Source organism: Accipiter gentilis, chromosome 6, assembly GCF_929443795.1.
Source record: "Accipiter gentilis chromosome 6, bAccGen1.1, whole genome shotgun sequence".
Taxonomy (NCBI): domain Eukaryota; kingdom Metazoa; phylum Chordata; class Aves; order Accipitriformes; family Accipitridae; genus Astur; species Astur gentilis.
The window spans coordinates 25,686,288-25,751,193 of record NC_064885.1 but is presented as its reverse complement, the minus strand read 5'-3'; the positions used below and the strand labels follow the sequence as shown (position 1 = coordinate 25,751,193).

The window sequence follows — 64,906 nt, the reverse complement described above, 5'->3', positions numbered from 1 at the left end:
TTCTCAGATGCAGAACTGCATACATATATACCTAGTTTAAAACATATTGTTTTAAAATCAGTCAGCAAACAGATCATTCCATACTCATTAATGTTGTACAGATTTAGAAGCCGTTCCTTAACTTGTTACATGGGTAAGGAAAACATGGATTCACAGAAGTGGCCCAACCACCAATAGCTCTTCCCTATCAGGAATAATGTGGTGAAGGACCTAACCTAATCCAATGTTCTCTACTAAGGCAAGAACATTTACTGTGTACCTGCTTAACAGCCCTTTGAAGACATTTGTTTAACCTGCTCCAAAAAGACTATAGAAGGAAATTCTGGAATATCGCTAGCCTGTTAGAAAAGTTCACTATCTACATGTTTAGAAATCCTTTGCTTACATTCATTTTGCTGCAAATTAGGCCATTTTCTTCTTGTCAATGGACAAAAGAGATGAACTTCACACTGTTCTCATGCAGAAGACTGCTATCATATGTATACTCCATCTTCTCTTTTACTAACCCAATTGCTTTACCATTCTGAGCATGTCATATAAACAAAAATACCCAAACCATATTAAATTTCTATGGCAAACTGTCTTTCTCCAGTTTTCACAGATCCTGAAAGAGTAAATGGATATCAGTATTTATGACAAGACTTAGACCCTTTAGAAAACATGATATTCCTTTAGAAACAGTTCTACAACTGAAAGCTGAGAACTGTTAATACTTCCTTGCCCTCTGAAATCTGGTAACAAATCAGAAATTACCAATTCTATTATTTTTTTTGTACATAGGAAACAATTAGTAGCTTATAATAAAACCATAAAATGATTCTGTCCTTCATGCCTGTGCACTCTCTCAAGAAGCCACAGTACATAAACATGAGTATCTGTTAGCCAGCTGTTTTGTTGAAGTGTGATTCACACTTATGCCATTCAGTGCTAAACAAAAATTGTTACAATTCACCAGTCACAGAATCAGAAGTGAAAATGAACTGCAGCAGCCATTCACATCACATCAACAGAAAAGGCAGCTGTACCTAAACTATTTTTCAAGCCGTTCATTGAAGTTTCCCTCTGACTTGCTGTGCAGTCCTCAGACGTTGTACACCTGTGAAATTCCATGGTCTACATACAAGCAGGAGGTTTAACAGTTCAAGTGTTCTTTATTCTTATATTTAGCAGTACATACACTTTGCATATATGGGTATCATAATTAAGGAGAGCAATGGGTAACAAAAGAAAGTTACCTTTGTCCTGCAGGCATTTCCAGTCATGTAATTATTACGTAGGAGAAGCAAGTCATTTTGCCTTCATTTGTTCAGAATAACTATCTTGGACTAGCAATGCTCACAGCTGCTTTGCTCTATCATTGGCAATTAAGCTCCTTAAATATATAAATAAAAACTAAGATGTCTGTCATAAAGACTGCTGATACAAGACTTTACCTCTATTGGGTATGCTCTCTTTCCTCTTTTTTAGCATAAGAGCTATCAAAACTGGGACCTTCTTCAGCTTGATCAAAATTGTCTCCTAGCAAGGTCCATTTTAGTGAAGAATTTCCTTCTCTCCCCAGACGCATCATCATTCCATGGACTTTTATATATATCACTAATTTAATGGACCGGTATTTAGGCTCTTTTCTCCTCATCTGCGTGTATGTGATATGACCAAACTGTATCTAACGGTACGAGTTAAACTCTTCCTTTCAAATAAAACCAAACCAAAAACCCAAAGGCAAAACTTGTTCTCAAGTGGCCGGTCCCTTCACTGTCATCTACTACACCCTTTATACCAATGAGTTCTCAGAGTGATGCTTAAGGGATATGCGAAAATAAACAAGGTGGCATTAGTCAAACTTTTTTAAAAAGTGGACCATGAAAATTCCGATTTTGATTTTCACCAAACAAACAAGCAAACCTTGTTTGAAAGGTAGCCATGGAAAACAAAGCTTCAGGCAGAATGACTTCTCTGAGAAGAGGCTGGTACAGCAGAAGTGAGATGCTCTCCCCAAAATGGTTCCCCTGGCACCAAAATGTCAGTTTAAAGGGGGCAGGACATGGTTTGATCTCACTTACAGCCTGTATTGAGAACAGTATTTCCCCCTACACTCACCTAGCACAATCTGTCCTGCTGTGGTGTGGAACACATATAAATAGTTTTCTCAGTATTTTAAAGGGCATTTTTCCCCCCTTAGGACAAATGGTACTGCCAGGAAAGAAGCAAACATACACAAGATGTATTTTGCCCGTGCTTAAAGACAAGACAGAAAAGGGAAAAGAATTTTAATAGTTAAACACACTGTTCTTTCACCACATCTTACTTCTGGACTGCAAGAAACCCCTATTAGCAGTAATGTTAGGTCATTCAACCATTAAATTTCAAGAATGTGCCTATTAACAAGTCTGCTGATTAGGATTAATTAAGAGGGTGGAATTTCTTACATGGTACCTGATCACACAGTTTAGAGGAAGTATGAAAAATTCACAAGAAATCGCAGCTCCTGCAACAAAGGAATCAAACTTCAGATACTAAAATATTTTATATAAAACTGCTTTTTCTTAAAGAGTCCTTACCTTATGTAGAGTTAGGCAGGCACTAAACAGTGTCAGAAAATACGCAACGTGGAATACTCATCTATATAGCTTGCCCTTAATTTTTGTCCCTGAAGAGACAAAGTGCAACAGAGCATATGTTAGGAATTCATCTGCCACTTACATCTACCATCATCAGCGCTCTGAAACCTAAACTGATGGGGTTTTTTTAATGGTAAAAATCCTACTAAGGAATCGTTCTGTTAATGAACTTTCCAAAATACTTTAAGTACCAGAACTTTCCAGTAATCCGATCCCCAAACTTCCTCTAAATTAAAAAGAAACAAAATTAGTCCAACATAATCAATCTGCCCTCTCAGTATCACAACTCTTTGTTTCTAGTAATATGGTGGCAGCTCTGTAATTTAAAATATACAGCTTATTAATTACTATAATAAAAAAGACAGTTTTAAATGTAAAAAAATATTTATTTCAATTTTATATACAAAAAAGTCACAGCTGAACAATTATTTGTACTGACAGTTTTTGTGAATATTTAATGGCAAGTATTTCTAACCTCGCTTTACAAAAACAAGTGCTTTTAAAACGGTAATCATGTTTTTGATTTTACTTATTCTTTTCAACTGACTAGTGGCTAATCCCATGGTTTTAAATAATTAAAATAACAGAGCTTAACAGCCACAGTAAATTACAATGAAACTTTTGACCAGAGCTTTAAAAGATTAGTCTGAGAAACCAATGCTACTTCCTCCTCATTTACATCTAATTATTACCCACTGAGAACAATATGCAAACTGTATGCAGTTTTTTGATAGCTATTTTTAGTGAGCATAGAAAAATCAGCTAAGAGTGTCTGCTATTTTATTCTATGGCTACTGAATATATAGAGAACCAAGACGAAGAACACAACAAAAATTAGCATTCCTTATGTACTAAGTGTCTTACAATCTGCCAGAACACTTTGCATAATATTAACAGTGTTCTTGGACTACCTGAATGAGTCTATCCACATTGCAGTTGTCTTTCGGCTCTCAGAACCTTGAGTCATGTATCTGGCGTAACAATATTGTGCTGCTTCTTGGCATAAAAATCAATAGTATAAGAAGGATGGTGAAAGTGAGAATGGCACAGGAGAGAAAGACAGCTTGTGCATTTTTCATCAAACAAAAGCTTAGTTACAACCAGAAGGTGTACTCTTTATTTAAAGAACATAGTAAAAAAAAATTCGCTTCAGGATTTTTTTCTGTATGGAAAATAAAGGACTATGTTTTTACATTCAAACTATAACTCCATAGGCAAGTAGACTTCATAAAGCACAGACTGGTGATCACATGTACCTCAAAAGAAACCAGTGAATTGCTCATCCTAATGCTCTACTAAATTAGCGCTGAAGCGATTCCAACATGTCCTGGTTTCAGTTGGAATAAAGTTAATTTTCTTCTTAGTAGCTGGTACAGTGCTTTGTTTTGGATTTAGGATGAGAAGAACGTTGATAACACACTGATGTTTTCAGCTGTTGCTAAGCAGTGTTTATACTACGTCAAGGACTTTTCAGCTTCTCATACTGCCCTGCCAGCGGAGGCTGGAGGGGCACAAAGGACAGCTGACCCAAACCAGCCAAAGGGGTATTCCATACCATATTACGACACGCCCAGTATATAAACTGGGAGGAGTTGGCCAGGGGGCACCGTGGCTCTGGGATTGGCTGGGCATTGGTCAGCAGATGGTGAGCAATTGTTTTGTGGATCACTTGTTATGGATATTCTATTATTTTCCCTTCATTTTCTGTCCTATTAAACTGTCTTTATATCAACCCACAAGTTTTACAACCTACCCCCCCCCGCCACGATTCTCTCCCCCATCCCACTGGGGGGCGAGGGGGGAGTGAGCAAGCAGCTGCATGGTACTTAGTTGCTGGCTGGGGTTAAACCACAGCACAACAGTTCTGTGCCAAAGGCCAATCATCAAATTATTATTGTGCAATCACACCTCTTCAGGACTGAAAACAGTTACAGATGAGCGTCCCCAATTTCAGAAGAATTTCTGCTATTATGAGGAAAAAAAGCCTGTGCAATGAGTAATTTTGGAGTGATACTAGAACAAAAAACCTTCAGGTTCGTTAGTTAACATTACTGAATAGGCAGATATGCCAGAAGCCAGACAGGCACTGTATGACAAGCAGTGAGTGTAGCATCTGTCCTAAGTGACAACTGAGCTCACTGGTCTCTTTCTGGAAAACAAAGATTCAAGGTAGCCTATATTTAGGCAAGATCTCCACAAGTCTGTGTGGTGGGTTGACCCTGGCTGGAGGCCAGTGCCCACCAAAGCTGCTCTATCACTCCCCCTCCTCAGCTGGACAGGGGAGAGAAAATATAACAAAGGGCTTGTGGGTCAAGATAAGGACAGGAGAGATCACTCACCAATTACTGTCACGGTCAAGACAGACTCAGTTTGGGGGAAAATTAATTTAATTTATTACCAATCAAACCACAGTAGGATAAGAATGAGAAATAAAACCGAATCTCAGGACACCTTTCCCTCACCCCTCCCTTCTTCCTGGCACAGCTTCGCTGCCAGATTCTCTACCTACCCCCACCAAGGCAGCGCAGGGGGATGGGGAATAGGGGTTACGGTCAGTTCATCACACATTGTCTCTGCCGCTCCTTCCTCCTCAGGGGCAGGACTCCTCACACTCTTCCCCTGCTCCAGCGTGGGGTCCCTCCCATGGGAGACAGTCCTCCACGAACTTCTCCAACATGGGTCCTTCCCACGGGCTGCAGTTCTTCACGAACTGCTCCAGCATGGGTCCCTTCCACAGGCTGTAGTCCTTCATGAGTACACTGCTCCAGCATGGGTCCCTTCCACGGCGTTCATTGCTTCAGGAGCACACTGGTCCGGCGTGGGTCCCCCATAGGGTCACAAGTCCTGCCAGAAAACCTGCTCCGTGGGCTCCTCTCTCCACAGATCCACAGGTCCTGCCAGGAGCCTGCTCCAGTGCGGGCTTCCCACGGGGTCAGCACCTCCTTCGGGAACCCACCTGCTCCGGCGTGGGGTCCTCTCCGGGCTGCAGGTGGAGATCTGCTCCACCGTGGACCTCCCTGGGCTGCAGGGGGACAGCCTGCCTCACCAGGGTCTTCACCACGGGCTGCAGGGGAATCTCTGCTCCGGTGCCTGGAACACCTCCTGCCCCTCCTCCTTCACTGACCTGGGGATCTGCAGGGCTGTTTCTCTCACATGTTCTCACTCCTCTCTCCAGCTGCCATTTCTGTCTGTCCCAGCAACTATTTTTTCCTTCTTCAATCTTTTATCACAGAGGCGTTACTACTATCACTGATTGGCTCGGCCTTGGCCGGCAGCAGGTCTTAGAGCCAGCTGGTGTTGGCTCTGTCAGATACAGGGGAAGCTTCCAGCAGCTTCTTACAGAAGCCACCCCGCAACCCCCTGCCCCACTACCAAAACCTTGACACACAAACCCAGTACAGTCTGCAAACTCTTACTGCTGCTACTGGATATCAAATGAGATACATATAGAGAAATAGTAGAATCTCTAAAGCTGCATGAACAGCATATAGAATCATAGAATCTTTTAAGTTGGAAAAGACCTTTAAGATCGAGTCCAACTGTCAACCATGCCCAATAAACCACATCCTGAACTGCCTTGTCTATGCACTTTTTGAATTCCTCCAGGGATGGTGACTCAACCACTTCCTTGGGCAGCCTGTTCCAATGCCTGACAACCCTTTCAGTAAAGAAGTTTTTCCTAATAGCCAATCTAAACCTCCCCTGGTGCAACTTGAGGCCATTTCCTCTTGTCCTATCACTAGTTTCTTGGTAGAAGAGACCAGCATCCACCTCACTACAACCTCCTTTCAGGTAGCTGTAGAGAGCGATAAGATCTCCCCTCAGCCTCCTCTTCTCCAGACTAAACCACCCTGCTTCCCTCAGCCGCTCCTCATAAGACTTGTGCTCCAGGCCCCTCACCAGCTGCGTTGCCCTTCTCTGGACACACTCCAGCACCTCCATGTCTTTCCTGTAGTGAGGGGCCCAAAACTGAACACAGGACTCGAGGTGAGGCCTCACCAGTGCCGAGTACAGGGGAACAACCACTTCCCTGCTCCTGCTGGCCACACTATTTCTGATACAGGCCAGGATGCCGTTGGCCACCTTGGCCACCTGGGCACACTGCTGGCTCATATTCAGCTGGCTGTCAACCAGCACCCCCAGGTCTTTTTCTGCTGGGCAGCTTTCCAGCCACTCTTCCCCAAGCCTGTAGCAGTGCATTGGGCGGTTGTGACCCAAGTGCAGGACCCAGCACTTGGCCTTGTTGAACCTCATACAATTGGCCTTGGCCCATCTATCCAGACTGTCCAGATCCCTCTGTAGAGCCTTCCTACCCTCGAGCAGATCTACACTCCCACCCAACTTGGTGTTGTCTGCAAACTTGCTGAGGGTGCACTCGATCCCCTCATCCAGATCGTTAATAAAGATATTAAACAGAACTGTCTCCAGTACTGAGCCCTGGGTAACACCACCTGTGACCACCCACCAACTGGATTTAAGTCCGTTTACCACAACTCTTCAGGCTTGGCCATCCAGCCAGTTTTTTACCCAGTGAAGAGTACACTTGTCTAAGTCACAAGCTGTCAACTTCTCAAGAAGTATGCCATGAGAGACAGTGTCAAAGGCCTTGCTGAAGTCCAGGTAGACAACATCCACAGCCTTTCCCTCATCCACTAGGCAGGTCACCTGGTGACAGAAGGAGATCAGGTTGGTCAAGCAGGATCTGCCTTCATGAACCCATGCTGGCTGCGCCTGATCGCCTGGTTGTCCTGCACATGCCATGTGAGCGCACTCAAGATGAACCGTTCCATAATCTTCCCCGGTACCAAGGTCAAGCCGACAGGCCTGTATGGTTCCCTGGATCCTTCCTCCAACTCTTCTTGTAAATGGGCGTCACACTGGCAAGCCTCCAGTCACCTGGGACCTCTCCTGTTGACCAGGATTGCTGATAAACAATGGAGAGTGGCTTGGCAAAGACCTCTGCCAGTTCCCTCAGTACTCTTGGATGGATCCCATCTGGTCCCATAGATTTGTGAGTGTCCAGACAGCATAGTAAGTCATTAACTATTTCCTCCTGGATTACAGGGGGTATATTCTGGTCTCCATCCCTGTCTTCCAGCTCGGGATGCAGAGTACCCTGAGGATAACTGGTCTCACTATTAAAGACTGAGGCAAAGGTGGCATTAAGTACCTCAGCCTTTTTGTCATCTCTGGTGGCAATGTTCCCCTCTGTATCTAATAAAGGATAGATATTCTCCTTGGCTCTCTTTTTATTGTTAACATATTTGTAAAAACATATTCTGTTGTCTCTTACAATAGTGGCCAGATTGAGATCTAGCTGAGCTTTTGCCTTTCTAATTTCCTCTCTACATGACCTAACAAGATCCCTGTACTCTTCCTGAGTTGCCTGACCTTTCTTCCAGAGATGATAAACTCCCCTTCCCCCCCCTCCCCCCCCCCCCCGAGTCCCAGCAAAAGCTCCCTGTTCAGCCAGGCCAGTCATCTTCCTCAACAGTTCGTCTTGTGGTACATGGGAACAGCCTGGTCCTGAGCCTTTAAGATTTCCTTCTTGAAGAATGTCCAGCCTTCCTGGACCCCTTTGCCCTTCAGAACTGTCTCCCAGAGGACTCTGTCAACCAGTGTCCTGAACAGGCCAAAGTTTGCCCTCCAAAAGTCCATAGCAGTGGTTTTGCTGACCCCTTTCCTTACCTCAACAAAAATTGAGAATTCTATCATTTCATGGTCGCTAAACCCAAGACGGCCTCCAACCACCACATCTCCCACCAGTCCTTCTCTGTTTGTAAACAGTAAGTCTAGCGAGGCTCCTCCCCTGGTTGGCTCACCTACCAGCTGTGTTGGGAAGTTATCTTCCACACACTCCAGGAACCTCCTAGACTGCTTGCTCTCTGCCACGTTATACTTCCAGCAGACGTCCAGAAAGTTGAAGTCCCCCACGAGAACAAGGGCACTTGATTCTGAGACTACTGCCAGCCACTTGTAGAACGTTTCCTCTGTCTCTTCAACCTGATTGGGTGGTCTATAACAGACTCCCAGCATGATATCTGCCTTGTTAGCCTTCCCTCTCATCCTTATCCATAAACACTCAACTTTATCATCACAATCGTGAAGCTCTGTACAATCAAAACACTCCCTAACATAGAGAGCCACCCCACCACCTCTCCTTCCTTGCCTATCCCTTCTGAAGAGCTTATAGCCATCCACTGCAGCACTCCAGTCATGGAAGTCATCCCACCATGTTTCTGTGATGGCAACTAAGTCATAGCTATATATATATAACATATACATGATACAATTTCCAAGCCTTCTTTAAAGGGGAAATAGATGCTTTGAAAAAGTGTAAGCTACTAAATAAATATATTCTTTGTATGGCATATCCACCTCCCTCTTCATAAAACTCCTAACATGTTATTTCAACTCTAAAAGGAAGCTTTTTATTTCAAACATAAATATTAAGAAAGGCTTTAGGAAATAGTAAGTAGTTACAACTAATTTTTATCACATACAAGCTCTAGATAAAATAGCATGTTTTAAGGAAGACTGCAACACTAAGGTGTATTAAGTAACTCCTTAGGGTAAGAATAGCTGCAACTATTTTTTCACACAGTTTGCAAGACTGCTGAAAAGCTTAAGCCTGGTCTCATGTGATATAGCTGTTGTCATCAAAGCAGTCTTTTCAAGTGACATTTCACATACCAATCCCCATCATGAACATCATGAACAGAGACAAGTTTGTAAGGAAAAATTGCATAGTTTTACAACTGTATAAAAAAAGTAATGTTTTTTTTCATCTGTAATGGATGAAGAAAACCTGTTGTCTAGGAATACCAGCAGTCAAAAAGCCAAAGAATTCTTTTGTTTAGCTTCAAGAACTTAAGAAAAAAGACAGTTTGGTAAAAACATCAGTCCTCTTCCATATTTAAGGTGCATTAGGATGGAGACTGCCAAAGATCACATTTTGATTCCTGTCTCACACTTTTTATGCATGTTCCAATTTTGAGCCAGAACTCACAGAAATCCTCTGTAGTTTTGCAACTAGTACTAAAAAACTGGAAAAATATAACAGCGAATCTGCATATTACAAATCTGCAAATATTTTCATAACTCAGAATAACACTTTACAATTTACATCAACACCTGCCAATTTCATTGTCTCTCAAACCTACGAAGTCTTTGCCTTCTTATTTCCTCTTCTGAATGCTGCTCAGGTGGAAACCAAAAACCATAAGGTCACTGCTCATTATTATACACTGCTCCACCAAAATCTGCAAGATACAATGAAAAACAACTGTTATTTTGTTCTGTAATACAAGAAAAATGCACATATATCCTGTAATCCAAAGCATCACAACACAAAGGAAACAGGGACCCGAATGTTTCCAATTCCGATGGTTTCAGGGCAACCACAACTTCCAGCAACTGCTCTTAAAGACACTGAAATAAATAAGAGAAAAAACCAAAACCAACCCCCCAAAAAACAACCCAAAAAACAAACCGCCACCCACTACCGAAAGAACACCCAAACTTCTAACAAGTATTAACCTGGGAGTTCACATTTTTCACAATCTCTACTTTACACAGTAAACTCCAGATTGTTAAACTACTTAAACATCCTCAGTAGTTACTTCTGGCAAAATAAGCTTTTGTTTTTGCTTTTAGTATTGCAGTCCAACATGTGCTAACCCATACCAGATGCACATACAACTCCCACCCTTAGTTGGCACCAAGCAATTTCAGAAATAAACTACATATGGCAGCTCCACTACAGAGAACTGTAAGCAAATTAATCTGAGCAGAAATAGTACACCAAGACTGAGGATTGTCTTCCCTGGCACCCCAAGAGAAGACAAGAACAGGCTATTCCAGCAGCTCTTCAAAATTCACATTAAGTCACCTAGCAAAGAAACAATTAAGAGATTGTGGTTACACACCACCTCAACTGAAGGTCTCTGGGAAACAAAAATGAGAGACTGCCTTCTAAGCATAGGTACAGTGTTAAGGATAAGCAAATTAGCTTTAAAGATAACACAACAGTCTCTGTAACATTCAGTATTTTTTTAAGCTTTCACCTCAGGATCTCATTTAAATTAGCAAAAGTGAATACAGAAAACCAAAAGTAAGTATTGTACTATCATGGTCATTTTCAAGAGGAATTTCAAGTACAGCTGTATCCTGTATCAGAAATTGTTTATAACAAACACATTACACCTGTTTACATGACATGAAGTCAGGCAGTCCAGCTTACAAAGACCCTCTGTTAGTTTCTTATCCAATTACAATTTCAGTTTGTAGAGTACTCACCAATAAATGCACAGTTTTGTGAAAGCATTAGAATGTGTTCATAATTTTCCATTTTTACTTGCCAAAAAGTCAAACTCTTTGAAAATACTTCCAGAGATAAGTATAGCCGCTCAAACTCTGATAGGCAGCAATGTTAACATATATGTTTATAAAATTAGATGGACTATTTAAAAGGATTTTTCAAATTCGTATTAACATGCAGGAAATTAATTTAATGTATATTTTAGTATTTTATCTTCAGCTTGTCCCTGTGTCTCAACTTGCTAGAGACATATTTAACAAATATTTCATCTGTTACTCTGCCTCTGAAAACGCTACGTCATTATTTGACAAATATTGTTCAAAATATTATAGAAAGCTAACGTATTGGAAGTCAAAGAGCTTGGCACAGGTAACATTAACTGCAAGGCTTCTCAATTTTATTCTTAAATCCAAGAGCAATCTCCTTGTCTAAAAAACCCTAGTTAATATAATCTGCAGCATGGGCAGAACAGTTTTCATTAACAAAAAAAATATGAAGCTGAACTAAATGTTCATTTACTACATTTATTTTCCCTCATTTTACTTTGTTTCTAACACAAGAAGGTTTGTTTGAAAAGAAAAGACACATAGTTGTTTGACTGTGTCCTATTGACCACAAGCTGAGAAAAAGCACCGCCTTACAGTATTTTGTAATCCAATGAATATTCATTTAGAAATTAAAAACCCCAATAGCTTCAAATTGGAAGGCATAAATCAAGGTGGTCAGTAGACATCAGATCCTTTCATGATAGTGCAGAAATATGTCTAGACAAAAAATTTAAAAGGCCTCAGAAAGCTGAATAAATCTTTTAAAGTCAGTATTTATGAATTGGAGACACATACTGGAATACAAATGAATATATCAATATATTTATCTTATTCATCATCTGTAAGTAAAGAAATTGTTAAATAACACTGAATTCATTATAACATTGTCAACAATGTTTATGTTGTCATGGCAAGAAAATTCATGAGAAAAATCACTGTGATTTTTAATTTTTTTTTAATGGTATGTAATATCTGGGGTGAATAAATGGAAAAGAAAATCAGCAAATAAAGGGCTTTTCATGTGTTGTTTATATAATATAACACCAATTAAAATGCCTAGTATTTTCCTTATATTTTGACTTTTAATGGGTATACTTTAAATATAATTATTAAAAACAGCTGAAAGATATAAATTTTGATATATGAAGAATAATATAGTCAAGACCCTGATTGTACAAATGGCTGCACCATACATGGTCAAAACTGCATTGTAATGCTTAAGTTTAATTTTTATTTTTTTTTTAATAATCATAATTGAGAAAATATTTGCATTTTTAATTTTTTTTTTTCCTGTAGTGATATTGTCAAATATCAAGGTTTCTCATTGAAACATTTATTTTTCTATATAGCATTCTTGGTTAGTTTTCATCTAAGAAATCAGACACCACTTATACAGTTGAGTACTGCCAGAGTCCCCATAAAATATGCTCAACACAAATATAAATGTGCTTTAATAATCACTAGAAATCAAAAGAGATGTTTAAAAAAAATATGCAAAATGCTCCTTTATATGTTGACCCAAAAATAAAAGACTGACAATCCATTTTGAAAAGCTTTATGTTCAAGAAAATATATTATTTTATGTCAAACAATATGGTGAGAAGTGAAGTTGTCTGGACGTGAAGGTTTAAATACAAGTATTTATGTATGTATGTGTATTTTTAAATTATCCTTTTACTCTCCAACACATTTATTTTTAATTACAATAGAAATATTAATGACATAAAACCTTTATCTAACCAAAATATTTATAAGCCACAGTGTTCAGAAAAAGCAATTAGGCCACTGCTAGTATTGAAACAACACCTGGACTTCTATGCAAGAAATTAACACAATCTTTTCAACACATCAGCAAAAAACTTCAAGACTAATTGATTTTAAGGCTATATTTAAAGTATTTTAAAAAACCTGCAGTGTACACCAGATGATAAACAAAACCAAGGGATATAGTACAAAAAAGTTAGAATAAAATACTAACCCTTACATTGCATATTTGTAAATTAATTTTATTGTGAACTAGAACTGTGTTCTGTGAATACGGAAGACTGAGACCCTCCACACGTTTCCCATCACTCAAGGAGGTGTGAGGGGAGTGGGGGGGTGTTACTAAAGTTCACAATTATAGGACTTTGGACCAAAACAAGAAATTCAGTGGTTTAACTAAACCTGTATTAGTGTAATACAGATAAAGCTTTAATAAACTTAAACATTTTCAGCCACATGTTAAATATGCTTATCATACCTAAAATACTTACTGTAGTTAGGCATTACAGCACATCACTCTGCAACCTATAGTCCCCCATAGGCATAATGTATAAACCCAGCATGTCAAAATCAGAAATTTGATTAATCACAGACACACAGTCTGAAATGAAGGTGACAGCACTGATTTTCCTCCCTTTTTAACGTATTTTTTTCCCCACTATGAATGAGCAAGCATCTCAGCTGAGAAAAGTGAGAATGTTTTGCACGCAGCAGAGCAGAGTCGCACACAGCTCATCAACTTGGACTGCCAGTGCTGACACTGAGCGCGTTTGCCCATTCTCCCTTCCTGGTTTTCCTTCAGCACCTGATCTACGTCAAGATTTACATGAGGAAGTGCTTGTATAGTAACCATGACAACAGTTTTGGAAAGAAGGCTGTAAAACTATTTTTGCTGACACGAGACAATTCTTACTAGTTAAAAAAAAACAACACAGATTTGCAGATTGTTACTCAAATTTGCACCCTTTTCCTTGGATACAGAAAAATAATAACAATTGAGCGGAAGCCTTCAAGTCAAAAGATACAATTAACCAGGGGAATCCCTCAAGAAACGAGAGAGTTTCTTATACTCTCTTGGTTCCAGTCAAAGTTCCAAGTTTTGGAATCAAATTACAGGCATGTTCAACACAGTAATTTTAAAAATGCAGCTGCCTGATCTGATAATGCAGAAAGAAAAATGTATTTCATATGTGACTATTAGCCACACCTTACTGGCTATTGGAGACTTTGCACTGAAAGTTTTGCACCCAATATTGTTTCTTCTGATTCCTAAGAAAAACTTCTGGTTTATATCTTAACTTCTATTAACTGCTTTAATTTTTATAATTAACAAATTGCAAACAAACAGCTATCTCAATTCAGAAATTCTGACACAGCAGATACTCATTGCCTATAAAGATCTCATTGAATGATACTTCTGGTTTAGAACAAGAAAACATATTCCAAATTCTATATAAACAGAGACAGCCCATAACAAACTCAACCAACAATAAATGCAAGGAGTTAGGACTTTCTTAGTGGATATAAGTTTTTCAAATGAAAGACTTAACTCTGCAATATACATGTATTTCAGTTCTGTTCTCATGCAATTCTGGGCACTACTGAATTACAACAGCTGATAATGCCCAAAACTTCCTTAGAGACTTTATGATAGCAGAAGGAAACTTAATAAATGTTTCAGTGTGCCCTACAGATTCATATTTGAGGTGAAGTAAACTCTGAACTTCCATTTCATCACCGAACTGATGCTGAATAGTTCAAGTTACTTCTAACAGGTCATTTGCAAGTAAAAGTTTATTTCAAATTAAGTACTATCATACTGAGTACTTTTAGTGGACGATCAGGAGACCAACAGATTATTATTCTTGTTCATTCTTCAATTAAATCACATTTATTTTGTTAAAAAGAAAAATTGGTGAAAACTTGAATATTCAAAAAATTTTGGCTTCTGTTGCTATACCCATTGCACAGTATATTGGAAAAAAATAAGGCATAACCACAGAAAAAAAAGTCTTAAATTTTGTGTTTATTCTTCCATATGCTATGGATATTAAAAAAGCACAGGCAGCTATCACTACTGGACAAACAGCAGGAGTTTCTACTGTGACCATTCACAGCACGCTTTATATCAAATCACCAACACAGTCAATCTCCAGAAGTCCCCTATCCACCAGAAACTAATTCTAGTCACAAAAACAAATGTTAGAAACAGAAAAGAAGTCAGCAAAGAGGCATGAGTTCATCCAACCTAGGCTTAAGCCTTATCTTTTCCAGAGTTTCACATTTGAAGCATCATTTTGAAAGATGTAATCATCTTGTAGTAAAAAGCAAAGAAGCTGGAGAGCATTACACACCAAATTGTTTTAAGCAATGTCTTAAGAAAGATGCTTGAGGAGCAATTTAATAGTCAAATAATAGAACTTATAACCCATGCAGATCCATAGGTTTTAGTAAAGGATGCCCAAGATGACAGCTGCAACTGGGCCACCGCTTCTCTCCTCCTTTAAGAAACAAAACAGAAGGAGAGAAGGCACGTATTAGCTTGCAATATTAAATTTACGCTTTCAATCGTGCGCCTCAGACTCCACTATCAAGCAAGGTGATTGAGTAGCGCACCTTAGACCCTTGTGCTGCCCCTGGGCAGGCAGGCACCACGCGCCGGGCAGGTGCCGCAGCCGGGCCCCAGGCCACAGCTCGCGCACGCGGCAGATGGCACCGGAGCCACGCAGGCCGCCGCGGACACGAGGACAAACTCCAGCCAACAAAGTATTCCGCCTTGTAAGCGGAATTAGGGTTATTTTGAAACAGATGGGCTCTAGTGAAGCTGCTGCACTGAATATTATAGAGTTGTTTATTGTCTGGCTGGTTTGAAACCCAGGGATTATTTGCCAGCATCTAGCAGTTTCTCTGTCACATCAGGTTTCATCAAAAGGAAAGCAAAGTGAAAGCCACTAGAATACATATATACTTTTTTCTTTACTAAACCAGTCCTAAATTCAGAACTCAACTTGCTACTGTATACAGTGCTTTGCAGCAAAATGTGTCCTGACAAGACGAACTGCATAACCGACATCTCAACCCTGAAGCTGAACAGCTAGCACAGCTATCTTCTATACAAGAATCCTCTACATTTTGCCTATCTTGTTATTAAGTAAAGTTTGTCTAGTGTTTTTCTCATTTTATACATCTGCAATACAATGCTGTCACCCTTGGACATGCACAACACCTTCTTTGAGGCTTTTCACTGTAACGGTGATGAGCTCGAGCCCCCCTGCCCCAGATCTTTTTCACACATTCTCAGCACTTCAAGTACTAAAATACAATCATGAGACGCATAATCTAGAAGAGCAGACAGGAAGAGCTGAAGAAACTAACATCATTAGTGACAATAATTAATCACTTAGAATATTTTGGTGGAAATAGCAAGCCTCCAAATGTGAAGAAAAGCATCAGTTTTTCCGGTATCAGTTGATACTAGGAAAAAAAAAAATGAAAACCAACAACAGAAACCCAAACCCAAAGACAACTCCTGTTTCCCAAACAAAGCACACAGGTGAAAGGACATACCCAACATCAATGGAAATAGAAGTTACAGCTACATCAGTGTAACATAATTCAGAACTCCTCTTCTGAATATGACATGTGAACCTCCAGCCAAACTCACTGCAAATGCAAGCAGACCACTCCACAAAGCACCACACAGATTTCACAGAAACACCGGAGACTGATCTGGCTGTGGCACAGCAAGCCTTGTTCAACAGCAAAGCAAAACTTATGCAGCCAGCTGGCAGTACAAATGAGCCATCCATTTAGTCTTCACCTATACACTGCCCTCTAATCCTCAAGAACAGATGTAAGGGCAATTAGAAACATGCCATCCTCTCAGTGTAATAATAACACCTGTAGAATATGCGTGAAGTCTGCATTTTTTGCTCCTCTGCATGAAATATGGCATAAGGAAGAAAAATCAGCCGGTCATCTTACAGCTGAGCCAAACAGACAAAATCTCCACAGGGGGTTTTAGTTCTGTTTGTAGTACAAGCCACAGAAGTGTTACATCAAACATCCTCACTTTGTTTTTCCTCCTCTCTGAAGTAATGGCCTTAGTTTTAGGTTAGATAATACAATTTGCAGGAGACTTTCTGTAAGCTTCAGGAAGAATTTATCAAGTTACCAAACTGTGAAAGTCTGACTGGCAGAAATAGGCAATTAGGTCCTTGATAAATACTGATGCTGTTAGATAAAAGAAGGTGAGTGTAGCAAATAGGTAGCGATGGTATTACGAAGCAGCTCGTCTGTATTTCTTTTTCATGCGAGCTCTAGTTGTGTTAAAGAAGAATCTAGAATATTTCAACTGAATAACTTACAACTTTCAGTATCACTATCTGCCCTGGCACCAGTGAATGTGGTATCCATACAAAAAAAAAAGCACACTATACAAACACTTACATACCCATGCAAAAACCAAACACTTCTCATTTCCAAAAACCTCTTACTTTTGTAGAAGCTTTGTTGTAGAAGATAATCACAGACAAGCAATAAGCTCTTTTCAACACAGTGAGTACCATACAGCTAACCAAAATGTAGAGCGCCCTGATCTGGATGAAAAGACTGGTCTGTGCCAAGAGGAGAGCCCTTGACAGGTGCCTCAGATACTATCATTTCATGTCCAAGTGTACTCAAAGATAATCCTAGCTTTGATTTTACCATCCTTTGAAAGGTGTGAAAGACAGGAAGTCTACCTTTAGCAGAACCAAGGTTCAGGTACTGTTGTAGTTCATAGCAAAGTCATTGCAGGATTTCTCCTTTTTCTTGAAACAATGTTTTCTGCAGCCAACAAATCGCTCATTCAGACTGTTAGCTTGGGTCCTCACAGATGCAGGACTGTTAGGGTAATCTCATGTAGACATCTCCATTTTATACAGCTTAATTGCTTCATTACATCTTCTTTATTATCATGTCATTTGATTACATAACAGATTGCCAGGATCTGTACCTACTGCCATTGTCAAAAGAGTAAGAGAAATGCTGTATTCATTGGCCTAAGACCTCACAGATCTGGCAAGCTCTTCCAATCCTTTTTCTAGGAACTGTTTCGAGTCTAAAGACAGCTTACATAGTCACCAAAGCCAGGCCCCTTCAAACCTTTCTTCTAGGAAATACAGACAGTATAGAGCATCTGTCTCTCTACCCTTAGGTAACCTTCCTGTGGCTCCCCAAAATAAGGTTACTTTTCTCCTCCTGAAATGAAGAGAATATGAAAAAATGTGTGGGAAGATGCCCACATATGGAACCTCCAGTACAGACCTCCTCAATAAAAGTGCTACTGATATCCTTTGGGGGTCCTAGAATGACATCCTTCAAGAAAAAGATAAAGATTGTTAAAATAGGTGCAGAAGATTTACAGTTTATTTATCGATACTACTAAGCAATAGTGGTTTGAAAATATTTGATCAGATGTCGTATCAACTTCCAACACTTGCTTTGCTTTCATTTATACCAGTTTTATATAATGCATTTCTTCCATAAACAGTACAGCCCTGGTAACTATGTTATAATGCCAGGATGTAACTAAAGTTCACAAACTGCTCTTGGGCATGCTACGGATTACATAAAATGTACTACATTGCAGTCTCTGTGCTATAACACCTGATATACCTTGCTTTTTAATACAAAATACCAATGTTTAAGATGAGAGTTCTCTCAGTTTATAAACATCCAAACATATAATTTTTATGCATAATCAACCAGGTATTTTTGATGCATATGGAATTGGAAGAAGTCAACTGGAAGGCAGGGAGAAGCTAGAGTCAAATGCCTGGTGTTGCTATAGTTCTTGAGCCAATTAGTAGCCAAGTCTTAAAGTTAGTTTTACCAACTACCTTCTGATTGTACAAAGAATACTAAGGAAAGGCAGTGCATATGCAACAATTTTTCCTCCTCCCATACTTTAGAAGGACTAGGAGGCTTCCAGAAAGAGCTGAAGGAAACAAAACACAGCAGCCTTTTCACTGTTTTGTGTTGCACTAGATGCCAGGCAGGAACTACAATAGATTAAAAAACTACAAAATGGCAAATCTGCTTTTATTCCCTCATCTCCTTCCCTGTGGAAAATGCAGACATGCTATACAGTCTGACAGATTTGGCTTTCAGCACTTATCACTGTCCAATTTTTTCCTACTCAGCTCCAAGTAGACCACATTTAATAGTCTGTGCTATTGTTTCTAACACTGGCCTTTAAGTTTCTCTCAACGTATGAGAGAATTTTGTCATGCTCTGAAGCAAACTATTCTTCCTGGAACTGGTGCCAATATTCCTCATCTACAGACTTGAACATAACAAACTGGTGAAGAGAAGAAACGGAAGTCTAACTACTGTTGCTGTGCTTTGGAATGGCTGACAAATGAAAAATCAAATTAGCAGGAAATTAGTCGTGGCTAATTAAGTTAGAAGGAAAGTAATATACAATGAATCCAGATACAACTGGATTATTAGAAGAGCAAGTGAGATCAATCTTGAACACAGAGTCTCTTTCTCTTATTTTTAAAAGAAGATATGATAAAATTGAGAAACCATTCCCTCCAAAAGGTCTGATAATATTGTTTTGGTTAGCAGAAGAGATGGTGCCATGGTTTAGGCCAAGCCGCCAACAAAGTACCACGCGGCCACTCGCTCACTGCTCCTCCTCTGCCCCAGTGGGATGGGGAGGAGAAAATGTAACAAAAGGCTAGGGGGCTGAGACAAGGACAGGGAGGGATCACTCACCAATTATGTTTACAGGCAAAACAGACTCAACTTGGGGGAAAAAAAAAAAAAATCAATTTAGTTACCAATTAAATCAGAGTAGGATAATGAGAAATAAAAACTAAATCTTAAAACACCTTCCCCCTCACCCCTCCCTTCTTCCCAGGCTTAACTTTACTCCCTAGTTCTCTACCTCCTCCCCCACCATGGCACAGGGGGACGGGGAATGGGGGTTGCAGTCATTTCATCACACATCGTCTCTGCCACTCCTTCCTCAAGGGAGGACTCCTCACACTCTTTCCCTGTTCCAGCATGGGGTCCTGCCCACAGGAGACAGTCCTCCATGAACTTCTCCAACATAAGTCCTTCCCACGGGCTGCAGTTCTTTACAAACTGCTCCAGCGGGTCCCTTCCACAAGGTGCAGTCCTTCAGGAACAGACTGCTCCAGCGCACGCTTCCCACGGGGTCACAGCCTCCTTTGGGCATCTCCCTGCTCAGGCATGGAGTCCTCCCCAGGCTGCAGGTGGATACCTGCTCCACTGTGGACCTCCCTGGGCTGCAGGGGGACAGCCTGCCTCACCAGGGTCTTCACCACGGGCTGCAGGGGAATCTCTGCTCCGGCGCCTGGAGCATCTCCTCCCCCTCCTTCTTCACTGACCTCGGGGTCTGCAGGGTTGTTGCTCTCAAATATCCCACTCCTCTCTCCCCTGCAGGTTTTCCCTTTCCCTTCTTAAATATGTTATTGCAGAGGCACTACCACTGTCACTGATGGGGTTGGCCTTGGCCGGCACTGGGTCTGACTTGGAGCCAGGGAAGCTTCTGGCGGTTTCTTACAGGAGCCACCTCTGTAGCCCCCTACCCCACTACCAAAACCCCACCATGCAAACCCCATACAGTAGGCTAAAATTTAATATGCGTATCTTAATCCCTTCATACATGAGGATTTTAAAATTTATTTTAATCATGCCTCAGAGTCCCACCTTTGCTGTAGACATATCGCCAAAATAACAAACTCCTGTTAAAGTAACAAAAGTTCTTAAAAGCACATTGGTAACATTTTTAGAAGGCATCAGTCAGTCACTGCCTCAGCCTAAGCCAAACACTTATTGCACAGTCCGATCACGTTTGCAACAAATAACCAACACTACAATGAAGAAATAAGAGGATATAGACCAGTGCTGGACTTGATGCCCTTCAGAAAAGAATTAAGGGGGTTAGTTTTACAGCTACCTCCAGCTACCGTTTAGCTGGATACTGAAAATGCTACAGAAGAGAAAACGTAAAATAATCCCACTGCATTTTCCAACCATGTAATAATTCTCCAGATGTTAATTCTCCTAAACAAGGCTAAACTTAATATTAAACTTAAAATGGTTGATACGTAAAATCAAATATCTTTCATTCCCAAGTACTGAAAAGGATTTGCAAACCAACTCAAAAAAACCTTGACCTATATAGACATGCTACTTAACCTATCTTTAGGCTAAGACAGACAGACATCTATTCCTCTTCAGAGTAGTAAAAAGAAATCTAAGAACAACTTCAGTTACAAGAAGAATTTCAGGTAAGCTGTATATTTCTCATAATATAGTAGAAGTCTTTTGTTCAGCTGCAAATAGCAAAGTATCCTTTTCCTTATTTCTTTAATTTATGTTCATCTATTTCAAGCATCTGCAATACATCCTTCACTGAAAAAACTAGAATTGGAATCCTCACGTTATTCCATACTCTTTTCTATGCAGTTTCTTCCCTTGGTTGGTTTGTTAGTGCGCATTCACTAGTGTTTAGACATATTTTCCAATTCCATCCTCCAAATGATATTTAGACATTTGTTACTTCATAAAATTACTTAAGTTACTTATTTTGCTATTCACATGATGTGTATTTTATTCTCCTGGACTGTTTTTACAGCAAGTTACACATATCAAGTAAAGAACACTGTCAAAAATACAGTGAAGTAAAGCACTAAAAATGAGATCTAAGACAAAGAGTAGAGCAAGAAAAAAACAAACAGGATAAGCAGTTGCACAAAATAGAACTGAAAAGGCTAAAAGTTTCTCCTGGCAAAAAGAAGGAATAAATGCAAATGAAATTTCATCACCCCTACACAGTTGCTGAAAATTATGAAGTTACGCACAAGTTATGTCCTTACCAGTGTAAAAATGCCTATTCTTGGCAAATATTTTTGTGTGATGTTACAATACTTGGTTCAATGCTTCTGAATTGTAAAGCTCACAGGGAAGTTCTGGTCCTTTCTGGATCCTAAAAACAAGACCAGAAAAGAACCCAAACACAAAGGTCCCCTGCTCAATAGTTAAAAAGAATACTTACATTTCATTGATTAACATTACATACTTTAATAAGAAGTCCCTTGTTTGATATGGCTAATGTGCATGATGACTCAGTAAAAAATGAGCATAAAGATAACTTAAGAGTCACACTAAAAGACTTACTAATTCTTTCTGAAACCTACCCCCTATTCTTCTTTTTATAGCTTGACTAAGCTGGTTTTAAAAAATACCTCAACTAAACTGGTTTTAAATAATTTAGCTGGTATATTCCTCATTCGCTCAGACATTTTTCCACAACTTAATGCAATTAGCTGCTAGGAAGATACCCTTGCACTGTTCTATGGTATTCTTCCTTAGTCATTAAACCCTCTAAAAATTCTTTTCCAAGTTGTCAGGTCTTTCAAGTTTTTTAGCTAAACCTATAACTTGTAGTTCAAAGTGATTTGATTGTAAAATGAAGCATAATTTATTGCTAGAACCATAGAAACCAGAGCTACAAAGAACCCAAATGATCATCTAGTCCATCTTCAAGCCCTATGCCACAGTCAGCTACCTTTGTCACATTCACGAGAAACCTCTGTTTAACCTTAAAACCCTTGCAGGATGGAGGTTCCACAAAATTGTTAGCCAATTTATTCCATTATTTATCATTATTAACATCTAACTTAAATTTCCACTGATGAAATAACACCTTTATTTCTTATTTTATAAATTGTAATAAATTTACATTCCTTTCCTCTTTGCAGCTACTTTTAATGTATTAAAGATTTGTGTATTATCAGCTATCTTCTATAAACCAACTGCCCTCTGCCTCCTATCTCATACTACATGTTCTTTTCAGTTATGTTTTCTAGATCTCCACTTAGTTCTTACTGCTTTCCCCCTCTGACTCTCCAGATGCTTCCCATCCTTTTTCCAAAGAAGTACTAAAAACTTGATGCAGTGCTACATGTAAGGTCTTATTAGTACTGAACAGCACAGAAGCATGTGTTTGCACGTAACAACCCTATTCACACACTGACAGTGAGGCAAATGTTACCTAACATGACATTGTTCATCTATGTTAGGTCATGGGTTATATCCACTAGCATGGAGAACTTCAAACAGAATTACTTCTATCTTCTTTTGAGACAGCCTTCCAATTTGCCAAGATAACTCTTAATTCTCATCCTGTGTTCCAGTGTTTCTGCAGCCTTCCTGAGCTGGTATCAGGTGATACTTCCAATTGCATTACATCATCCACATTGCAAACAAAAGTAGAACTTCACACAGGGCAGACCATTGCATATAACCTTGCTTCAACACATGCTTTTCTAATTAATTTTACACCCACCTAACAGTATAATCAAAGCCATATTTCCATCGCTTATTTTTAGAATACTGCACGAGATAGTAGCAAAGGCCACACTGGTTGCACACACAGCCCAACTCACTTGGTTTCTCCCTTACATACACAATCTATATCCCTTTATTCAGACTAGTTTGCTACGACTAACTGTCATAGCAAATCCATGCAGCCCTGTTACTTACCTACCTGTAACTCTTCCAGGGTTTTATAGTGCATTTTTCTGGAAATTTAAGCTGCCTGGCTTATATAAAACCTTGCCTCCTTCCCACATCCTAGATGAACACCATGTTTACCCCTTTCTGGTCTACTGCAACCTCATAGAATATCTTCAGTTGGACAGGACCCATAAGGATCATCGAGTCCAACTCCCTGCTCCTTGCAGGGCTACCTAAAACTAAACCATATGAGTAAAAGCATCGTCTAGACATTCCTTGAACTCTGACAGGCTTGGTGTCGTGACCATTTCCCTGGGGAGCCTGTTCCAGTGACCGACCACCCTCTCAGCGAAGAGCCTTTTCCTAATGTCCAATCTGAGCTTCCCCTGATGCAGCTTCATTCCATTTTCTCATATCCTATCATGGGTCACCAGAAAGAGGGGATCAGTACCTCCGTCCCCCCTCTGCTGCCCTCTGTGAGGAGGTTATAGGCTGCAATGAGGTCATCCTTCAGTCTTCTCTTCTCCAAGCTGAACAAAGCAAGTGACCTCAGCTGCTCCTTTTAAGTCTTGCCCTCGAGGCCTTTCACCATCTTGGTTGCCCTCCCCTGGACACACTCTAATAGTGTGATGTCCTTCTTGTATTGAGGCACCCAAAACTGCACACAGTACTCGAAGTGGGGCCACACCAGTGCAGTGTAGAGTGGGACAATCACCTCCCTTGATGGGCTAGCTATGCTGCGCTTGATGCACCCCAGGACACAGTTGGCCCTTTTGGCTGCCAGGGCACACTGTTGACTCATATTCAACTTACCATCAACCCAAACACCCAGATCTCTTTCCATGGGGCTGCTCTCCAGCCTCTCATCCCCAGTTTGTACGTATAACCAGGATTACCCCATCCCAGGTGGAGGATCCCACACTTGCTCTTGTTAAATTTCTTATGGTTGCTGAATGCCCTGCTCTCTAGTCTATTCAGATCTCTTTGTAAGACCTCGTCTATTCTGCCATTATCTGAGATACCTGAGCATCATCCCAACAAAATAAACAGAACTTATTATGAACAAAGACATTAAATTTGTGTAAGTCCATTTCCTCCCAACTTTTATCCCTCTGAAGTATATACTGCATTGTGAAGTTATGCCAATTTTCCACTTTGACCCCTCCTCATCTTTCAAATGTTATGTATTCATTTGTATTTTTCTTTGACTGTTCCCTTTGTTTTTTTCTTGATCAAGTTTCTCAAGACAACTAAACTGCTATTATTTCTTGAGGTTTGGTGTTAGAAGGACCATTAAGAAATTACAATTTTTAAACCCAGAACTTAAATATCCTTTCCTCTTTACAGAGCCTATCTGAAATTATTAATACTTGGTAAGATCTGTATTTATAATCTATTAAAGAAACCTTGAACTAAAATACAAAGAATTAAGCAATAAGTGCTTACTGCCACAGGTAAGCCAGACAGCTATGGAGACCACTTGCTCGGATCCTAAGATCAGAATCTGACAACAGCTTCTGCTTTAACATATCAAAAATTTCCTGTTGACCTCACGCTGTTAAAAAATTTTATATTGCAGTTTATTCAGTTATTAACTTGTTCATCCGAAGAAATAAAGTGGAAAATGAAAAGGAAATCTTTATATTCATCTTCAAATAAGTGAAAAAGGTGAAAGTGCTACCTAATGAGTCTTAGTAGCTCCAAAAATCCTGAACACCATCAGGATCAGAAATCATTTTGGCAAATTATTTAATTACAAACAGTAATTCCTTTAATAAAATAAGGCAAATGGGCTTCATTTTTCCATTTAAAACTGTTGTTAAAGGTATCCTGAAACCTAACTGGATATCTATTTTTTTCAACTAAATTCTAATGTCCATCCAAACATTGCTTCACATGAAGTTGATTTTAAAAGTACTAAAGGCTTTATTCATCCTTTATAGTATCATCAGTCATAGCAATGTGTTAAAAAAACTAAATGAATGTTTAAGCTATATAATTAGTTGAATGAATAAAGACAAAAAGTACCAAGTGATGCTGGTCTGAATAACCATTTTTCACTCTTTGAAAAAAAGGGACTCAGCGCTAGATTTAAATTATTTCAGGTTCATCAAACCTAGGTGCTAGCCACACCATTTCATGCACTACAGGATATAAATCGTACTACATATCCTCTGCCAAGTCACTGAAAGACTTAAGTGCAGACATTCACTACCATCTCGCAATGCTCTGTGATCCATATCTAAAATACCTAACTGAGGCTATGATGTCTATCTAATGACTCCTTTGCAGAAAGGATCATATCTATCTGTACTTAAGCTTGCTAAATGTAACTAATTGCATTAGCAAAACTCCTTGAGCTAATGAAACTAAGACTTTTTGATCAGAGCTGGCTCATGTCCAACCAGCTTTCAGGGCAAGCTGAGATTGCTTACATAGGTCTATGAGATTGCAGTCACATTAGATTGAATATGAAAGACAACATTGTACCGTATATTCCTTTCAAGCATAATCCTAAAACCTACTGCTGCAGAGCAGACTGACAACAGCAGGGAATCTATGTAATGCTCAAAATAATTACAGATTTATTTCTAAATGCAAGCTAGAGACTCCAGATAGAAAACAAAAAGTAGAGCAGAGAAAACCAGAACAGAGTTGGCCTTAGGAGCACAAGGATGCAGCCATGATGTTGGCCAACAAAACATAATATGGAGATACATCGGTGTCTTCAAACTACTAGAAATGACTAATTTATTCAGTCAGACATCAGAAAAAGGTTCAGAACATCATTTTTAAGATAGTCCCAATGAACAAAATGTAAACTATACCCAGTCTATAGAATTAATCCAATGATACAACAACAAGAGTTAAAATAGTAAATCATGGGTAAATCTAAGATTAGGCATATTCACTGACCTTATTTTACCACTAAAACATCCCCTAAGTTTGTTAACATCCATAAGAATCCTAATATATATAAAATCGCATTTGGAAAAAAAACCCGTTGTTTTTCCTTTAGTGCACTCCTGCTTGCCTAACAAAGACACACAACAACGAAACTCCAAACAATATCCATTTCCCAAGACTAAGAAACCCGGATGGATGGATGGAGACACCAATGCAGACTGGAGCCACTCCACAGCAACTAGCACTTTCTCCAAAGTGGAAAAGAGTACTTTTACGTAGCCTACACCCAGCTTCTTCTAATTATGCCCACAGCTGTTAAGCAAAACTGCCTGTTCTCCAGCGAGGTGACTCTGCCAAACCCACTGTGAAAGGAACAACATTTGTTCCTTTAACAAAAAGTTCAAGTTACTGAGGAAAAAAACCAAAAAACGAAACCCCACCAAAATCCAGAGACCACTGAAGGCAGTGAAAAGACTCCCATTCATATCACTGAGTCTTGGATCAGAACACCAAGAACAGCCTCTACCTCCATATGCAAACCGTGCTTTTATAATAGATGTGATGTGAATGTAAGAAAACCACCTCTAGCTGCAGTCAAAGATTCAACTATTTCTTTATTAAAGTGTTTTCTTCCTATTTCAGTTGTCTTTGGCAGTTGAAACTTTTGCAAGAAGGAAACCATCCAAAAGAAAGCTGCATTTGCATATTTAGGAATTCACGGGGGGGAAAAAAACCCCAGCATTCTGGACACATTTTAACATGAAAATCTGAATTAATACTTTGTGTCAGTACCATATACTTTTTTAATGCAAACAAAATTAATCATTATTTAAATTCTTATCTCAAAATCTTTTGTAGCAATAAACCTAAGAACAACTACGTCACTGTCAACTTGTTGCCTAAAGACCAAAGAAATTTAACCCTTCAGGCAGTGTTTCCAAAAATACCAGATACAGTACCAAGCATTTGATGGAAGAAATGAAATATGTGCTACATTGCAAAAGAGAGCCATCATATCCAGAACGTTAAATACTGAATATAGTAATCTCAGCACAGTGCTATAATCCAGGGCAAATTAGAAAGCAGCAAACAATACCAGGACAAAACACAGAGCAAAACAGCCATGAAAGGCATGCTGTATTAGGGTGTTAAACTGAATCCAAAGTTACGTTCTAAACTATTCTCAGTGTACTAGTGTCACAATGTTTCAATATTTTCTTTTTTTCATAATTTTCCCCTTTAATGATAAGTGCAAACACATTATCACTCACATGGAATGAAGCCCTGCTTTTAAATTGATAGTGCCTGTCTTTTTACGCCTATAACATATAACTCGGGAATGCTGCATCCAAGGAAGCCCAAAACTTTAGGCAATATTGTATGCAACAATGGACAGAACTTTTTCAGTAAAAGCAGAGGAGAGAAATGGGGAACAGAGTCTCCTTCACTTACATAACCAACTTTTATATAAATGCATTTTGGATCAAAAACCAGTTTCTGTCAATGATATTTTAACAGAACACATCTCAGCTCTTCCAATTTCCTAATAAACTGTTGAACTACTTTTCTTCCGTATGTAGAAGTGTTTCCAAGGCAGGAGGAAAAGTATCACATAGAACTCCTGAATAATCAGCAGGAAGGAAAGTAGAAAAGGCAAAAACCCAAACTACTAAAGACCATACTAGCAGTTTGCACATTTTCTAATGCTGATTTGTCCATCAAAAGCATTCTCTTAGTACATTTTCCTCCAGATATCTGAAGGAATGTTCTCCACACACTACTGCTGAAAGCAAATTGTGCCTCTCCTAGAAGAATGCTAGATTGTCTGTATGGATTCAATAATAAATAATAATGAAGATAGGAGAAATTAAGAAAAATGTATAGCACTGAGGACAAGAGGAAGAGACAGTGGAAATAAAGGAGAAACTAATTTCCCTAGTTACACTAATTCTATAGAAGTCTTCATAGAATTTAAGATCTTGAATACACTATCAACATCAAACAAAAACGTATTAAATACCCTGTGTTTCTTCTCGAACCAAGCACAGTTGGTCCTAAACTGTTTATTACCTGCACTTTAGTGCTTTAGTATCTGAACCAAGTTAGCATTGCTTTAAAAAATAAATTTAAAAAAATAAACAAAACCCAACCCTTACCAAAATCCTTAATTTAAGACATGAGTGCATTCTTTTTAAGCACAGAGACTAAAGGAGACAAGTCTAAACCCAGTATTTCCAAAATACTTATGCACTATTTGAAGATACATAGCAGCTTCTTGAAAGGTCAAGTGTGTACAAAGCTTAAACCAACTATTACACATACTGTAGCATTTCAGAAGGAATTAGCTAGACCACATTTTTGATTTAAGATCACTAATCTACAAAAAAAAATACAGCTTATTGACATATAAGTACAGGAAACCTGGATTTGAAGGAGTTGCCAATTCTAGTTGTCCATCGCATCTAACTTCCCCTACTGCACTGCTACTGAAGCAGAAATAGTGGAACTATGAACAAAGATGCTTCTGAGCTCTCGAGTTTCAGTCCAGTACTTTTCACCCAGTCCAGTATTTTTTAGTCAAAGTTAAATGAACACCAGTTTAGATAACAAAGGGCAGTAACTGCTTCAGTTGTCTGAAACCAACCTGTTTGCCTGTGTAAGTGGAGGCATTCCAACAGAATGATTTCACTGCTTTACAGAACTATTCTTTATTTCATGGGTGCTAATTGGTTGTGGTTCTATTTTGAAAGATAAGCCCACGGTGAAAGGCTTAGTGGTGCTTTGTCTCACCTATCTGGTGAACATTTACCACCATTATAAAAAAAATCAGGACTTTTTTTGGTTCTAATCTTCAGTAAACCTGTTTTATCCTACATCAACCACTAGATTTATGAAGAGACAGATGAATATTGCTATACTTTCATTAAACATTTATAATAGAATTCTGGCTATGCTGCTTGTTGTAAGCCATCTGCCACTTACACTGAGCATATACCAAAACTTTGTGTGGAAATGATAAAAATGTACTGATTTAATTTCCTGGAAATTTGCCTGAAGAAAGTGCTGATGATCAGGATCATAGAGCACAGTTGCAGTTTTAGAAAGATATTTTGAACAAAAGCCCTACTCAAGGGCGAAAGCTTTTTTTCCAAAAAGTGTTGTTGGGTACCTGAGACCATACATAGTCTGAATTTAAAAAAAAAAAAAAAGAAAAAAAAAAAAAGAAAAAGTTGGACTTCAAGAATCAGATGCAAGTCCTAGCATATTACTTTATGAAATGTATTTTAATCTGATAACATGAACTGCACATTTGAGTATATAATCTATTTTAAGACATTTTTAAAGAAAACCATCATAGTCAAATGCAATGACTGGCATTCCTACAATTGCAGAAGGGAAAGATAGCACTGACTGGAAAAAAATTTGAATTATACAGCATTTCTCTATAGTCTTATCACATCAGTTTCATTCTTATTACAATCTTCCACGGATTTGGCAAATTTCATAGACTACTAATATGAAGTCCAGTCTCAGTAGGAGAAAACAGAAATGGGAACCCTTAAAAATTCACAGAACAGGTAAGCCAGATGCCTAGGTATTTCCTAACTACACCACAGAAGTATCTAGGACTAGCACATACTTGGCCATCTAAAAACTTTGAGTGGATGGGGTTTTTTTTGTTTTGTTTTAAATTAGAACTAAAAAAATGCATATATAGACAGTTTCATTATAAAATATAAGAGGAATATGTATATATGTATACTTATAGGTACTTCTCTTCAATCACAAACTATAAAGACTATCACCTACGTGTTTAAACAAAACTATGTCTTAAAAAAAAAAGGAAAATTCCTTTGTGCAGAGACACGAGCTTCCAAGGGATTCTTAACATTATTGAGATTGAAAGACAGACACTTAGAAGTTCAACTCACAAAAAATCCCAACACCCACCACAACAAAAATGCAAATCCACATCCCACACTAATCAAGATATTTCTTCTGAGCAGAATAGCAAGTAAACAATAGATAAGAGATATGGTATACTGGGGTTACATTAAAGACGGCTGTTAACACTACCATTAAACAAAAATGGCAGCCATGTATTAATTTCATAGTACAACCATACAGTTTAATTATCAAAGGCTATGATTTTTTAAACCCAAAATTATTTTCCTGACTTAAACAGAGGAAGAATTATTGCAATTTGTAACCAATATAGAATTATGAGAATATGAATGAAAATTAAAAAGAAAAAAAACACATTTCGGAGAAAAAAAATAATGCTGTTTAAACCGATTCTTGTTGGAGGCAACAACGTATCTAAAACTGGGAATGGAAAGAATATAACAGTTCCTTTTAGTAAATGGACCTAAATCATTATGACAGTTTGATAGTCTCAAAATTGATGCCTACATAAATCTTATAAACAAGTCTAGCAATTTCTTTTGTTGCATTAGATACTGATTATTATTATTATTAAAGAAGTTTTCAGGATATGGGATAAAAACAGAATTGCAGTTCAGGACTACCTGAATACGGAATAAGGGGAAATGCAGTACATTCATGGTGGGTTTAGATAACCTATGTATGGTATTATAGAAGGGTAACCAGTGAGCTTAAATTCAATGCATGTCTTAATAGAAATTAGTTTTCAGTTGTGGTCAACAACTGATACCAGGAAATTCTGTACTATGCCACTGAGTCTTTTAATAGCTTAGCAGGTTACTAACACAGTAATTTCTAAGAATGGATCAACATTCCAAATCCATAATGGTACATTTTGTGGCCTAAAACCCCTTATTAAATGCATTTGTCCAACATAAGGGGGGGGGGGGGGGAGGGAATCAATCAAAATTACTGCAATATTTTTTGTTCAAGCTGCAGAGCAACTGTGATGGTTTAAATGTCATAGTTGGGGAGAAAAAAAAAAAGATTAATAAGGAAAGAAAGCCCTAAATTTTGATTGTGATAACTGTTTTTACATCCATTTAGCTATCTATTTCAAATTATTTTATGTAATTTTTAGTCATGTTAAGTACCTGTTTCATCACCCATGTAATTACAAGCAACTGTGAACATCATGCTTTAGGGAAAAATGTATCACATTCAAAGGAAAGTGCTCATTCAAGCTAATTATTTTTCAAACTAACTGACAGGGAAGAATATCCTAATTGCTCATTAGCACAGTAAATTTCATCTCATCCTTTGTGTCACTGAAACAGGTATGATAAATTACATGCTCTATATTACTTTCTCTGTGAAATAAGGCATCTGCCCATAGGCAAGCTTAACCTTTAAGCAGCTTATTTAAGGAAATATTTTAAGACTTCAGCTCTAAAGTCTTGCTTGGACAAACTAAAGCGCTCCAGCAAGTAGGAGAAAGAGGTGCAAAATTAAAGCACTCCTGTGAAACCACTGAAAACAACATGTATATATATTTGATCACACCAAACTATATTGGAAGCAATATACAATGATACATTTTCCCACTTATCTGTGAGGCTTAAAAACTATAACTAGCACTGAGAACAGACACTACCATAGCGTTAAGAAATGCTGCTGTCTCAGATTGAAGTTAAAAATGTGACTTGGTATGCCACACTAATCTACCAGTGAGATATACTTAGAGATGCTATTTAAATTCTATCTCATGTTTCAAAGGGCATTCTCCAAGCAAGAATATATTCCCTTGTAGCTGAAAACTTATCTTTGTCCAAAAACAACAAGCAGACCAAAAATACTTACCTATAGTGATGTAAATTATTTAAGGCTACAAATGAAAGCTGCAGGCATTCCACACTGATACATGAAAGCTTTTAATGTGTATACTATCTAGTTATGTACATGGCCATAATTTTGTCATTGTTATTTGCATTCTGTTTCCTTGATAGTTTCAAAAGAAACTCATTATGCAGATAAAATTTCAAAACACTTAATATTAAAAGCTTGGAAGGATTTCTTTCTCAAACTCAATGTTAAAAATTATGTAAAACGTCATGTAAAAATGACAGTAAAATAAAAAGTATCCCTTACAATAAAGCTCATTTTAGATCCATTCCTTCCCCAAATTACATAGGGCAACACATTGATATGACTTAATTTTTAAAAATTCCTAAGACAGCACGAACAGTAACTAATTCATTGTCTTCTGCTGACAAACCAGATGGACTAAATGCTATTTTATTGATTTATTTGAAAGCTAAGATTCTCACTATTTTCTAAGGTTTTCACTACAGTTTGATTGAGATGGGAGCACTCAGATTGCAGTAATTTCTAGAACAAATACATTACAGGAATAAACTTGCTGTATAATTTTTAAGTTTCTAGCTTCACAGTGTTGAGGTACAGTTAGACAGAACTATGCTTACAGAACAAAAGTGAGAAATGAAGATAACTAGAAAAAAAATCACTTAAAAACACCCTAATTTCCCTAAAAGTCTGCACTTCTGCCTCCCAGGTGACTCACGCAATAGGTGAAAACTTAATAAAGCAAAAAGCTGTGTTTGTTTTAGAAAATATGTTAATGAATTTCTCAAACTGGAAAAGCCTTTTCTTATCACAATCATGCCTCATCTGCTGCCTTTTTAAAACCATCTTCCAGATAACACATGTTCTTCATAATAAAAAATAGGATCACAGAAGGTGTGCAAGTAAAAGTGATGATGATTTGTCAAGACATTCATTTTCATATTTTGCCTGGTATTTCTCTGACAGCCATAACAGTGGTATAAATTAATTTTCTGAGCAGAGATTTATGAATGGCACTCTGCATTTTAAGGGTTGCAGTTATAAGTAGAGGCTTCTGTATCTTTTTCCTAATGAACACTTCCTTACACCCAGGCTGATAGAATACCAAGATTATGAAAAAGGAAAATGACGATGAGATATTCAGTCAGGTTATTATTTTTTGCTAAGATTAAATGTTACAGCTTCACCAAATTTAAAAGAAATCTTTCAGATTTCTTAAGTTAAGAAGCACCAAAGCCTTTTGCTGAATTCCCAAAAGAGTCCATACTGACATGCCACAGATTAAAGAGGAAGCAATGTTTGCTATGAAAAACTATGTAAATACCAGACAACATATATTATATTCATTTCTGTCCTTTATTTTATTGCTTCAATATAAAATTTTGCATACCTGTGTGATGTAAATTTTACATGTTATGCTCTAATAATGTGCTGCCAGTCCTATTAAACAGATTTTCCCTCAAGTCTTTAAGTTTTCAGAAACTGAGAAATGGATTCTACAAAGTATTACTTCCCTCTTGATTTCACTTGCATTAGAAACAGATAAAATATATCCTAATGAATGTATTTTATACCAATTTAACTAATACATTTCAGTTAAAAAACCCACGATTTTTATTTCTAAAAATTTCTATCTATTTCTATATATTTTTTAGGTCTTTTAGCTAGCTAGAATATAAGCTTCCTTTAACGTAGAAATGGATAGCATGAAGAGTATGAAATTAGTGCATTGCTTGTCAATTAGATTTGTATAAAAAGCAAAAACATACACACAGTTGACAATATCAATTCTTCTATTATACCACTTTATACTACTTTTTAGAATATTGTAAGATTTTTTTGGCACAGTAACTTAGTTTACTTTGTTATAAACCCATTTCTTTTACTATAGTAGTAGCAAGGTAATCAAACAGTAAGCAGTTACGAATAATGCAATTGCACTAAGAGAATGATACCGTACCCTCACACTGCATTCTCTGTAAATTCTACCAAGAAACTTTCATCTGTTTCAGAAGATATGTCCAAAATACTGAAAATAAATAGTGAGCAATACAACTTTCCCCCCACTCCCTTCTCAGTATGAATCACAACTTAAAATATAAAATGCAATAAAATTCCTACCTCTTTCATTAAGACTGTTTAGCACTGCCCTTTCAAGCTGTTCTTCTTCAGTAAGCCCACCTGTATAATCATAATAACTCCTTGGCATTCTGTATTGATAACCTGGATAGCCATAGTACTCTGTAAAATGAATAAAAAATAAAATAAACTTCTGCTACTCAGTAAGAGAATATGAAATCAGATATTAACTTTACGCTTTCTTCCACAAATTATTTTAATTTGGGAAAGAAGAAAATTATTAGGATTCAATTACTTATACAATATATACCATGAATCAATTTCTAATTCACAAACCCAGAGTATGGTAACAGGAGAGAGAAAAACAACAGAAATAAGATGGATCAAGCATCTGTTTTTTTTATAATTGTTATAAGTGTCATAGAATTGCCATTATTAAGAAGTTTCACACAGAAATTGAAAGACACTTTTCATCAGCTCCTTTTAACATTTAATTGCTAATACTTGGACACCTTATTAATATCACTAGAACAGCAACAACAACACAGGTATGTTTCAGGCTTTTTCCCACGTGTTTCCCTTCCCCTCAATGTCCATAAACAATACATGCCAATGTCATAAATTCAAGTAATGTTTGGATCTAGAAAACACATGGGAAAAGATTCCTGCAAATTTTTTGCAGTAACATATACAGCTAATATTGTTCTATTGCACAGCTACATCTGCCCACGAAAAAAACCACCACACCATAGATCTCATCTAATGTCACAATCACTGTATGTTGACTGCACTCACTACTGACACTAAGAATTTCTGACCATTTGCAAAGTTTGTCAAAATTAAGCACAAACCATCATCCACCCAAATACATCAGGTTTAAAAGAAAAAAAATTACTTCACTAGAAAATGGAGCGAGACTTCCCTTTAACACAATCTGATCCTGCCTGAGCACAGAAAATCTAAGCTGAGGAAAAACTAAGGAGAAAAGTGCCGTTTTTCTATTCTATTTTCCTATCTTCAAATTACAAAGCTTTAGGTGATATTTTAATTTATCTTCCAGACAGCTGATGGGATTTTGAAGAACTAAAGTACAGAAGCATTGCCAGTTTCTTTCAACTGATAGAAAATGTACACAAGTTTTTCAAAATGAAATAATTAGAAATATTTTTGTATGAAAATACAGCATGCCGTTTCCTTTTATCTTCAGATTATTAGCATCAGTGACAGTCTTATGTTATCTCATTAGTTATATGGATTCCATGTGTAACCTTCTTGTGGAGCTTCTGTGATTAGTTACAAGCACAGACTGTGTAGTGAACATATAATTTCTTTTAAAAAATGACTGCGTTAAAAAAAAACCCCAAGCTCTAGAATGTTAAGACAAATAAAAATAGCAATACCCGCTCTTAAAGTTATACAAGAAAAGCAGGAAAAATTGAACAGAGTGACAGCACACTATTCTGTACAGGAGTATATATATTTATTCCTCTGTGTGTATTATGCAGATATACCTACATATATTTTATACACACGTCTGTACACATGGATATATGTATACATATATACATTATATACACACACATAGAGGAAAAAGTGTAATTCTGTCCATTTGCAAATTTTTCCCTTTTGGAACATAAAACTGACACTGGGAAAATTTTCATATATCTGCAGTGAACACTTTGTATTACCTTCCAGTAACCTGAAATTCTGCCATTTTTCAAATGATCAGCAACTCCTCTGGTTAGAAAAGATTATTTTTTGGTTTTATCTATATGAATTAGTAATATTTTTAACATACTTTAAAAGCCTTCAAGTCATACTGGCTATGTTTAAGAGACATAATTCTGCAGAAAATTAAAACTGACTGCATTTAGCTGTTTATATATATACACACACACTTCGGATGCAATCTTTATGTATTCCCCTTATTGCCCTCTGCATTATGTTAATCTGAATGAACATTTCCTCAGTTATAAATTTATTTTCTGGAGGCTTCAAAACTGCATGCATGAAGACTATAAAAATTTTGGTACTAAAAGCATGAAATTACCTGATGACAGAAAAAGGATGTTATATTTTAAGTTTGTTCTATTACTGTTTATTTTTGTATGTTTGATGTTTTACACTGTCATCAAGTTAAAAGTGCTCAGAAAGCCATAATCTTATTTTACAACAAGAAACAGTTCGGTAACATTGACACATTCAAGGTGTTCCTATTAATCAAAATAAATGTCCTAATAGTTTATTCATGAACTGCATTTAGAGAAAACCTAATTCAGTTACTAAATACCAAATGTGTTAAAATTACACTTAAAATAATTTTTTTCTTCTAAAGCTGTTTCCTTGTACTGTTTCATAAAATCTGTTCTGATAATAACTTCATCTATTTTTCTATTTAAATTGGTATTTAAAGGCAGATAGTAACAAATCAGCAATACCAGAAAATGAAAAATTAATCAAGATATGCATCATTAGCCCATGACACTAGCGTTTTCTTAATTCACAGATGGCCAAATTTATTACATATATCATACACCAAGCAAAAGGTTAAATCTTCCATAAAGACTTCAGCAAATAGGATGAAAGACAATTACAAAGTATATACACAGGGAGTGAACATAACAAATATACTTTTTTTTTTTAAATTGCAGTTGTAAGTCATTTTAGAGAAATTAATTTGGTACAAAAAAAATTTTAAAAAGTAGTTACAACTAAAGCCAAGCTTGGAAGACAGGATAATTCAGGTTAACCCTCTCCTTTATCTCCCTTTTGTCCACAACAACTCAAAGCAACAGCATGGCTACTTTGGGAACTGCTCAAGCGTACTGAGTTTGCGTGGCAAGGTTTTGGTAGCAGTGGTGGCTTCTGTGAGAAGCTGCTGGAAGCTTCCCCTATGTCCCACAGAGCCGATGCCAACCGGCTCCAAGACAGACCCGCTGCTGGCAAAGGCCAAGCCCATCAGCAGTAGTGGTAGCGCCTCTGGGATAACAGATTTAAGAAGGTGGGGGCAGCAGTGGGGGAAACCTGTGCAACAGAAATGGCAGCTGGAGAGAGGAGTGAGAACATGTGAGAGAAACAGCCCTGCAGACCCCCAGGTCAGTGAAGGAGAAGGGGGAGGAGATGCTCCAGGCACCGGAGCAGAGATTCCCCTGCAGCCCGTGGGGAAGACCCTGGTGAGGCAGGCTGTCCCCCTGCAGCCCATGGAGGTCCATGGTGGACCCCCATGGAGGTCCATGGTGGAGCAGGGGGATGCCCAAAGGAGGCTGTGACCCCATGGGAAACCCGCGCTGGAGCAGCACACCCAGGCCCTGATGGACTGAAGAGTACCTGTAGCTAGGTGAACATTTTTAATGGGGCTGAAACTGCCAATCATAGAAACAGGTAGCTCATGCTCACTACATAGTCTATGTCGACATCTTACTCCATTTCACAATATTAATTTTGTTCTATTTCTTTACTGGCCTTCAGATCAAGTGGGTTTTTTAGTCGAGAACTGGAATAATGGAAATCCTGTGTAAATACACCTTTAAGTTACAACTATCCTTGTTGCTGTTGATAAGGAAAGTAGGTTAAGATCTTTTGGTTAGGAATTACAAAACAAATGCTTCAAAAATATTCAAGAGCCTATAATCTCACTTGTGGGAATTACTAAATGTAATAATAAAATTGGAGGTAGATCACAGAAGACAGAATTCATCATGGAGGATAAAAGCAGCACTAACCTTGGCTCACTGTGGCTCAGAGTAAGCGCGTCTCACTTTTAAAAAATTAAAAACTCTGCATCACTAAACCTCAGGGAGCAGTAAGAATGATCAAATGTATGAAATAGTTTTCATATAAGCAAACATATAGACTACAACTTTTCAACCGGAGAAAAAAGATGACTATGGTGAGTATAGGACTAAAGTCTATAAAACCATAAAGAATATGAAGAAAGGACATGAAGGATGAAGGTTTAGTTTCCCTTCCCAGAGAAGAATTAGCGTGCATTAAATGAAATTAGCAGCTAGCAGGTTCAAAACAAACAAAAATGACAGATTCTACACCAGGAAGTAAACTGTGAAATAATTCTTCTATGATGTTGTAGGTGTTAAAAGAGTTCACACCAATTCAAAGAGTTTTTGACAAATTCATGGAAGAAGAATCTATCATGGGCTATTAAAGACAAAATTTACCCATAAAACTTTCTGCTGAGAACATCTTTAAGTCAAAAGCCCCTGCACACTGGCAGATAATTGAGGGAGTTATCACTATATATTTATCCTATTCTTACATCAGATGTCTAGGAAAGAGTATAAATCACTGCAGGAGAAGATACACTAGGCTATACATCCCTTAGCTCTGATCCAACACACAGCTCTTCTCACAGCTGGCTCCTATTCTGTCCCTCCCAAACAAGGCCTCCATCTATTATTTCTATACACTCCACATACAGTGACTCAATGTTCTGTACAAGTCAATCAAATGTGCTACATTCAAAGTGTGCCAGTATTCCAACTATCCATCTATATACTGTGAAGATAGCCTAAATTTATTCTGGTGAGGAGTGGGCTTTTTGCATGTAATTTATATCAAGATTTAAAAAAAGCCTTCAAAGGAAGAAGTTCCTTGTCGGATGTGGAAAAAAAATATCCCAGAATTGAACAGATAAATTTGCCAGATCAGGGTAGATTTACCAAGGTTCAAAGGGCTGCTTTCGGTAGACATAATTTTCCCCCAATACACCTTCTGCAAAAGGGATATTTCCCCAGGGCTGCATTTTATGAAGTCATGACATTAATTTGAGGTTTGTAGCCTGTTGTACAAAATACATCCACACAGTTCCCTAAAAAAGAGGTGAGACATGGCCAGAGAATTAATGCAAGTTTAGCAACTATACATATATGCAGAATATCTTGTATATTATGTATGTTTCCATTTAATTAGTTCCTCTATAGGTTTTCTTTCATTAGCAAAAATGATTTTTAAAGCTGGATTAAGTTTTTAGGTAAGTGGGTGAAAGTACCTACCTGAATAGTAGTCCCTTGGCCTGGCAGGGTCAGTGAATGAAGAAATGCCACCTAAATAAGAATAACACGCATACTATTAGAATAAAATAATCACATTGTCTTTATAAAATACAAAAATCAAATTTAAAGTACTACTTCTTTCAGAGTCTGTTTCATAAGATACAAATATGAAACCATGCATATGTCTGAATTTTTCTGGCATCAGTGAGAAAATATAGTATTGGCAAGCTTGTATGTTGTTCCAGATTTTATAGTAGTGTGCCATGTTTAAGCAACATATCCACGTAAACTAGAAAAATGCAAACCAACCTAACAAATGTTCTCCAGAACATATAATGAATAATTTATGCACTAAGAGTGGACATTGGTAAAAATAGGTTAATGCACAGAAAACTGAGGACTGGAATAACAGTTCACTGTTTCTGCTCTGCTACATAGGAGAAAAAGAGGACCTGTGTACTGGAACACTCCTTCCTCCAGGTCTTAGTCACACAGCAGCAAGATCTCCACAGGAGGTTTTACTAACAGTGCCATTGATTTTATCAGAAAATCCTAGAATAATTCAGTTTGGAAGGGACCTCAGAAGGTCCCTAGTCCAACTCCCCCTCAGAGCAGGGTTAGCTATGAGATCAGACCAGGTTACTCAGTCAGGTCTTTACCTTGGTCAAGTCTTGAAAACATCCAAGGATGGAGACTGCTGAAATCTCCCTAGGCAGCATGATGCGATACTTGACTGTTCTAATACTCATCAGATAGCCCTCCCATGCCACAGAAACATGCAATATTCACATCTAACTAATGTGACTCTTCATGTCTATTCACTCCAGTGGGGTAAGAAATCTGGTACTTTGGTCTCTATTTTTCCCACTTAAAAACTGCTAAACATTCATGACTGGTTTCAGCTGGGATAGAGTTGATTGTCTTCCTAGTAGCTGGTACAGTGCTATGTTTTGAGCTCAGTATGTGAAGAATGTTGATAACACTGATGTTTTCAGTTGTTGCTCAGTAGTGTTTAGACTAAATTCGAGGATTTTTCAGCTTCTCATGCCCAGCCAGCCAGAAAGCTGGAGGGGCACAAGAAGTTGGCACAGGACACAGCCAGGGCACCTGACCCAAACTGGCCAAAAGGGTATTCCATATCATGGGACGTCACATCTAGTATAGGAACTGGGAAGTGGGGGTGGGGAATCGCCACTCTGGGACTGGCTGGGTGTTGGTCGGTGGGTGGTGAGCAATTGCCCTGCGCATCATTTGTACATTCCAATCCTTTTATTATTGCTGTTAACAGTAATAAAATGACACCATTATCATTATTAGCATCTTCTTTTCTGTTCTATTAAACCGTTCTTATCTCAACCCACGAGTTTTACTTGTTTTCCCTATTTTCTCCCGCATCCTACTGGGTTGGGGGGGGAGTGAGTGAGCGGCTGTGTGGTGCTTAGTTGCTGGCTGGGGTTAAACCACGACAATGACTTACAGACTGTATCACCAAACTGCAATAAAACCTCCTGTGAAAAGCATACACATGTGAACAAATTTCCCACTATACAAACATCATATCCATGGTCAACTTGATGGCACAGTCATGAATAAAGTATTCAACCTGCTAAGTAATCAGACATAAATACCAAATATTCTGACAACCAACCCCAGAACAGCTGTTGTGACAGGGCTTAGACTTCCAATTAGAACACTGAATTTATGGGAGTGTTCATATGAAAGGTTGCAGGACTGTATTTAAAACAAATGTTAGACTAAAGATGTCTAAAGAGACAATCTTTTTTAAAAACATTACTACAATATGAAAAGCTGTAGTAACACGATGGAGAGCTTGAGAACTCCAGTAACAATTTCTCAAGCATCCCACAACCTTTTTCAAACTGTAGGGACTTCCACTAGAATGGACAGAAGTAGTAGAAATCAACATGGAAACATACTGTATTCTGGCATATTTTTATGGCTTTACCACACTTCATTTAAGTAACATTTTCATTGACATCCTGTGTGAAACATTTTACTCTAAATAAACATTTAAAAAGAAGGGTAAAAGTTATGCCTCTAAGTAAAAATATCTGAAAGATGCATTTACTGGTTCTTATCATCCATATTTAAGAAAAAAAAGTTGTGTTTTTTCTTCTGCGTTCACTTTAATAATCAGCATATCATTAATTGCCTAAAAACTTGCTGGAATGGCCTTATTTTCTATATGCAAGACTTACTGAATTTTAAAAATAAAAGCATCTCTTATGCAAATTCCATAGATTGAACAAAACTAAATACCTGCACAGGCTTTCATGATCTTTTTCAGAGGTCCCATAGTGTACATCAATCCAACAAGAATCCCTGCCAGATGCCCAGCAAAAGAAGTCCTACAAAAAAAAGGAAAATCTTGTGAGTGATAGAAGACTCTTTTTGTAGGGGTCCAGAAGGGGAAGTGCAGAATTTATAACTGAGAAAGTCCCCAAGTGAGACCAAGCGTAGAGAAATTACTTGCCTGCAAGGACGTAGTACCAAGTTTCTTTCTTCATAACTACCTTAAAATTGGTAGGTATATACAGTTACAGAAAAGTATTGAACAAATATCCTGAAGAAGCTGGAAACTAATTGGAGATATCTTTTAAATTGCTTATCTAAAGGACAGAATACAATTTCCCTAAAAGCTTTTAAAGACTTACTGAGGTGGGAAACTAGTTTTAATCTATAAAAAATTAAATCCACAGAATTATGGTGAAATGTCTAAGTAGGATCTACCAGAACCATTTACAGTTTCAGGTGAAAGCATACAGTACTTTCTACTGCATTATCAACACAATCCTACAATTAGTCTGAAATAAGCATGAATGCAGATCCATTGCAATCTTTGTAATAAAGTGCCTTCAAAATTTAAAGAATGAGTGAAATGCTGAGATCCAAATTCTTTTCTATACATACCAACAATTTTTTAAAAAAAGATCATTGTCTATTTGCATACAGAATGAAAAGGCTTTAGAGTCTTTTGAGAAATCAACATGGAAGCATATGTTTACAGTAAATAAGGAGATTTGCTCCAAGTATTGCCATGACTATGGGGTACTCTCTAAATTCAAAAAACAATTTTCAGCATTCAAGTTAAGAGTTAAACACTTTGGTGTTTAATCAGGTTTAAACATTAATTAAGAGTAAAATCTGTTGAGTTTAAACACCATTTGTAAATTGTTCACCTCTATTATGAAGTTAGAGAAGTCAATACACTAAACACTAAGATTTCCTAGTATATGCAACTCAGTTCACTGGGTTTATACTGGTCATCCAAAAAGTCAAGTAATATGAGCTTTCTTGCCTTTATAACGGAGAAAGGAAACCTCCGTTTAATGTAAAAATAGATTTAAACATTACGCTTTTTACATTCTGGTCAGAAATCTGAAAGAGTTACACAGATGATAGCGTATGCACTCATGACAATACAACTTCCAGGCATCACTGGTAAAAGCATACAAGAAAATGCATGTGTCACTAGAGGGAGATAAATACCAAATGTAAATTCAGTCTCTTGCCACCTACTTAACCATAAACTTGTATTCTGCTATGCAGAGCTGCAGTTCTCCCCCATAAGTAACCAACAATTTTTAAGAGTACCACATAAATGCTGATGTGAAAATTTATAGGCAAGAGGTAGTTACCAAAATAAAGTATCTATAAGGAACTAATTTTCCAAACAGAGTTTTCTGGAACAGATTTTCCAAATTTGTGAAAAATACATGCCTGACTTGGAAAGTGTCTGTACACAGAAAACATTAAATACTTCAAGATGCCTTACTCGAGAAATCACCAACATGAGATTGATTCACCTATATTCCTGGCAGTGTTTTAAACAAATTTTATGCTCATCTTGATTTATCTGAGCACAACGCTGTTCCACAAAACCCAGAATCAAGGTCTTTGCTTGCCATACAGTAAAGCTGTATATTTACACAATACAAATAATCAAAAACCTTCAACTTCAAGAAGTCTATAGGGTGATAATTTCCACTTTGCCTATTGAATAGGTTAGTATACTAGATGCCTAAACATTATGGACTGTTTAATTATAAATTTAATTCAAGGAGTAGAAACTTATAATGAAAATGTTTAAACAGTGTTTTCTAAATGAAAAATAATATCAGATACACTGTCACACATATATACTATCACTGACATGCAGAAAATGAGTACATTTGATAAATCACATCAAATTTTCACCATACACTCTCACCAAATGAATTTGAGTGTGATCAACAGTATCACCTTGCTACTTGTAATTGCTAAGGAAAAGCAATTCTGTAGAGTACAGAAAGACAGCTTCCCTTACATTAACAAAATGCTTCATGTTACAGCCAAGTTAAGCAAACACCACTTCATTTTAGAACATGTTACATTGTAATTTACTCAAATGATAACTTAATATCTTTTTTTGCTAATGCTTGGTATAATTTGTATTATGGAAAACATCTTTATAGATATTTTCCAAACATAACAACGAAAACATACAGATAATATGCAATTTTACAAAACAAAAAGAGCAGTTTTAATAAGAACTTTTAATGTTGTCAAAACAAATTAAAAAACCAACCAAACAACAAACTATGCAGCAAAATTCTGAAGTAGTTAACTTGTGCCTTTTTCCAGCTGTTTTGAGGATGGGTAAGGTTCCGGAGGACTGTAAGGGTATTTCTATACCCATTCTTAAGCAAGGAAAAGAAGGGAGGGGAGACAAATAGAGAAGGAGGACTCTAGTCAGAGGACTACAGACTAATCACTATCTTCTGCTCTCAGGTAAAACTATTTGTTCAACAATTACTAGGACACATAATTTATGCATACAACCAAGGTAAGAACACCAGAAAACACATTTGTCAAGAAAAAATCATGTCAAATCAACCAAAATTCCTCCTTTGACAGGGCAACGAGCCTCATGGAAAGGGAGAATTAGCAGGTGTCACACATGCTGTAAGAATGCAGCACTGTCTCACAGCATTTGTCACAAAGAAGACTGAAAAACCTTAAACTCTAAAACTACACTAAGCAGATCCATAAGTGTTTGGTAAGCCTGACTTAATACTTACCAGTAACTCATTATCAAACTTAGGCTATGAATCAAGTGGATTTCCACAAGTCTATTCCAAATACTAGTTACAAATGACAAGCTAAGAGAAGCTGTAAGGGTCACTGGAGATGTCATTACAATTCGAAGCAACCTTGACAAAATGAAGTAGTGGTTTGGAAAAAACAGGGTGCGATTCTATAAGACAAATATGGAGTTCTGAACATATCACAGAAGTCATCAACTATACAAACAGGCTAGAAGTGACTGGCTAGTAGGAGAGCTTCAGGATAGAACCTCGGGCACACGGTGAATTATACAATAAAGCACAGATCGACATGTCACACGACAATACAAAAGACAAGTATTTTACTGGAAGTATGTAAACAGCAGCACTATCTGGAAGTAAAATGAAGTAGCCTTCCACTCTACTCAGCAGTGGTTTCAGCTGGAGAACTGAGCCTACTTTTTGCATACTGCACAAAAAGAGCAACAAAAAAACCTCAGAGCCCACAAAACAACTTCTTAGAAAAGACTGAAGGGATCACAATCACTTAAGTCTACTGAAGAATTCTGTCAGATACAATAGTCTTAAAATATGGAAAGATTGTCACAAATAGCAATGAATACACTCTCCACATTCTCTATCCATAGTGTAAGGAGTAATGGACGTAAGTCACAGCAAGAGATTTGAAAACATTTCAGTAGTAGAACAGACTGCCTGGAGAAACTGGGGGGTCTCCATTCAAATGAGGCAGAGACCTCCCAGATCCTGCTGGGTTCGGGGCCCATTCTCTCCCATGCTTGCCTCCGCTTCGCAAGGCAAAATGACTGGGGTACTAAGACTCTGCAAAGCGCAATCAGAGTTTATTACAGTAATGATCTTTAAAAGTGCATTAGACTAGATATTGTTAAGTATAAATTATATACACATACATATATGTTTGTATATAAACATATACATGTTTGTCCTGATGTTATCACTCAGAGCATTTGTTCTGAGATCAGATTCACTCAGATCCTCTATAATCTTCCTTATTTTATAAAAAAGTAGACTGGAATCATTCCATTTAACTAAATTACATAAAATAACTGTTTTACACATGCAATTGATGTTCTCCTATCCACATGCCTTAGTCCAAAGTAGATACTCATATTTCCAATGAACTTCAATATATTTGAACAACTAATCCTGAATAATACTTCAATGTCACTCCTGTTGAGGTTTTACTACATTTTACAGTGAATTTTCATTTTCAGTAGATTGCCTTTTTAAAAAATTTGTATAACAGATTTCTTGCCTATAAGGCTAAGTGTTACCTACAGAAACAAAGTTAATGGCAAAACTACAAATGTTTTCACAAGGCAGGATTATATGCAAAATTTAGAACTAAATATCAGGGATTTTGGCTGAAAAGAAATTAATGAACAGTTTACAGAAAGCACAATAAATTGTGTGAAGAAGTCTTGTCCAAGCTCATATTACCAAGGCTCCTTTCACTTTCATTATAAATTCCACTCTTCTTTCTTGTCTAATCCAGAAAACTGAGGTTACTCCTATTTTCTGCTTTTTATATACAGTAAATAATCCTGGGTATATAATTAAGAATTCTTACAGTATCAGTGATAAAGCAACCTCCATTATCAACCAATTCCAAAATAGGCTTTTTACACTATTCATAAGAAAAGAAATGTCTTGACTGGAATGTATATTTGACTAGGTAAAAATTTACTGTTATTTTTCAGTTAGACTAACAAAGAAACATTCTCATGATTGCAACATGATAAACTACTGCCTTTTTTCCTGATGGTTAATTACAAAAAATTGACATAATTTTTTTCTCACAGTACAATTTTCAGTTTCTATAAAACAAGCTGAACTTTGAATGGTAATAAAACCAGGTTTCTTGACTTTTTAAATTGCATGTTTTTTCTCTAAATGTCAATGAGCTTTATCAATATTAACTAATGCTCTCCCTGGTACCAAGAAATTCAAATGTCTCATTTAACTTTTTGTTTGAAAACATAGATATCCCCAGAGATCTTACTTATGTCAACCATTCACTTCATACTAACGATAATTATGCAATATGTCTAAATACTGTTTCCTGAAGACATTTGCCATCAAGCTGATGTGCACATCACTTCAGAAAAAATCTTCTAAACAGAATTAATTATACTTTTTCATTTGACTGTGTAATTTCCATGAAAACTGGTATCGTTAGAAGGAAAAACATTTGGACTACATTTGCTTTTCACACGAGAGAGATTCTGACCCAATGTTTACAAGCCTCTCAGTATTAATTTTTACATTAGTATTGTTCCAGTATCCTTACAATGAATTCAAATCAATCCCTCAGTGTTGGTGAATTTATCCTGCATTGTTTCAATTCTGTGGTGTCAGCCAACTGACTCAACAAATGCAAACAGAGGAAGAAAGTCTACACCTATCACTTAACTTCCATAACTTCTTCCTAACAGCAAACCCAGGTCTGGTAGGCATTATTATTTATACATGCAATTCTCCCACAGGACAAAGCCGCTTATTTAGCAACAGAAGTATGTCTTTAGCTTAAGCCACTGCTGTAAGTCTTTTGTGAAAAGATCTTATTTCCATGCATCTCCTATACCAAGGTTAGGCTAGGAGGCATGCATTCACTAAACAAGCAAACAAAGGAATAATATCAAAGTGACATACTACAAGAATCTGGACCAACTTCATTTTTGAAAAACAATTTTTTGAGACCATGGGAATCAAATCCATGTATTTATACATAGTTTATTTCCAAATTAACACAAGCACAGAGTCACCTGCACATGACAATTTAAACACTTTGCTACAAACTTTAATCTTACTTAGAAAGTAGGCCATGTAGTCAATTTACCAGTGCTAAACAACCTACCTGCATGCAAATTAAACCAAATTAAATGATTGCATAAGTAAAAGTCAATTTGTTTCACACAGCCCTATACAGGAAAATGCCATTGCTTCTTTAAATGGAAATGGGAAACTTGTTAGTAATTTTGTAACATGTTGGGAAAAAAAGCACAGAAAAGTAAAAGCTAGGGTTGAAAAAAAGAATAAAAGGCTATAAAATGGTTGTTATCACGTAATGCCATCCCTGTCAAACCTGGGGTTTTTTTTTGGTTGATTGGTTGTTCTTAGCCCTTTTGTTACTGAGGAACAGTTCTCGTCAATAAACAGCATAATAAACAGTTCAACAGTAAATCTGACTGATGACTAGTGATGACTCAGTGATATCCCTAAGCATTAAACAAGGGAGAAATTAAAAAAGCAGATGAAAAAGGAAACATACAGAAAATCTCATGAGGTTAAGTTTATTAGAGTTACGCAAAATATTTGTATTCACACTAGACACTGTACCAGGATTGAGACTGAGAACGGTACAGGGCAAAATAATAAAAATTTAAGACCAGATTTGTCAAAATATGTTTTTATATTTTCAAATATATATAAATTATTTTTTGTGGGGTTTGCTTTTATTTGGGGGGGGTGTTGGGGTTTTTTTGTTTGTTTGCTTTTTTATGAAAAGCTCAATATTCCTATTATGTTTACCTGTTTTGACAGTGATCTGCTTTGAGATTTTGATTTCCCATGGATCCTTGAACCCAGGTGAAATGAATCAAAATTGTCATTGTTGATTCATTACACATTACAACTGTATAACATTTTCAGTTGCCAGCTATGAATGTTTATGACAATGATCTGCATCTCTATTGCCAAATGTAGATCTGTTGCTGTGGTCTTGTTCTTGTGTGGAATAGTTCTCAGTTTGCAAAGTCTTCTCTATTTTTTAAGATGAAGAATGCTAAAAAGCATCTTAAGTTGCCAAAAAAAGGTCAACAGAACTGGCTCAGATCAACACTTACCAATACAGCTTATTCAGAAAGTTATGAAGAAAAACTTGGAAACAAAGTTAAGACTAGAATTAATTTAGAAAATAGAAAAAACTCAAGTCAGAATTACACATTTCATGGATTGCATCATCCACAGATCTGGAAAATGTTATCGACACCTGAAAGTCAGTAACTATAAAACCTACAAAAACACAGGTCAAAAGGAGGCCTAGAGAAATGCCCAAGTCAATTTTCAGAGATGCAGTGAGCTACAGAAATATTAGACATCTTTGAGATCCTCTGAATTCCAGAACAGCAAGTCTCACTATTTCTGACGAACTGCAAAAAGAACAGTTCTGGACAGTCACAATACCAAGCCTCAACACTTCTGAACGATGAAAAAATAACATCCTCTACTCTTCTCCACTCCCAACTTTCCACCCTCCCATTATTTTCATCCTTTGTTACTCTCAACTTTCTGAAAAAGAAGTTTGAAAAAAACTGTAACATCCAGCTTCCAACCCCAAAGTGTCATCTTTGCCAATCTGATAAATATTTGAGTTAGTTCAGAAACAACCTGAAAGATAAGCTTTTCCTTCAAAAGTGAGTATAGATAAAGCACCTCCATGCAAAAAGGGATAGATGACTTAAGATACCATATGCCCAATTCTGGAAGATGCATAGAGATTAAACATAAGGTAACTTTTCACATGCCTGTTCTTCCACCAAAGAAATAATCCCAATGATTGCTACAAAGCCTACATCTCAATATCCTTACTTTACAGAAGGCAAAGCTTAGAAGGATATTACATATCTTTTAAAATTTCCCCATAACAACAAAATTAATGAAAAAGAAAACAATTAACAGATGCCAGTAAAACCCTAAATCCTCTTCTAGCACACAAATCAAAGTTTTCAACAGCATCAATATTACTTTTGAATCCTTCATTGGTTATGGATTCTCAGGTGATCCTGATAAATCACGCCACAATGGCAGGTCCAAATTTATTGCATGTCTTTCTGACATTCTGCCCCAATTACTGACTTCTTATCTATTCAAAACTAAATTATGCAACTTTATCTACAAAGGAAGACCATTTAATCAGACACTTCAAATATTACAACATGCCCTGAACACACAGATGAGCATGTAAGAGCAATGCTTTGAGAGCTACGATTGTTATAGTTCATTTCAAGGCAGTTGGCAGTTACTAATTAAACATGTGTTCTGGGACATGAATTTCCAGAGATTACTACTTGTTTTCTGTGGCCCCCATTATCATTTAAGTGCTGTGAAATTGTCCTAACTATCAAGATTGCATGTAACAATGTAGACATTCTTTAGACCAGGCAGCAATCTAAGCTTCCATAAAATTATGAAAAGGCTTTTGACATTATTTCTGGACATTCTATACACTTCCTACCCCAAAGACATTTCTCCAGTAATGCAACTGAAAAATAACAGCACCCAACTGCTAAACTCATGCTTTTCCTCCACCAGATACAGTATGATATGTTCATGGTTTTACTTAAGACATAATACTCTTTCATTATTCTTTAATAATAAAATAAACAGTAGTATTAAACAGATCACCAAATAAAACTATGTTCAGCTAGCATGGCAGTTTATATCTTTCAGAAGAATGTTTTTAATGCACTGAAAGCTTTGGTTTTATACTTGTAGTAATGCCATGAAAGTGACCTCTCAGCTCACACTTAAAATTGCATTTGGGACAGAGCACTCCTGTTCTTCTACCTTTTAACCTAGGATTCCTTGCTGTAGTCAATCAGGCAGTAAGTCATAATGCAATAAAACCATTGCTTAGCATAAATAATATTTGAATTATCATTCTGGTCTAGGAAATGTTCTATTTGTGATATCATAGTATCTGATGAGTATGTCAGTACTGCTCCCCCCTTTTTTTTAAAAAATCTGAGAAGTGGGAAATTGTAAACTGTGATTTGGTAGTTTGTAAGTTTGGTGTCTGTACTTCACATACATTCTCCAATATGATTGACAGTTATAAAATACTATACAAGAAAATTACTGATTTGCAACTAGAACTCCAGAAATCAACTGCCAAAGAGAAAGGCACTGTTCTCACAGAGACAGGGGCAAATGAACAAATCCATTTGGATACCAGTTAATGCTACACATACTTCATAATATATTTCAAACCATTTCAGGTAGCCCAAATCTCTTCTCGTAACTTTGAAATATTAAATGCACTTACCCTGGGGAGATTAAATGAATAGCCACCAGCTCTACCCAACAAGCATATTTACTGGGTATCTGTAATCCAAGGACACTGCTGACTCTTCCTGGATTGTAATGGTTGTTAAGAACTTTCAAAGCAAACAAGACTCCTGCAAACAAGAAGAAATCACATAAAGAGATAAGTACTTGCACCCAAATAATAAAGAAATGCAAACAACTTAACTACTGAAATTGAAGTACCATGCAGTTTCACAGCAGCACAAAGCATACTGTTGCATGCCAGAACAGTTCTGGTTTTTCAGTGATACTTTTCAGTGACTTTAAAAAAAAAGGATTAAAAAATTACACATTTGTATAACAGCCAATTCTAAGTTGCTTTTTAATATGCCTACTCACTGTAGCTATTCAGGTATTCAAAACAATACAAGCAATTTTAAAATGGGAATTCTGTTTGACATAATTGACAAAATTATTGAACTCAAAAAAACGTTCCATGAGTTGAGAAAAGCCATTACTGAAAACAAGACAAACTGAGACATGTGAAGCTCAACAGTAGGCTCAAATTCTGAATTAATGGAAAATCATCTTACATATATTCCAGAATCACTTGTTTCTGAAAAAAAAAAACCAGTACAAAAATCACCTTCACTCACAATAAATAATCATTCATTTCTAATTGACTGCAACTGCTTTATCAGGCAAGCAAATAGCCAATGGCAGGATGAATTCACACAATTTATTGGAACTTTCAAAACGTTTTTGAAAAATCTCCTCTCAAGAGAAAGCCCACACAGTTGTTTGAACAAAAACCTGAAAAATTGACAAGTAAAAATTTGACATGAAAAAGATAGCAGAGTTTAACATCAATACAGATATACTAAATAAAAACACAAAAAAGGTTTCCCTCCCCTTCTAACACCATAGAAAACAAGAAATAGCAAAATTTCTTAATATACCCAGTGATGTAGATATTGCTGTTTTAGGATCAAACACAAACAGGAATGTGTGTATGCACATCCACACACACTCATGCTATGTGCTGCTGATAAAACTGGACTCGTTCAGAAACTACGAATTTACTAAAGGGGAGAAATATTCAATAGCAGCAGTGTAGTTTAGGAGTCATCTCCATCCAATCCACCCTGGGCTCGCCAGAACCCCGTCTATACAGCTTCGGGGAGGGGGGTGGTGGTGGTGGGTTTTTTTTGGTTGGTTGGGTTTTTTTAAAGGTTTAAGTGTCTATTGGAACTGCCTGACCTGGTTGTCAGGTTCCATGCAAGGGGACAAGGGGCAGGTCTGTTTCATCCATTTAAAATAATAATAAAAAATCCAGTAATCCTAAAACTCTTAAAACCTGTTAAAGTGTTAAAGTTAAAGTCATAAATATGCATACTGACTGGCTCTTAAAGAAATAGCTATCAGGAAAATACTTGGTTTTTTTCAACAGCTGTTCCATATACATGCCACTTGCCCCAACTGAAGAGAAATTACCTATGCTGAAGATCGTGCTGAGAATGTTGAAGGTTTAGAAAGATCAACTATACATACTGTCATAGCTACTTTAAAATCTGCTGCCCAATAATGGTCAAATGCACATGCACATAGGCTGCAGTCACACATTTCCAAGCTTTGAATACTCAAAAGACGCTGCAGAAGGTAAGTGATATCAGCACAGGTTGCAATACTCAATACTAGATCTGAACTATGCATCTTGCAGAAAATGTAAATTAAAAACCAGTTAAATAATCCCTAAACTGAGAAAAGGCTTGACTTCTTGTCCTCTGCACAAATGTATATCAGAGGCTTAGTCCCACTCTCTTTTCAGTTCACTAAAAAATCCAAAATATATGTTCCAGGTGATACTGTAGTATGGCTGACATGATTCTCTTGGAAAGAATGAAATGGGGACCCCATCTGGCCCATCACCAATGGTCTTCAGTAACTTGGTGCCTTTCTCAGTAAAGCATGGCAAGCCATAAACCTGCATCACCTGGCTAATTATATCACTAAATCTAACTTCCCTTCTGTTGGTTCAAGGAGAGGGACATATAAGTTGCTTGCCATCTTGCTAAGTGAGAAGATGGAGACTAATCTGGTGAAAAAACCTTACAGTGAAATCTTAACACTACCCTATTATATGGTAGTATTATATTCCCAGTTATATAGTATAAAGAAGTTTCATCATAAATTCTTGAAATATTCACCCTTCTCATTCCTATTAAGAACTGGATTGATACTAAGTTGTTTTAAGGTATGGACTGACAGGAACATAGAGGAAAAACCTCACATGGACCATGCACTGAATAAGTGAACACCCAAAATGGATACTACTTCACAACTTCTAGGTCTCAACTTCTCATCCTACAGTCTAGAATGATACAAGAAAAGGGGTTCAAAAAGAAGCTTGAGGACAGCACCTCCCAGTTGTTCACAGAGAGTAGTATTACAGAGCACACTTCCCCCACCCAGCAATAGTTGGAGTACTGTATAAGAACAAAGCCTAGAAAGTCCAGCTGAGACTAGACTGAGGGCACATATTTCAGTCATTTTACCACTAACAGTAAATACTCAGTAGGGTTCTGCAGTCACTGTTAGGGAACAGCAAGAGTGAGATGCTCCACAAAGGAAGGGTATCAAAAGGGAACAGGGAGGCAAGCAGGCGGCAACCTCCCCAGTCGAAGCCCGGTCCCATAGTCCTTGGGCAAAGCGCACTGGGCAGGCTGGTGACGGTAAGTGGGGTTGGCCAGGAGCCCAGATCAGCAGGCACAACCTCCTGACAAAGCAGAGCCCAAGAAAGTCAGGAAGTCAAGTCAGGCCAGTGAAGCACATGGCCAGGCACAGTGCGACATAGCTCAGACAGGGACAACGCACAGGGCTTGAGCTTAAAAGCAGCTGCTGAGCAATGGGGTAAGAGGCCCCCAGCGAAGCCTCTTTCAGCTATCTCGCACACCTCTTTTCCCACTAGTCTGAGGTAGGTCGCAGCTACCCCATGTCAGAGCTGTCCTTAAACACAGGCAGTCAAAGCCCTCAGAGGAAGAGGTTGCACTCAGCACCCCTACAGCCACCATAAAGGCCAAGATTAGAACCGGGTATGTCTTGTTACCAAAGGGTGGGTGACCAGATAATATCTGAAGCTCCAAATGAGCAGCTACCAGGATGTTCCAACTAGTACAGATTCAAATAACACAAGGCACCCTCAGAGGTAGTGTTGAAGCACCTTTCTCAGAGGTTGAAAAGGAGGGCTTGCCTTCTAATGCCTTCTAAGGTCCCAATGACAGCAAGGAAAAACCCTACACACTTAGAAGAGTAGTGCTACTTCTCCACTTAACTGCTGTATTGGTTTTGTCTGGCAAGGTTTTGGTAGCGGGGGGGGGGGGGGGGGGGGGGTGGGGGGGGGGGTTTACAGGGGTGGCTTCTGTAAGAAGCTGCTGGAAGCTTCCCCTGTGTTTGAGAGAGAGCGAGCCCATACCAGCGGGACTAAGACGGACCCGCCGCCGGCCAAGGCCGAGCCAATCAGTGATAGTGGTAACACCACTGTGATAACATTTTTAAGAAGGAAAAAAGTTGGGACAGAGAGAAACAGCTGCCGGAGTGAGGAGTGAGAACATGTAAGAGAAACAACCCTGCGGACACCAAGGTCAGTGAAGAAGGAGGGGGAGGAGGTGCTCCAGGCGCTGGAGCAAAGATTCCCCTGCAGCCCATGGTGAAGACCCTGGTGAGGCAGGCTGTCCCCCTGCAGCCCAGGGAGGTCCACGGTGGAGCAGATCTCCACCTGTAGCCCGTGGAAGACCCCACACCGGAGCAGGTGGGTTCCCAAAGGAGGCTGTGACCCCGTGGGAACCCCACGCTGGAGCAGGTTCCTGGCAGGACCTGCGGATCTGTGGAGAGAGGAGCCCATACTGGAGCAGGTTTTCTGGCAGGACTTGTGACCCTGTGGGGGACCCACGCTGGAGCAGTGTGCTCCTGAAGGACTGCACACTGTGGAATGGACCCATGCTGGAGCAGTTTGTGAAGAACTGCAGCCCGTGGGAATGGCCCATGTTGGAGGAGTTCATGGAGGACTGTCTCCCGTGGGTGGGACCCCACGCTGGAGCAGGGGAAGAGTGTGATCAGCCCTCGCCCTGAGGAGGTGAAGCGGCAGAAAATAACGTGTGATGACCATAAACCCCATCCCTGTCCCCCTGTGCTGCTGGGGGGGCTTGGTGGTGAAATCCGGGAGTGTAGTTGTGCCCGGGAAGAAGGGAGGGGTGGTGGGAAGGTGTTCTGTTCTTACCTTGCTCTGGTTGATCTGTAATAAATTGAGTTAATTTTCCCAAATTGAGTCTGTTTTGCCCGTGACAGTTATAGTGAATGATCTCTCCTGTCCTTATCTCGACCCGCAAGCTTTTTGTTATATTTTTTCTCTCCCCTGTCCAGCTGAGGATGGGGAAGTGATAGAACGGCTTTGGTGGGCACCTGGTGTTCAGCCAGGGTCAACCCATCACAACTGCAGATTTTTTTAAAGAGAAGTAGTTAATTGACTTGAAACTTTGATCTCCTAAATAAGAAGACAAGACCATCACTGGAAGATGACCAAAATCAGGTGCTTGGATGTTTCTAGCAGAAGCAAATTTAGGGGAGTCTCTCTAAAGACAGGCATGAATAATTTGTAATTTGAAGACAAAAATTTTAAAGTGATGGGCTTTTCTAGAACACACCTAACAAGCATTATTGACATCAGAAAATGAAAAGCTTCAGACTTCAAACAGTGACATTAAACAGAAAACATAATTCTACTAGGATGATCATATTTTTCATGTTCTCAGGTAAAGACACTGCTGGTCACAAGAACATGAACTGAACCACATAATGTTCATACCCAGAGTACGTGCTTTAAATTAAAAAACAGGATAACTTTACTATCCATTTTCTGCATTCAACAAATATTGTTATACACTACTTATAAGTATTAATTTTACGTATGTAAATTGAAACAGCTATGTGCCTTACCTGAAAAACCTACAGCACAATTCATTTCATATGAAGGATCATCCAGAATTTCCATAAGCATGAATTCCAGCACCATATAAACAACTCCAATCAGCACTGAAAATACTGCAATTATGTATGCAAACCATATGCTCTTAAGCTTTTTTTCCAGCATTATACCCTTCCAAAGCATGGAAATCATGTTATAATATAAATGCCAGTCATCTGCATGGTGGACAGGAGAAAGCAGTAAACGCTGCCAGTTCCTTCTGTAGAAGCCTTCATTTACACTGATACACACTTCAGGCAGTGGCCTCACAGGATTCAGAAAGAGAAAAATGTTTAGTGCAAGTACCCCAAGGGTAACAGAAGGAATATTCTGGACACCAACTTGAGAAATTTGATAAAGCAGCAAAAGCAGTCCAGCATTGACTCTTCCCTGCCTTCGTTGCATTATTACTTCTTATTCAAAAGAACGTGAAGATTATTTCGATGTCTAGTCTTTTGTTCAAATTCAAAACCATACACGTTTTGGAAATTCTGAAAGAAAAGAGACAACTGCATTATTATACATATACAGGGGTGTTTTCAAGCTCATCACTGGTTTTGTTTTGGTTGTGTTTTTTTAAACACAGCAAATTCTTCAAGCTAATCAGCTAAGATCTCTTCTTTAAATCAGAACAAAAATTCAAATGAGAAAAAAAAAAAAATCACAATTTTTAAACTGGTCTAAGACACAAATAAAAGGGATTTATACAGTTAATCCAGACATGCATTGTGAGAAAAAGGAGTCTACAACCTCTCTTTCATGTCCCTGGACAGGCTTTACTTCATCTATAAAATTCCTGGGTGTTCTACACATTCTTATTAATAACCTGACTCAGAATTATTAAAATTTCAGGAAGGCAACCAGTTAAAAATTCTTCTCTAGAGTCTCGGTTCTCAGGCTTCCTATCTTTGCTACATATATAATTTTTTTCATGACCATTCTTCCAACCTTTACAAATATTCAATACAAGCTAAGAATGAAAATTAAAAGTTACAATTTCAAAAAGTAACAGAGACACAGCTAAGTACCCCTAAACGTAAGCTTTGAAAATTGTTATTGCTTTCCTAGTGACTAGAATTCAATGTCTAGTATAAAAGTATGCAATGGAGAAAAAAAAACTGTAGGAGGAAATCATATACAAGAACAGCATATAAAATTTCCAGACAGTTATAGCAAAATATTAATCTCTGCCCTATTTATGCCAGATAAAATGGAGGATTAAAAAGGGCTATAAAAGTTCTAGATCTAGCTAGAAATAAGGTTACTATGGCAGAAACTGAGGAAGAGCATTGAGCTAAACCGTGCAAGCCTATAAAGAGAGGAGGGAGGAAGCTGCATTGGAGAATACAGCACAAGGTGATGTAGAGTTTCTAAAGAGCAGAACCACCTACAAAAGACAGGAAGAATTTCAAGTAGCTTCTGAGGGCTACCCCAACTTGGCCAGTACTACTATTTTAAGTTCTCAGAACTCTCCAAGGTGGCACAACAATAGCGTGGCCAGTCTTCTCCACCTTTAGGATGCCAGTTCTTTGCTGAACTATTGAAGATATGTCATGCATTATTTCACACATAAATATCAACTATCAAAGTCAGCAAAATACACTTACTCTTCAAAACTTTGCCATCAGGTTGCAAATGAAACTTCCTGAAATATCTAGATACATACAAAATTCTCATCTCAACATCCCATTTACCTCCCTTCCCATTATAATATAAAATAGTTAGAATAAGTTGCTAATATACTAACTTTTTATTTAGTTTAAATTCCTTTCCAATTCATCACATCAAATGCTTCCCCTGCAAACATTTTTTATTAGATAAACAAGCAACAATCTAATTCTTCTGGAGGACAGCAGAAAAAAACTTGATGCCTTTACAAGGAAAAAAGGACAACAGCTCAAGATGCAAAATCTAACATTCTACGTTATATCTGTTAGGATTTGCTAAGTTTCACACTTCTACAGATCATTGGTATGCCTGCAAACACTTTACTAAACATTTTTCTTTAGGTATTCAGAATATCATTAGTAATTTGATCAGGTTGCACCACACAAAGTGAACACATGGAAAAGAAGGAAATAACCTCTGAATGATGTAATCCTATAACAGCAAAAGAAGCTAAGAAAACTGCACAGTGCTGAACATCAAAGATGATCATCCAGGGGCCAGCCTACCTCCTCTACTTACATCTAAGTGAGAGGACCATGTACTTCCATGCTAGCACACACATATAATTAATCAAGGCCACTTCTTATAGTTAAGTTATTCTGATCTCTGGATTTCTCTTTAAATTGCATTTATACTTATTATAGCACTTTAAGAGAAGGAAAAAAACCCTGGTAGTGTCCTCAAAACAACTGTAGTAGAACAGAATGCAAGTAAACATATTTGCTACATTAAAAGGAAATTCACCGCATTTTTTCCCATGGTCTAATCTCAGAGATGCTACATTAACATCTAAGCCTTGCCTAAAACAAAGTCGAAAGAGCAGAAACACACTTTATACCAGGCCTCTTGAACACATAACTAACTACTCTGGTACCTTTAAAAACCAGTTTCTAATCCTCACAGTTTAACTACAGACTACAGCTGTAGTCCCTACTAAATTAAAATGAGCTAAGACCTCTTAAAGCGTAAATTGATTGTTGCAGATAATAATTAACATTGTCAACCTTTGACTTTCTAATATCAACATTAGAAAAAAAATACTGAGATAATCACAAGTTTAATCAATGTAATTCTCTTTTTCCACACTACATGCTCTGATACCAGGTATACAAACACCCCCAAACTGTTCTTACATGCATCTGCCCAAACCCCTGACTTGCCTCATACCACTGACACAGCTACATTTTTTCCACCACAAAACAGCAGACAAAAACTGTTAGAATTTAAAAGTCAACATCATTTAAAAACAAGTTACACAGAAACTCCAAAAATCTTGCCATACCACTTTGTTCAAACTGCCAAATACTACAGTGTTACTTTTTAAAGTTTCCACCCCCTCTTTTGATACTTTCTAATTTCCAATTTAAATATTTTTAACATACCTGCACCTAGGAAGAGAAACCCTCATAGAGCACATATCTGTACAATAATCATGTAACATGACTGGGAATGGTTTGCACCATGATTACAGTAGTGCTATGTATTATAAATCATTCCCATTATTTGGAACAATCAAAAATGTCAGCCAAGACATATCATATGTTTGATTATAAAGGAAAAAGACATAAGAAAGAAAACAGTAGTTATTTGAGAGCCTTCTGGAATGCAAGTCACTTAAAATATATAGGGCTTTCAACTGTTTGAACATTCTTGCTCAGCGTCTACTGTGTTTATTAGAAGTCTAATGAGGTTTGAAACAATGAAGCACTTATTACTTTTTCTTTTTTGAAAACATGCCACCCACTTCAAAATGTACAAATTTCCAGAACAGACTTGAAATGGACATTTGTCTTGCATCTAGCCTGCCACGTGTCTGCATTTTTGTCACCTACTCAAGATAAATGTCTGAACTAACCATTCCCGGAATTTGTTTGTTTGTTTTGTACTAACCAAGTGCAAAGCATTTAAACTTTTATTTTTACTGTGAAAACCCCCCTTACTCATTTGACAACCATAAAATATTATGACTTCATATTACTGAAAAATCATGTAATAAAGTAAATAATTTAGTAAATACCAGTTAAAATTAAATGTTGTACTGTCTTTTCTTACAGCCATAATTTGAAGTTAGAGGAAAAGAATCCCCCTGTACCCTTGCTCCCCCCAAAATGGACATAACTACCCTGAAATTTTGATTTATTTTTATGTGAAGCAAAATCTAGCCCATTATTATTTTTTCTTTTTGGGAGAAGGGTAAAGTAAAAAAAAAAAATCACATCATGACATAAGCCTAGATTTTTATGAATAGAGAGAAGCATATAAAATCTCATTCCCACCAATGGTGAATGCAGTCAAGATCTATAGATTTTACTGTTATCTGCATGGCACATCCTGATCTTCAGACCTGTCACCAACATTCCCTCTAGAACTGCTTTGTTCTTCTCGTTGCTTTGCAAAAATGATTTGTAATGGAGGCACTTTAGCATTGTATAATTCTTTACTGACAGAAAAAAAAAATCCCAGGGTTACTCTTTCAGTTCAGATCAGGAGTATGATTTTGAAGTGAATTTCTCCATTGCCCCCACTTCACCATGGAGTGGCCTGAGTGTGCATGAACTAGTCTCTTTTCAGACGAAACTAAACCAGATGTGTTCAGGAAAGAACCCAATGCACTCCATAAAATTTTGCACATTCAGCCTACGTGTCCAGATTAAAGCTACACCAATGTAAAAAACACCTGAAACATGCGAAGGATGAGTATCAGATCCTAAGCATAAACCATTTCACACTACAGGTAAGCCTCAACGGGCCCACACTACGTGTCTATAAAGATACAGTCTCAGGGTACAAAGACTTATCCAAGTAAAGACTGAAATAGAGTGTTTTTAGGGAAAAAGAAGGATCCTACACAGGAAGCAGAAGCAAACTGTAAACTCTTTTACTACTGGCCTCAAACTTTGGAAGGAGGGAGGAAGGCAGGCATAACAGAAAAAAACAAATGCAAGAAAAAGCTCAAAAATTTGAAACATAATGAATCATCCTGTTTAATACATATGCAAGGAGAAGGTCAACCACAAGCTGTCACTTACAGTAAGCTTTGAAACACATAGTCAATTACGTAGTTCATAACAAAAGACAAGGTTGTGATGAAATTATAAAAGTAATCACTTTATTAAGAATTACTTCTGGATTAATCAAATGTGCCCTTAAAGGGCACAACGTGCTTTCATTCACAAAGGAGTACTGAACTTCAAACTGAAAAAACCACAACATTTCAGAATAGATATAAGAAGTCATACACCTGTAATAAAAATTATTAAAATGACAAATGATTAATGACTTAAAATAATTTAAGTCAGTAACTACCTTGCTGAAAGAAAACAATACAAAGTTAAATATCAACATAAAATGACTGCATAAAAGGCTATGTCACAAAGTCTTTTTTCTTTTTTAATGTCCCACATTTTATTTTAAATGTCCTTCAAAGTTTTCTGTGAGAATAAGGAAGTTCCTGTGACTCTTATGTCTGCTTCAGCATGAAAACTGAAAATGTGTTATAGTTCTTTAATCCTCTTAAGTATTACTAAAAAGAAGACCTTAACAACATAAGCTTTTAAGCTAACAACTTCAACTTAAGACTGAAAATTGTGTTCTGAAGGGTGTGACAATTACTATTCACAATAAAATATATACATGTTAAACAATACACACCAAGAATACTTCTGGACACCTTAACCCAAGATAAATGAGACAGTTTTCAGAGGAAAGAACAGAAAGGAATAGGTCAAATCTCATACTTTGCCTCACATCTGAAGTATGAACATTTGAGACACTAAGCATATAGGCTTTTAATTGCCTCATTAGTTTGACTACTGCTATTTAATCTAAAAAGAAAAATACTCAGAGGCTGCAACCTGTCCATCCTTCAGGTAAAATACAGAGTTATTCAAATTGTTTCATTGTAATTATTAACTTGCAACATCACTGGAAGCGCTGCCAATTCAGGACTCGTGTTTTCATTCACAAAAGACAAATCAATTTACTTTATATATTTATCAAATATTTAAATTTAATTAGAATCAATACACAAATCTAAACATCAGAATGAGCATCCACTGGACTCTTCTTTAAGGCTTATCATTGTAAAGACCAGTGTTGTGGTTTAACCCCAGCCAGCAACTAAGCACCATGCAGCTGCTAGCTTATTCTGACCTCCCCACCCCCCCAGTGGGATGGGGAGAGAATCGGAAGGAAAAAGTTAAAACTCATGGATTAAGATAAGAACAGCTTAATAGAACAAAAAGGAAGACACTAATAATTATAATAATAAAAACAATAAAATGACAATAATAGTAAAAGAATTGGAATATACAAAGCAAGTGATGCACAATGCATTTGCTCAGCACTCACCAACTGATGCCCAGTTAGTTCCCGAGCAGCAATCCCCTCACCCCGCCACCCTGGCCAACTCCCCCCAGTTTATATACTGGGCATGACGTCACATGGTATGGAATATCCCTTTGGCCAGTTTGGGTCAGCTGCCCTAGCTGCATCCCCTCCCAGCTTCTTGTGTCCCTCCAGCCTTCTTGCTGGCTGGGCATGAGAAGCTGAAAAATCCTTGACCTAGTCTAAACATTACTTAGCAACAACCGAAAACATCAGTGTGTTATCAACATTCTTCTCATACTGAACACAAAACAGAACACTATACCAGCTACCAGAAAGAGAATTAACTCTATCCCAGCCGAAACCAGGACAACCAGTTATATTCTCTGTCATCATTTGAGACTGACACTGTTACTAAAATGTGCTGAAGATAACTATATTTTATCCATCTGCCTTCACCTCCTACATAGCATCCACTTCTAATTCAAAGTCTTCAAATTATTTCAGTTTGACACTGACACTGAAGTCATAGCAAGCAACACTTCCTTATGCTACGCAAAGACACAGCATGTAGAACCAACGAGCTTCCTTAGGCCACTCTCAGGGACACACAAACTTGAAAGTTTTAATGCAAGCAGAGGTCGGTCTGATTGTCCAAACAGTCCCTTGGTTCTAAGGAGCTACTCCACCACTATGTACAGCTAGAATCAACTGCACATTTGCTCTGTCAGAACTTCCCTCAGAGCCAACAAAGTTGACTAAGCATGGACTGGAAGACTTATTCTGAAAATTACATTATGCATTTCAGACACCACCTTGACCCCCAAGCTGATACAACGCACTGCAGGCAATTTACACATTGGGCATTAGACTGCAGCCAGAATCTAAACAAAACCAGCGATCCTAAGTTGCAAGAATAAAAATAAAAGCTACTAGTTAAAAAAAGGCAAAAAAAAAAATCCCGTAGTAGCAATATGAGAAATATTATTTGATGTAACAAAGTCTTCGAAACCTCTTCAGATTGTGAAAAATCAGAACAATTACTGAAAACTTCTTTACACTGTGATCCAGGAAATTATTGAAAATAAATGCATTATGTGACTAATCTACCACTGAACTCATTCCTTCCTGATCTTTCAGTTTCTCTTAAGTTTTCCTTCACTGAAAATAAAAAAATAAAAAATAAAAAAACAAAAAACAAAAAACCAGAAAGAGTCTCTTCAGGATTTATACAGGAGCCAAAACAGCAATTTGTTACCACTGCTTTTTTTTTTTTGTTAGAAAAAAACTAAAAGCAACACAAGAGATAGTTATTTCTAAATTTATGTCACATATAATTAGACAGACCATTTTTGAGCAAGCTAGAAAGAAAAAGGAGTATGTCAATGGATAATTTCTTTCTTTGAAGCATCAGCTGTTGCTGAACCTCTATGGTCAGTTAGTCAGAATTACTTTATCATGATATTTTGAGGGGAGATAATGGACAACTTAAGTCCCTTACCAGTTTTGCGGAAGGAAAGGGACATGGAAGGGTTTGATAATTATTCTTACTATCCCCATCTCTCAAAAGATGGTAATTAATAACTATCTCTCAAAACACTATAATGCATCTACACATAATTCAAGTTAGAGAAGTAAAATATAGTTGTATCACTGTACTGGTGAAGGTGAGGGGATATCACACTTGTAAAAAAAAATTCAGAACAGTGGACTACAGATTAGGCCACAGTTAAAAGTTTTAACTTCACAGAAGTTTAACTACTTTAATTAGGGCCAGTGGTTTTGGGGTTTCGGGGGTTTTTTGTTTTGGTTTTTTTTGTTTGTTTTTTGTTTTTTTTTTTACTTGATTGCAATACTTACACTTCTATAAAACTGGGTAATTATACCAGAAGAGCATCCTCCTTTATCTCATGAATTTTGTAATATAATTAAAATCAAACAGCCAATGCTTCCCTGACTCCACTTCAGAAGTATGAAGCACAAGGGCTCTTACAAGTTTAGCATTCCTTAGTTTGTGTTGCTTCAAAGGAAAATTTGTCTTCAGTTTGTAGTAGAAAGGAAGGACAGGAAGCATACTTTCTAATGAAATCCATTTTAAATCATACTTCTTAAATACACAAACAATTCAGAAAAATACCCTTTCTAGTTTTAGCGTTAACTCTCATCAAGACCTCGAATCTCTGAATTAACAAAATGCAGCTCCAGGAAGAACATAAGTGTGCCATCTCAGGAAATTAAAGCAACTCAGGTATCATTAAATGCATTTTACAAACAACTGAATTACTTAAATTCAGTATTTACACAAACATAAGAAAGTTTACCAAATATAGCTGAGGTACATTTGTCACTGTTTCTCCTTTGATACAGGTGCAAGTTATTTGCACTTTTGGGTTGCTGGGGGTTTTTTTACCATTTTATTTTAACAATAAAGTAGTTCTGGTCAGTCTGTTCTGTTTGTTGTGTTTGTTTTTTTAAATCAGCTGATTATTTACATAACCTGTAAAAAAATACTGCTGTAGGGTAATGGAGTAAATTAAAAACCAAGAATGTTGAAGCCACCCAACTATGATGGGAAGCAGCGCATATTACAGTGTCACTGCATTCAAAATGAATTTGCTGCAGTTTACTGATAAGACAGGCGTATCTGGGGTTGGGACCTCGGGAACCAGCACCGTCACATCCCCCGTTTTTGACGTGACAGACACTCTCTACTCCTGCAGGCACTGCTCCCTTCAACCGTCTCGAAAGCACTCGCAAGAGCAAAGTCCTACAGAACCCGGGGCGGGGCGGGGGAGTGTAATGTCAGGAGTTGTTAGAGTGGGAGATACTAGGCATTTACGCGATTTCTGAAACTCAGTTCATTTCCATAAAACTTCGCTCCGCCACTCTGCTTCCAGCGGAGGGCGACTTACAAGAAGCCAGCTCCAGAGAGCTAACGGCACCAGGGGAAGCCTTCCCCAGCCCAGACGCTTCTGCAGTGCTTTTGTTACGGTGGACCGGACGGCCTCCTGCACAGGACGGCGGCGGCTGGCCGGACGCGACACCCAGGCCCGGGCTGCGCCCCTCGCGCCCGCCTCGCCTCAGGGCCGGCTCCCGCCCTCCGCCGAGGAGGAGCGGCCGCCGCGTGCCGGGGCCCTCGCGCCGCCTCGCCGGCCGCCGCCGCAGCCAGCCCGAGCCCTGCCAGCCCCGCGGCGGGCCCAGCCGGGGCGGGCCGAGGGAGCGGGGGGACCACCCCCGCCGGGAGGAGGCGGCAGGGCGCCGCGGAGCCGGCTGCCGCCTCCCCGTCCCCGCGCGGCGGCGGGCGAGGGCACCAACCGCGCCGGCGGCGGCGCGCGCCCCCTCCCCGCCTCAGCACTCACGTTCTCCGACGCGCGCAGCGGCGGCGGCGGCACCAGCCCGGGCCCTCCCGCTGCGCCACGTGACCCGACCGCCACTCAGCGGCGAGGGAGGCGGTTTCCAGCCCTGTCCTCCGTGCTATCCGCGGCCGCGCATGCGCCGGCAGGCGTCCGGCCCGCCGCGGGCGTCGTCCATCGGGGAGGCGGGCGGTGTGTTGGGGGGGGGGGGGTCGGTTGCACCTGCGGCCGCGCTGCGAGGGTCCCGCTGGCGGGGGACGTTACTATTGACGCGGAGTAGCCGGGCCCGGGCAGTAGCGCGGCCCAGGGGCGGCAGGCCGACACCAGGCCCAGTGCCACTCGCGCCCGGTTTCTGCCCTGTAGCTCAGAAGGG

At 38.1% G+C, this 64,906-nt stretch overlaps 1 protein-coding gene across 1 annotated transcript; it reads right to left on the bottom strand.

Annotated features, from left to right (window-relative positions):
• Window positions 1-8,058: 8,058 nt before the first annotated feature.
• On the bottom strand, window positions 8,059-64,608 carry RHBDD1 (rhomboid domain containing 1). Its single transcript, XM_049802838.1, has 7 exons — window positions 64,540-64,608; window positions 55,159-55,677; window positions 50,186-50,318; window positions 41,315-41,403; window positions 39,035-39,085; window positions 34,068-34,187; window positions 8,059-9,883 (listed from the first exon to the last, which is right to left on the bottom strand). Exons 2-7 carry the CDS (start codon window positions 55,589-55,591, stop codon window positions 9,849-9,851), a joined length of 861 nt encoding a protein of 286 aa, XP_049658795.1. The 5' UTR covers window positions 55,592-55,677; window positions 64,540-64,608; the 3' UTR covers window positions 8,059-9,848.
• Between the last annotated feature and the right edge of the window lie 298 nt (window positions 64,609-64,906).

Coding starts and splice junctions, on each gene's coding strand:
- RHBDD1 (XM_049802838.1), bottom strand. CDS start 55,591: ATGCAACGAAGGCAGGGAAGAGTCAATGCTGGACTGCTTTTGCTGCTT. Junction 41,404..50,185: donor ATTCATTTAATCTCCCCAGG/GTAAGTGCATTT, acceptor TTTTTTTTGTAG/GACTTCTTTTGCTGGGCATC. Junction 39,086..41,314: donor GATCATGAAAGCCTGTGCAG/GTATTTAGTTTT, acceptor ATTCTTATTTAG/GTGGCATTTCTTCATTCACT.